Here is a 72,089-nt window from a genome sequence, read left to right as displayed (position 1 = left end):
ATATGGTGCATATCTTAAAGATTACTATTCAAGTATTATAAAATGTAATGAAGACTATGTTGGTGCCACATATTGAAAGTCATATCTATTTTTGGCTTGTAAAGAGAGCAACGAAGCTATGCAAATGCATCTGAGACTATCAATTCTATTAGTTCAAGAAGAAATGGAAGCAATATGTGCAAAAGTGGATGGGAGACGTTACATAGAAAATAATCAAAAGAATATGCTTTAGATCTTATATTGATCTTGTTTGAAATAAAGGAAAGATCTCATCAAACATATGTTCAACAAGAGCAAATGGTAAAGCTTGGGAAGCATAGTTTGAGCAATTAATCAAATAATCAAAGGGAAAATAATCATAATGGAGCCTCAACTAGCAAAGGGAAAAATAGGTGAAATAAGAAATACCCAGATCTAGCTCGATGGCTACCTAAAGTTGTTCCAATGAAAGGGAAGATGAAGTCCTATATCAAGTCATTTCAAGCAGCTATAAAACTCATAAAATATCTTATTGAAAAATTGTTATCTTTAATGGAGCCACGACTAATAGAAGATCACATATTCAAAGATTTGTGTACTAAATCCATCAAAAGAACATATACCCAAATATTTAAAATAAAAATAAAAACTATTTTGCATTGAGGATTTAGTTATTTACAAAAAAAATATAAACTCTAGCCGCAGGGAAATGCATGGAAGAAATAAATATTGTGGTCTTCATCAGCAAGTTTTTGCAGCTGTAGTAGAGATTGTGATATTGCTATCAGGATTTAACTGTGTGATTTTTGAGTCAAACTTATTGACCCATGTTTCATGAGTAGTGATTCAACATGAATCCATCTCTCATGAGAATAAATGGAACACTTAGCACTCATTGGATCTAGGTGATGCTCACAGGGGTGAAGCATCGAGACTTCCCGAGAGGTCACCCATCCTAGTACTAGTCTAGCTTGAGTGCACTTAACTATAGAGTTTCCTCCATGGTTAAACCCCTTTAAAAGAAAGATATCGATTAACATTTTGATTTTCAATGATAAAACATCCGACAAAAATCCCTACAGTAGTAGAAACAAAAAGAATACAAATTGACCATAGTAAAAAAGAACAAGCAAATACAATGTTGAAAGAAAGGAACAACATCAAAACTTTTCCCCTCTTTTCATTCTAAAGATGTTAAAACATAATACAAACATATTATTTGGTAATGATATAAAATTAATTATATAATAAATTACAATGACTATATCAATGTTGAATATTTTGACAAGTAAATGATAAAATGTTGAAAGAAAGGAACAACAACAAAACTTTGCCCCTCTTTTCATTCTAAAGATGTTAAAATGTAATACAGACATATTATTTGGTAATGATGTAAAATTAATTATATAATAAATTAAAATTATTATATTAATGTTGAATACTGAATGTTTTAACAGAGATCACCAGTGAAATAGCATTAAGATGCAATATTCTGGATTTGATTGTGTGCTGAAGCATTTTTGCATCAATGTTTCAATTGTGTGATTCAAAACATTGATAAAAAAAAGTTTTAGCACATAATCAAATCCAGAATACTCCCATCTTCACACTAACTAGTGAAATAGTTTTAACTTTTCAAAACACAAACCACTCCAAAATAATGACATTATTACAGGCTAAATTTATGCACCAACTGAATAATCCTTGCAATAGTAGTAAAGTAGATCTTTATGGCGAATACTTTAGGATGTACATTTATGGACAAGCAAGAAGTTTCACGATTAAAAACATCTGTTCTACAGATGGTTGGAAAATTGCAAGAGACTGCATTATTTAGGACAGTGAACATAGACAGATTCACAAAAGTAAAGAAATTTATATAGTACCCAAATTAAAACCTAGTTCAACCTGCAGTCATGAGAAGATGGAGCCTAAACTACTGTAAAGAGATGTATTACATCCACATATGTAAAGCTGAAAGGAAAATATACAATGATTTTGTGCTTTCACTATGTCCAATTTGGGTTTGAAAATAGAGAATATATTTTGAAAAAAAGACTTTGATACAAGAAAGGAAAAAGAAGATGAGAGCCCACCTTTTCCAGAAGAAGCTCAACCACTCCCAAATTATCCATGTAAAAAATGGTGACAATCCCTTCACTAATCTTCTTGTAGCTGTAATAGGGTGCAGATTCACTTTCAAGACTAGCCCTACCCTTTGCAAAAACCATGCAAAAATTCAGAGAAAATTGAAATGAAACCGAGTGCAGGAAAGACATAAAACGAGAAATGTTTTTTTCCTTTGCGGATTAATAAGCCCTATGTTGGTTGAAATTTTGACCAACATGGGTCTTATATGTCAAAAAAAGAAATTTTTTCCTTTACATTTCGACCACCCTAAATTTATTTAGTTGATGGTCAAAAATTTTGGTAGAAAAATGAGGTTAAATGTAGTAGTGATAAGAACCAAGGGAGAAAATCAAGGGAGAGATTTAAAAAACACAACTGCATGAAGATTAGAAAACAAGGAAGAAACAAAGTCTAGATAAAGAAATGAGTGCATGTTATGACTAGAGATTTTAATAGAAGATGGACGATAGCAAAAACTAATAATCCAAGTGGCGATGATCAGTTTAAATGAACTTCTTGGAGAAATCTTTACAGGGGAAAAAATAGAAACTAAAGACAATTTGATAGACAAAGAAATATTTTGATCCACAAGTAAAAATGGAGGAAGAGTAGAATTAATAGAACTTTTCTCCATCTACTTAATAACAACATTAAAATGAAATTGTAGATTAGTCGGTTGGCCAAAAACTCCAGAAGTGCATATATCATTTGTATATCCTAGGAATGGCAATTGTGACAAACATTTACATGTGATTCAATAATGATGGTCTGATCCCAAAAGCCAAGTTCATATTATAATATGATTTTCTCCATAATAGGGAAATTCATATCCAACATAGCACACTCTAATTGGAAATTACGTGTCATGGTAGAACAAAGAGTCCAGTTTAAATAGATATCTATTTGATAAGTTATAAACTCAATCACCTCATGTTTTCATTATTTCAATGCTAGGTTAGGAAGCTAAATCTAGAAAGGCACAAACCTATCACTAAAACTCAAAGATTGGAAATAAAGAGACCATTCTTGCATAATCATACCAGCACCATTAAAAACCTAGTGCTTGATGTGAAAAATTGAATCCCTTTGTTGGGATGAAACAAATAACACACGAAATCCCTCTTGATTTGTCAACATAAAAAGCTTTAAATACAACCCCATTTCCAAATGCCCTCAATATATGGTTTTTAATGAAAGGTGTCTAAGTGGGTGGAAGAAAACTAATGTTAAAAATGGAGGATCTATCTCCCAACAACCCTTGAGCTCAATCATTCTACATAAATAAAAGATATAGTTTCATTTAATATTTATTACCCTTTTCTAAAAAGGGCAAAAAAAGTAACCATACATCTCTCTCAACCATTCAAGCATGGTTGGCAACATGAAAGTTAGTGTTAAAGAATGTTTTCCCATATCTATTTCTAATGGGATCAGGGGAAGAAAACTTTCAACGACAGTATTTTTTCCTACAAAACATGCTAAATTTATTAGTCTCACCTATTTTCACACCATCCAAAATGAGATTCGAAAAGGGGAAAAAACAACAAACTAATTTAGAAGAGATGCCCTAGTTCTTCAACTCTAATGCATGTGTTGAAATTGAAACTTGCCTATTTTTGCACCATCCAAAATGAGATTTGATAGGGGGAAAAAACAACAGACCAATTTAGAAGAGATTCCCCGATTCTTCAACTCCCCCGCGTGCATTGAAGCTAAATAGAATACAATGAAATGGGTAGCATTTTCCCTTTTTACATATTAAGCTTGTGTTGGTCGAAATTTTGACCAACATGGGCATAGATTAAAAAAAACACATTTTCCCTTTCCATAGTCTGACCAATCTAATAAATGGTAAAAAATTTTGGTCTAAAAATGACCTAAAATGTACTAGTGATTGATCACGATTAAGAAAGCATTCCATATGAAATGAATTTAGATTAATAAAATCATAGATCACAAATGACCATAATATATAACTAATATCAAAAGATTTCTATTTCTATTCTTGTCCATGTAAATAGCATAACGAAATGGTTCTGTCTAAAACTACTTTAGAAACTTAAGTTACTATCACAGAATTACCAGAGTATCAATACCAAAAACATCTAAAGTCTTACAATATATAGCCTCGTAGGGCATATAAAATAGTTATAAAACAAACTCTAGTTGGAGTTGATAATACTAAGCTTAGAACTCTAAAACCACTAACTTAGGAACTATAAGACTAAATGATCGAAGACTTAGTTCTAAGCTAAGTAGTTGGGATATTAACTAGATTTCTAAGCTGCCCTTGCTCAACAGTTGCATTACCATATGCTATTTTACAATCCTTGTAGGAAACTTCAAAATTCACAATCTCTTTCTATTGTGGGACTCCTAGCTATTCTGTTCTTAGCTACCAGAAAATGATAACCTATCGAGCATGCTTCATCTTCTTAATCTACATCATTAGATGATAATCATTGATTACAATCATGGAATCTATTTGAGCAACAAACACTAAACTCATGGTAGATACTTACTTGGCATTCTTAAGAGCTCGTAGCTTGTCCTAGCACATAGTTTCTGTTTCCTTCAAATCCTTGCTGGATTAGTCTTTATTACCCAAAATGTCAACATTGATATATTTCACATCATTGTGTAGGACCTCTTTCAGGAAATTGAGTTCTTTGACTATCTTTGAACATTCCTCTAAGAATTTTTCAATGACCATGTTCCTCCATTCTAATTTAGTTCTGGAGACATATAAGAAATCCACATCAATCCTAGAATTCTGATTTTCAACTAGAAACTTATTTGCTCCATACTCCTGAACTTTTGTGATGTGAGCTACGATGTCCTCCCATCTCTCCTTTTCCTTAGCCCATGCATTTAACTTTGTATTTGGATCAGCCATCATCTATTCTGCCTTTACCTTTGTTTCAGCTAAGCGATCTATGTAGCTAACTTTGCGAGAAACTACTGACTCAAGCCATTCATCAAAAGCTTTAGAGACTAACCTAACCCTTTTTACCCAGTCTATGAATTGCTAATTTTCTAGGGAAGTCACATTGATCATGGAAATACCCTGGGGCTGACATCCAGATTCTTTATTTTGTAGATTAAGGATATACTTTGCTAGCATCCAGATGTAATGTTTTAGTTGCTTTTTCTCTTTCCAATCTTTCCAAATATGATTGGAACCCTGGCATGTCCTACATCTGGAATCTTTATATCCACCACTCCGGAGGTTGGTCTATGAAATATTCTCTCTACAGTGTATTTTTGAGATGTAATGCCCCACTCAAGAACCCAAGAGAAATAAACCTAAAAATGTTACAATGTTTATTGAACAATTTTTAAAAAAAAAGTTTAAACAACATCAAAGTAACAATAATGTGAAAGCAATATATACATACACATTAATAACACATAATCAATTATAGATATAGTTTCAATTTCTCAAGGGTTCCTTCACATTGAGTTACATTAAGAAGTTTATATTAATTAGTTTAAGTGTCAAGTACAATATCTCATGATCATAAAGAAATAACAGATACATAATTGCATAAGAAAATGCATAAGTATAACTAATACAATGAAAGTACATCCAATAAATAACATCCATTGCACATGTTGCAGGGTATGTGAGAATAGATACATTACATCAGAATACATGATAGCATTATTAAATCAACTGAAAAGAAATCTTTGAGATAAGAAATAAGGATGATAAAGGTACATCTTCTACAATGAACATCCAATAGCTAGCAATGTGAGGGGGACCCAAAAGGTAAGAAGACACTACCTCCCGACCACGTGGTTACACAATTAGGCTTCCACTCCCATCGTGCATGGAAGATAATGAATGATCCATATATGGCTAATTAATCATCAAAAATTCCTAGGCAAGGAATTCCTAATAGCCCAAACTACCTCAAAAGTAACACATACTAATCAAGAAGATAAGAGAATCTAAAAAGAAAGAACACTCAATCCAATACCAAAACCACATAACCAAACATCATACATGAACCAAGTATAAATTGAATACCAAGATCATAAGATAAAGTCAATGAAAGATATCCACCTCAAAATAGAAGACACATGTCACAAGTACATCAACCATAAATCACCAATCACCATCAATGAAAGTGAATAACCACATTAAATACATCAACAATAAATACACCACCAAAGGTACAAACAAAATCTATAGAGAGACTCAGGCTACATTCTAGGGAGTGTCATCACATGGTCAAACTACTTAAGTTATGCTAGACTAACCTCTCAATAGACCCCAGACCCTCAAGCATTGAGTTAACATGGATTGGTTACTCTGAACCCCAGACCCTCAACGTGACACATGTGAAACTAGAAAACCCTCTCAAGAAGATGAGGCAAACCAGTTATACTATCATCCCATTCCCATCCTTAGTCTATACAAGCACTTAAGGCATGGGTGGAACAAATATCTTTAACTTATCTTTTTAGTGTGTTTCCCCAAAATATTTATTACTAGATTATCACTTATTACATAACTTAAAATAGGTTACCCTAGTACTGACCACTTTGGGTCTCAGACCCCTACTGCAAGCCACCACCAGAGGTACAAACAAAATCTATAGAGAAGACTCAGGCTACATACTAGGGAGTGTCATCACATGGTCAAACTACTTAAGTTATGCTGGACTGATCTCTCAATAGGCCCCAGAACCTCAAGCATTGAGTTAACATGGATTGGTTACTCTGAACTCCAGACCCTCAACGTGACACATGTGAAACTAGAAAACCCTCTCAAGAAGACGAGGCAAACCAATTATACTGTCATCCCATTCCCATCCTTAGTCTATACAAGCACTTAAGGCATGGGTGGAGCAAATATCTCTAACTTATCTTTTTAGTGTGTTTCCCTAAAATATTAATTACTAGATTATCACTTATTACATAACTTATAATAGATTACCTTGGTACTGACCACTTTGGGTCTCGGACCCCTACTGCAAGCCACTCCCAAAGACATGTACTTAGAAATCCTCTCCTAAGCACATAAAACATAATTTTGTTATATACCACAACACCCACGATGACCAAACTCAATTTCTTAATAGGAAACCATAAAATAATTTGGTTCTCAAAACCCAAGTCAAATGTTCAACAACATAAAACTCATAAAACATAAGTATCAATTTTGAATCATAAAGTACATCACGATCTCTAATCGGACAATCATCATAAAAGAAATATCAAAAGATGCCTTTGGTGCACATCCTAGTTTGGCTAGCTAATCAATCCAAATAAATCCATTATAACATAAATACTACCAAACTTAAAAAAAATCATAATAAAATAAACATCACGAAAACATCATAACAATAAAATACACATACAAAAAAGAACTTAATATCTTAAAAAAATTCTAATAATATTATTATGTTATTAAATAATTTTAAGCCTTAATTATCTTTAATTTAAAAAAATTATCACTAAATGAGCATCTACACTAATTTTATTTAATAATAATAATTCTACTCTAGTCTAAATTTAGTACCCATATTTAATTCTCCATATCAAAATTATAACTAAATTAGTTGCAATCTAAATTCAATTATTTTTTGATTACATTAATTGATTCTAAAAAGAAAATTAATAATTTTTATTTAAAAATAATTTAAATTGAAATATTAAAAGAATATCATATAGAAATTATGTTATATTAGAGAAAGTTATGAACAAATATTTTCAAATACATATAAACCCACAGATTTCAATGTATTGTTAAAAGTCAAAAAGGTAATGCTATAAATCTAATCTTCAAAAAGGGATTGAGTTTTTAAATAATATGAAAGAGCCTTTTGAGACCCACATGGAAGGCATGGGCTTTGTGTCCCCCCCAAAATAAATGCTCCCTATTTAAAATAAAATAAAAGCAACCTCCCTTTAGGTAAAATAAAACTTAATTTTTTTTCTTGATATTCTATTCCCTAACTTCACGTATGTAATGGCAGATGTGCAACATTTTTAAGAAATTATAAAAAGGAACAGAAGATCACTCAGCCCAATGCATGCAAGGAGCGTACGATTATTCATCGATAATAGTGCCATATAATTATTATTTTTATTAACATCTTAAAAATATTTGTTGCAAGAATAGCAAAGGTAATAAAGAATTACAAATCACATTCCTTAATTTATATTAGTATAGACATACATATAAGGAAGGGATAAAAATATTTATTTTTAAAAATATATATATGTAAATATATCTGAAATAAGGATTCACATTTTAAGCTTACTTTTATAAGTAGACATGTAAGTCTTTTCTTCTATACATATATATATATATATATATATATATATATATATATATGGTTAAGTAATGTATTTTTTTATGCATAATAATATTCAAATGATATGTAATTTTCAATTTGGATAAATCTTAAATATTTTTATTCATATTTTCATTTAAATCCTAGCCTCAAAATTCATTTTTTTTCTATCCAAATTTTATTCTATAGAAACAATTAATATTTCTAAATCCAATTCATATAGATCTGAGAAGATAATCCAGAATAACAAATAGGATTCAAGCACCCGGAAACACAAAGCAAACAGATCCTTTGAAATAAAATTTTCAACCTTGGTTTTTCAAACCCTACCTCACACGGATGCTAATAATTTGGCAACTTGCTAAAAACCTCACTTGAATGAAACCCTTCAAGCTACTAGAAATTTCTTCTTCTCCCAAAATCCAAATTTTACTCCCCAAAACTTGTGTGTAATAATGACTCGAAAACCCTCTAATATAGAGCTCTAACTACCTTTTAGGGTTTCTATCTCCACAACTCTTAAAATTATAATTACTTTATTTAGTTATTTCTTGCATGCACAATTAATCTTTTTTTTAATTAAAATATTATTTTATTAACCCTACAATGAACACTTAAATCATTTTTCTTTTATTAAAATATTCTTTTATTATAATATATTTATTCCTCAACTTTATTATTTATAGTAATTTTATAAAATGATATTTATTTATTATTTAATTAATAAAGATAACTTAAGTGCATTATTTAAATGTCACTAATTTTAAATCTTTATTAATTAAATAACAATGCTACACCAAAATCAAAGTTTAATATATATAATATTTAATTTTCAAATCTTTTTAATGTAGTTTTCTAAGATTAGGACTTTTAAATTAAATCATTCAATTTAATTAAAAATCCATTTACTCCCAATAATTTCAAAAACATAAGATCATCCTATTTTAACATTTTTCCACTTTTAAATTAAATAACATCTAAAAGTTCAATATAAACGATTGATCCAAGAATCATAAATAAATAATATATTAGGCAAATCACTAAGTCAAACCTCAAGAAATGCATAAGGAAAATTGACCAAAGTAGGAATCAAACCACATATGCACACAAGCCTCACTGGTTTTAAAAAGGGTAGATAGTCTGTTACGAGTCCTCCTTACAGGACAAGTATTTAGGCTATGTCTGGGATTGGACCTGATCATTATCTTTCCATTCTCACCATTTGAGTATTTGTAAATGGGCATATGCATCCTAGCAATTTAGGGAATTCGATGCCCGATACCTGCATCCTACATAAAAGACAGACATGTACATGTATATAAATATATCTAAACTAAAGAGGCAATGGCAAGGAGTGGTACATCATGTAGATCTCAACTAGCAGGTGACTATGACTCTTTCCCTTAATCACATCAAACACATCAGACAAAAAATAAAATAGACACATGCACTAGACACATGCAAGTATGGGGTAAGTACCATAATAAATCATGAGTCAAACATCAAATGCTCAATTATAACAATGCATCATTATGAATATGAAATAGTCATCATTAAAAATATCATCTCACATAACTATGAAATAAATCTCATTTAAAAAAAAACTACTAATCATTAAAGCATCATTAATGCACTAGTAACCACAGTCATTAAACAACACGTGAAATATAGTCAACCAAGTAATCATCATTGATAAACAACTAATCCAAGTCATGAAATAATATCATAATACTATAAATCCAATATCTCTAAAACTAATCAATGCACACAATTGACCTAAAAGAATTTGGCAATCATAACATAAAAGAAAACTACGGTGGGCATTACATAAGGGGTGATATCTTCAAGAGTTTTGTTTTTAGATAGTTTGAACAAATCAGCCACCCAATCCCCTATTTTCTAATCAACCATAAGTATAGTTTCTATATTTGGCTTTTTGATTTTGGTTATCTTTCATAGATATTTCCCAACCAAGTCCTTGATTGAAATGCTTATGTGAACCAAGCTTTCTTGTTCACAAACACATTGAAGTGGTACCTTTAGATGGAGAGGTTTGCATGGTAGGGGAAGCATAAGTGGTGATCATTGAACCTAAGGCATTAACATCACATGTCGCTTGTTGATCACTTTGATCCATAACTTCCTAAGTTCTTTCTGAGGGCTCTGTCATAGCTTCTATCTCAATTGGATCTAAACATGTATCCTTCATGATAACCTTTTGACCTTTCTCCTTTTTGGTGTGAGTATAAGTCTGCCTTGCTAGACTTGTGTGTTGAACTAAACTTTGAACCCTAGGTGTAACATCAACTTCACGATTCAAAATACCTATAGAGGAAAAGATGACATCCTTATCAGTAACAGTGTCATGAATGGGTGAAAATGAGATAGAGTTGATGAGGACTTCTTACAAGGCTTGCTCTCCAATTTTCATTTTTTATTACCTTTTCTCATTTAACCAATTTTTAGTTCTCACTATGACTAGTTCAGTCTTCGACTATAGGTCATCCTCCTTAGGTGAATCCTAATCTATATCTAGTAGAGGAAAAGCTTCAACTTGTGCTATGTAAAAAGGATCAACAACTTCATCCTCTTTGTTCTCCTTTACTACTTTTATATTCATGTGAAGTTTAAATTCTTTTATCTACTTCAAGGTCAATCTAGACCACCACCTCTTCCTTAATTCATAATCATCATCATAGCCAACCTAGAAATATTCTAAGTGAGGGGCATGTGAGAACTTTGGCCTTAGTTCAATCAGGGGTTGAGTAAAGTGTTTGTCATCAAAGTCAAGGTGAATAGTATGAGTGTCTAGGTTCATCAAATTTAATTCATGTTTTAGATTAAAGGCATCTTGAATAGTTTTTCATTTTCTTAGCCCTAGCTTTGAGTCAGCATTGTCATTTTTCATTTTTCTCAATTTACTCTAAAAATCCACATCAATAAGTTCCCATACTTCCTTCTATTTGAGTGTTGTTTTATTTTGCATCCAAAAGTTGAGTCTTGTGATGCCTCTTCACGAGTCTTTCCTTTGAACCTCTTTGAACTTTGATTCAAAGTAATTCAAACTAGTTCAACCAAGGTTTTGAAACTAACTTTTGATCTTGCAGGTGGGACCCATCAAGGGCGTCAAAAATGTTTGTTTGAACCACCTTGAACCTCTTTGAACCTTAGTTCAAAGAAGTTCAAAGTAGTTCTACTACTAAGGAATTATGCACATGATCATTAATGATTTGTTTGAGAAGGCATCGATTCCCAAGATGTCAGATATGATGTCAAAATAATGATTAAGGCACCCATTCCAGTTCATCATTACTTGATGCAGAAGTTGAGTTTTCATTATGAGTGATATAAGGGCAGATATTTCACTATGGATATAAATTGATTATTAAAGGTTTTGTAATTTTTGCAAGGACATTATCTTAAGGCGATCATTTTATAAGGAAGTCTCATCACAGTTTTAAGAATACGTTCTATGCCACAATGATCTGATCATAAATACCTCATTATGAGGCACTACTTTTGCCAGTATGTTATCTTACCTTTAAAAGTACCAAGTTTACCACTTAATTGTTTTATCCTATATTGAGGTGATTTGAATGTGGAGCAACAGTGAAGGAAGGGATTTTTTTTGGTTTTCTTTTAGTGCGTTACATATGAGAATGTGAAAGATCTCTTGTCTCTTCTTCTATGTTGTTATTTTGAGAAATAAGAGCAATTTTGGGGCATTTCTTTCCTTTTTGATTAGAATGAAGTCCATTCTGCAATTTTTTGGGAATGTTTCTAGTCTTGGATGTAAAAGGCCCATAATTTTTGACACCAACCTAATGGGAGTCAGGGTTGAGAAGTTACAAGAGAATTTTCTTGATCTGATGAGGTTAAAGGATGTTTAGACATTTTGATGAGTGGTTTGCTTAAAGTTGCCACTTTCCCCCCATCCCTTTTAAGCCCATAATTTCTTCAATTGTGTATTGACCATTATGATACAGGAAACATAAGTATTTTGAATAGAAATGGGGAGCTAGTATTATCCATTACCAGGGAAACTATTTCATTAGTCTTGCATTTACCCAAATGCACCTTTGCTACTTTTGGCCCTACCCAATCCCTAGTTTAGTTCCAAGAGAACCTTGCAAAGTATTGCAACCTCATGGCCTGAAAGTGGAGGGAAATAAATTATAAAGGATGTTCAAGGCTACCAAAAATAGTTACCAAAGACCACATGAAACTTCATATCCATGACCTAATGGTGCTACTGCACCGAGCTAAGGGCTTTATTGATGTCTTGCTTTTTGTGGACTTGATGCAAGAGCATCTTGGGTGCAAGGGCAATCTTGCATCACCCATTTTTTTTTAAATTTTTAGTCTTTTCCATTTTAATAAGGACTAGTAAACAGGGTGGTTACTATTTATGGGAACTTAATTTTTTAGTAAGTTTGTCATACAAGCTCAGAATGTTCTCATTTTCTACAAGAAGGTTCATTTTAGAGTTGTAAGCCTACCATAAAAATCTCATTTCTCAAGAATTAGTATCAGGGAAGTTATTGTGGATTTTTGATGGAAAAATTTGTAGAAAAATCTTTAAGCTCATGGCTGGAGGCCTTAGAGTGTCTGGATGAGGTTTGAAAACTTGACAGAAGGGCGCTAGCACATTTCCAAGCCTATAGATCAGGAGTTGGCATTTTTGAAAAGTGGTTATAATAGCCAATCAGAGCAACAATTTATGAGTTATGGCCTTTAGAAATTGGGCTACCAAAATTTCTAAAATAATTTGTCAAAGATGTATTTGGATGACTCTATGTGTATTGTTAGGGTCTATCGACCCTAGGTATTAAGTTTGAGCATCTAGAACCTTCTTGGGCATTATAAATCTACCTATTTGAGAAAGGTCCAAACATTGTATAGGACATCTCTGGGTGATAGTTCACAACCTATCTTGCAAATTATTGTATTGAAGGTGCCCATGTGGGTTAGCATATTGTATTTATGGATTTTGTAATTTTGCATTTGCAGTGTAAATAAGAAGTCCATTTTTTTCCTCGCGTTTTCTATTGTTTCTTTATTCCTATTATGAGTTTATGGTATTAGGGGGAGCATCCCTACATCAAGTGGTATCAGAGCTAGAGTTCTTGAGTGTGTGGATAGATCATTGATTATGAGGCAGTTTGCACCAGGACCATAGTTTTGGCTGACTATGTAGACAGATCGCCGATTGTGAGGCAGTTTGCACTAGGGTTTTAGCAGAAGCACAAAAATGCCTTCATGAAGAGAGCATGGGGGAAGAGCTGTAGGTGTTACACTTGAGGGTTTCTGAGCCCTCCAAAGGAAAATGCAAGCATTAGAAGAACAAATGCAAAGAGGAATAAATCTTCTTGTAAGAGATGGAAGTGAGGATGAGGAAAAAGTAGAAGAAAATGCTAGAGTTGAGGCAGTTCTAAATCCAGAGGAAGAGAGGCTTTTTAGGGCCATCTCCAAGATTGGAAAAAAGACCTAAGTTTAAGGTTCCCACATTTTTAGGAAATATTAATCTAGATGAGCTAATTGATTGGATCAATGAACTAGAGGAGTACTTTGAGTATGAAGATATTGATGATCCTGATAGGGTCAAGTTTGCAAAGGAAAAACTGAAGGGACATGTGAAGATCTGGTGGAAGGAGGTTCAATTAGAGTGAAATAGAAAGGGAAAGGACAAAATCATCGGATGGGATTAGATGAAAGATAAACTAAAGAAACAATTCATTCCCATGGATAATGAGATTGATCTATTGAACAAAATGCAAGGATTGAAGCAATTAGGAAAACCTGTTCAAGAGTGTACTAAAGAGTTCTATTGAGTTCTCATTAGAACCAGCCATGCAGAAGCTAATAAGGAGAAAGTCACCCATTATCTTAATGGGTTAAGGCCTAGCATTTAGGACAAGCTGAGTCTAGTTCAAATGAGTAGCATTAAGGAGGCATACCAATTTTCCCCAAGAGTTGAGGAGAAACTAAGCAAGAATTTTGACAATAAGAACAATGGAAGAGGTTGTGGTGGAAGATCTTATGATGGTTGTAATGATGATCAAAAGAATAAGGATAAAGCTAGAAGTAGCAATCAGAACTAGAGGGGAAACAATTTCAATCATTTCCATGATTAGAACAATAGAGATCAGAGAGGAAGAGGTAGAGGACAAGGATCTGGAAGAGGAGGCTTCTGTGGGAAATGTTTTCACTATGGAGAAGAAGGGAATAGAGAATTTGAATGTACCCAGTGCCAAGGAAGGACAGATCAAAGAATAGAAGGCCAGGCTAGAGTTTCCCATGTTGATAAAGATGCCAAATCCTCACATTCTAAAGATGTTGAAAGAGAAGAAGTCCTACTTAACCAAAGAGTCCTGCTGAGTGGTGAGAATGAACTTGAGAAAAGAAGGAGCTTGTTTCGCACAAGGTGTAGATGTGAAGATAGGTGTTGTGATGTGATCATTGATGGTGGAAGTATTGATAATCTAGTGTCAAAAATGATGGTCACCAATTTGAAGTTGAAGAGGTAGAAACATTGGCATCCATAACATATTCCTTGGGTGCAAGATGACCACAAGGTCATGGTCAATGAATAGTGCTTAGTAAAGTTCAATAGTGGAAGCTACTAGGATGAGGTACTATGTGATATCATACCTATGGACATATGCCATATGTTGTTGGTTAGGCCATGGAAATTTGACAGGCATGCTATACATGATGAGCAAGCAAATACCTACACTCTAACTAAGGATGGATTGAAACATAAGTTGAAGTCATTGAAGGATAAAAAAGAAAAGGTATGCAGTGTTGCTAGAATATGTTTTGTTGATGGAAAATAGTTTCTTAAAGGTATGAAACATGAGCATATGGGTAAAAGCATAGATCTATGTCACCATTTGTGATACAAAAACCTATTTTGGTGAAATCTTATTTCTCTATCAAAACTCAATTTAAAAAAAAAACTAAAAATACCCTTTTATAGATCTCAGATTCAATATCATCATTATATAATTTTTTGAGTGTTTTGATTAGTTATAATATGTTATAATCTCAAAATATTATAATTCGATATTTCAACATTTCAGAAGATGCTCTCTCAAAAAATGAAAAAAAATAGTAAATCATATCAAAAAAATAAAAAAATAATATTTATCACTAGAGGAGAGAATCCTCTTCATGAATATGTAATTTTTTTTCAAGAAGGTATAGATTTGATAGGGAAGTTTTGACGAGAGGAAAAAACTATTGAATTCTAACAAGGTTGAACTTGAGTACTTATAACAAAGAAAATATACATAAAAAATAATTATTTCTTTTTTTGTTCACTAGCTATACATGTCATCTATAAAATATTTTCAAATCAGAACAAAAAAAGATGATTTGCACATACTTGTTTGACGGGAACTACATCCTATATTTTTTACAATTAAAAAAGGGACTTCAAAATTAAAAAAAAAGAATAAATTCTTAGTCAAAAAAATTATAAAAATTATAGGCATAAAATTCGTACAATTCTACACATTTCATCAGTTTACATCATCTTCATATTTTAAACACAAATACCATTTTTTTTGTCATTAATGTTGAACTGTCACATTTTGATATCATATTTCTTTATAAAAGGTGACACAGGTTTGTGCTTTTACCCATATGTGTTTTGCTATAATTCCTAAAGATAGTAAAGAAGAAGTAGAGGAGGTACCGACAGAAGTTGCAAATATGTTGGGAGAGTTTTCTGATATTGTATGAGATAATGTACCTAATGGATTGCCCCAGTGAGGAAGATCAGTCACCAGATGGATTTGGTTCCAAGAGCCAATTTTCCAAACAAGACAGTGCACAAAATGACACCAGTGGAAAGTGAAGAGTTGAATAGGAAAGTTCATGATTTGTTATAGAAGGGGTTGATTCAAGAGAGTCCGAGTCCATGTGTTGTACCAACAGTGTTAGCACCAAAGAAGAATGGAGAATGGAGGATGTGCATAAATTCTTGTGCTATCAACAAGATCACCATGAAGTATAGATTTCCTTTGCCGAGGATGGATGATATTATGGACTGTTTGAGCAGAGCTCAGTATTTCACAAAGATAGATCTGAAGAGTGGGTACCATCATATTCGTTCAAAGAAGGTGATGAGTAGAAGATTGTTTTCAAGACAAGGAAAGGACTGTACTGAAGGAGTTTCTAGTTAAATTTGTCATTGTTTACCTAGATGATATATTGATCTTTAGTAAGATATTGGAGGAATATTTTATTCATATTCGCAAGGTGTTTGAAAGTTGAGGGAAGAAAATATGTTGATAAACTTGAAGAAGTGCAATTTTGTAAAGAAGGAATTGGTGTACCTGGGATCTGTAGTCTCAAGAGAAGGTCTGAAAATGGAACTGGAGAAAGTGAAGGCTATACTCGAATGGCCTACTACAAGGAGTGTGATAGAGGTAAGATCTTTTCATGGACTGGTTACATTTTAGAGAAAGTCCATTAGAAGTTTAAGTAGTTTTGTGGACCCTTGATTAAAACAATGAGAGGAGATAAGAAAGAGTTTAAGTGGACTATAGGAGCATATACTAGTTTCAATATGTTGAAATAGAAAGTTACTGAGCATCCTGTTTTAGCACTTCTTGATTTTAACAAGGTGTTTCAAGTAGACTATGATGCTAGTGGTAATGCAATAGGAGCTATTTTGAGCCAAGAAGGTAGACTTTTTGCTTATTTTAGTGAGAAGTTGAATGATGCAAAAAGAAAATATTCTATTTATGATCAAGAATTTTATGCTATGGTTCAAGCATTGAAGAAGTGGAGACACAATCTTCTTCCTAAGGAGTTTTTTTTGTATATTGATCATCAAGCTTTGTAATATTTGAATAGTCAAGGAAAATTGAACCAAAGGCATTTAAAGTGGGTTGAGTTTTTGTAGAGTTATACATTTTTTTTGAAACATAAGAGTGGAAAGTCTAACAAAGTCATAGATGCTCTTGGTAGAAGACAACTTTTGCTGACAAAAATGCAGATAGAGGTGGTTGGGTTCAAGGAACTCAATACATTGTATCCAGATGATCGTAATTTTGGTGAAGCATGGAAGGCATGTACATAACTTGTTACACTTGACAGGGAAAACTGGTTGGATTTCATGATCCAAGATAATATGTTGTTCAAAGGAAGCCAATTGTGCATTCCCATAAGTTCAATGAGAGAGAATCTCATCAAGGATAAGCATAGTGGAGGATTGGCTAGACATTTTGGTAGAGATAAAACTATAGCCTTGGTTGTTAAAAATTATTACTGGTTATAGTTACAGAAAGATGTGATGGAGTTTGTACAAAGTTGTTGAGTATGTCAGATGGCGCAAGTAGTTAAGAAGAATACAGGGTTGTATCAACCATTACCTATACTAGAGAAGCCATGGGAGGATGTCAGCATGGATTTTGTTCTTGGATTATTGAGGACACAATGTGGTCATGATTCTATTTTTGTGGTGGTTGACAAGTTTTAAAAGATGGCACATTTTATTCCTTGCAAGAAGATTAGTGATGTTGTTCATATAACATAGTTGTTTTTCAAAGAAGTGGTGAGACTGCATGGTTTTCCAAAGAGTATAGCTTCAAATCAAGATACCAAATTTGTTGGGTATTTTTAGCATACATTGTGGAAGAAGTTGAAGATAGATTTGAAGTTCAGTTCATCACATTATCCACAGATTGATGGGCAGGCAGAAGCTATGAATCGCAGTTTGGGAAACTTACTAAGATGCTTGGTTGGAGATAGACCAAAAAAATGGGATATGATTTTGCCACAAAAAAAATTTGTATATAATAATTAAATTAATAGGAATATTGGTAAATCACCATTCTAGATTGTAGATGGGAATAGTCTCAGAAATGTTTTGAATTGAGGAAGTTGGATAAGGGAGAGATAAGTAGTGCTAAAGCAGAAGATTTTGTTGAACATTTGAAGAACATCCATGAGGTGGTGAGGAAGCACATCATAAAGATATATACACAGTATAAGGCTAAGGTAGCTATGAAAAGGAGATATAAGGAATTTTAGGTTGGAGATGAAGTCATAGTTCATTTGATAAAGGAGCATTTTCTAATAGGTACATATAATAAGCTGAAGATGAAGAAGTTTGGAACATGCAAGATAGTGAAGAGGCATGATTGTAGAAATGCGTATGAAGTGGAGTTGCCTGCTCAATTAAATATTTCACCAGTATTTAATATTTAAAATTTGATGGAGTATTATGAAGGAGGTGATGGAGATGAAGTTGTAGAAGTACAATGGAGCATTCCAATAGCTAGTTCAGCTACAGAGGAGATTGAGGAGATACTAGATAGTCATGTTGGAAAAAGTACTAGAAACAGAACTTATGAGGAATATCTAGTCAAATGGAAAGGGAGACTAGTTGAGGATTCATTGTGGCTAGAAAAGGAGGTAAACCATCTTGGTTTTCCTCTGAACACTTGAGATGTGATGGGGTCACTTCTCAAATTACCTTGGGCATCTAATGTAGGAGCATCCTGGGTGCAAGGGAAATCTTGCATTGCCCAAAAAATATTTATTTTTAGTGTTTTCTATTTTAATAAGGACTAGTAAATAGGGTGGTTACTATTTATGGGAACTTACTAATTTTAATAAGTTTGTCATACGAGCTCAGAATGTTCTCATTTTCTATAGGAAGGTTCATTTTAGAATTGTAAGCCTACCATAAAAATCTCATTGCTCAAGCATTAGTATTAGAGAATTTATTGCAGATTTTTGGTGGAAAAATTTTGCAGAAAAATCTTCAGGCTCACCTTTGGAGGCCTTGGAGTGCCTAGATGAAGTCTGAAAACTTGATGGAAGGGTACTAGCGTAGTTTTGAGCTTGTAGCTCAAGAGTTGGCATTTCCAAAAAGTGGTTATAATAGCCAATTAGAGTAATGGTTCATGAGTTATGGCCTTCAGAAGTTGGGCTACCAAAATTTCTAAAATAATTTGTGAAAGATGTATTTGGCCAACTTTGTGTATTGTTCGGGTCTGTCAGCTCTAGGTATTAAGTTTGAGCATCTAGAACCTTCCTAGGTGGCATAAAACTTCCTATTTAAGAAAGGCCTGAACATTTTCTAGGACAACTCTAGGTTATAGTTTGCAATCTGTCTTGCAAATTATTGTACTGAAGGTGCCCATGTGGGTTAGCATATTGTATTTATGAATTCTGTAATTTCACATTTGCAATGCAAATAAGAAGTCCATATTTTTTTTCTTGCATTCTCTATTGTTTCTTTGTTCCTGTTATGAGTTTATGGTATTAGGGGGAGCACCCCTACATCATGACTGGATTTACTGCTACATAGATATTATCCTAACTAGGAAGAAATTTCTAGATTGGGTAGAGTTTATAGCTAGCCTGCTAAGGAATCAAATTAAACACTCCAAGATCTCAAGAGAAGAATTCTATATGTCCTCTTACTTGACTTATTGCATTGCATGTGTTAGTAATATTACCTCCATTCCTCATGAGCCTTGGAGCGAGGATATAACTGTCTATCAATATTGCCCCTTGTTATAGAAGGACAAAGTGTTAGAAGAATTTAGAAAAGTACATGATGTTTTGATAGGGAATGTGCATTTAAGTCTTAGAAAAACCCCATTGTTGAGGATATCCTTAGAAACCCAAAAGTTAATCCAAACCTATGAGAGCTTTTACATCCAATTTCCAAGTTTCACATACCTACGATTGGGGGGATTTGAAGAAGATCCTATGAAATTACCTCGATATTCTCTTGATTGCTTTGTTATAGTAGAAATATGCAGACAATTATTTTCTATAATTAAAGATAAAATTCCTCACGAAAAGTGGGAATCTATTTTCCCTATCTGACTCAACTCTCTATCCAATACTACTATGATTAATGCTTCTATAATCAGAAGTAACTTGCTTGGTTTTAACCTCAAATTTTATCAAGGGAGGAGGGATTTTGGTAGCAGAAGTTTTGCAACATTAGTGCTCGTTAATTTGAAGGGTTAGTCTCAAATAGTTCCTCACTTGGAATATTTGTGGGGAAATTGTGGCAACGAGTGAGAAGTGATTAAGAGAGATCATTCAAGGTTGATGCTTCCTCAAATTATCTCGTTAAAGCTAAATTTCAAGTTGGAAAAAATGACTGAAGATGATTTAGAAATTATTGAACTAGGATAGGAGGAAGTATATGAGAAAAATCAACTTGGAGTGGATTGGAGCGGAGCCAAAGAGGATGATATAAACCTTAGAACTAGATCCATTTTAGCTTGCACAAATAACTAGTTGAGGAGGAAGATTATGTGATTAGTTAGTGGGAAATAGATTGTAAAACTCCCAAAGGTAGTTTCTTTCTCTAAATCATTAACCTTTGACATCCCATTTTTATCTCATGCTATTGGTGACATTTGAGGCGGCATCCCCTAAGCAACTCACAGCTCCCAGAACTAGGTCTAAAACCAAGTCTGTGACACTTGTTCAAGAAAAGGTTCAATGAGAGACTACCATGGCTTAGGAATAGAAAAAAGGGGAGGAAATCACTCTATCAGACAATCAAGATGGTGATGTGGAATTAATAGAAGCTCCAAATGTAGTGTAGCTTGGTTTCATGACTCCCCGCAAAAGAAATCAAGGAGTAGTAGTCACTTCCACTATTCTACCCTGGCTATCTAACTTAGTGAATAAGAAACATAGTCTCCAACCTATGTCCATACCTATTAAAGACATAGTCATGAAGTATGTGGCTTGTGTCTCTAAAAAAAAGAAGGTGAAGAGTGACACATAGTTAATCAAAGATCCTATAACTGGTAAAATTATAGTGGAAGTGGCTACCTACAAGTAGAAGGAAGACCTTGGAGAAATTGATGTTGAATATTTCAAGGTCACTACCATGGATTTGGAGGCTATATATAGGGACAACATAAATCATTTCTTCAAGTATTCCATAGACAAATTCTTCTTATTAGAGGCTTAAATACATTATTAGTTATATGGCATGGTTTGGGTGTTGTTGTGGCTTCTTGGTTAGGGTTTTATGGAAGATATCTTACTTGGCACAAGTTACATCTAGAGGTGTGTGTAGAAGGACATGATGCATGTTATGATTTGCATGGTTTCTCTTTGGTGTTGATTATCTTTTTGGATGTTAAATTTCACTTACATTAGATTTGAGATTGGTTGGAGTTTTTTGATCACTAGTTTGTATTCATGTATGTTATGTGGAAGATAACATGGTTAATTATTTATCTCTTTCCTTTGTTAGACATGGAGAATTTGAGAGAGCATTAGATGCTTGTTATGAGAGTTGTTCTTACAAGATATTTTTTTATTTATTGTGCATGTCCTTGATACTACATTGATTCACTTCTATGAGATGTTGTGAGTAGATTGGTTACACATTTGGCATTATCTTTTGTAGTGGGAGATTCTTGGTGTATATGTGGCAAGTATTGATATTGAGGCTTGTGATTCCAAGTTACATATGGATATGTTGATGAAGTGAGATTCACTTGGTGTACCTTTGGAGGTATGGATAGTTGGATGGGTTAACACTTACTGTGGGTGCTATTTTAGTTATGGATACAAGTGATTACCTTTGGATCAAGTGTTTTTACTTGACATTTTCAATTAGTACAAGATTTTATGATTCTTATGTGACAAGTTGGTGAATTTCTTTTTGGATAGCTTTTATGATTGTTTGATGACATTGGCATAATAGGATGTGGGATCATTCATGTTTGAGAAGCTGGATAATTTAATTTAATTTTTTTTGGTACCAAGATGGAGAACATGGTGTACTTTGATCCATAGTGGTGGATATGATAGGAGGGATTGTTCTCTTTTTCATTTATGTGGCTATAGATTGACCCTATGCAATGCATATAACTAGTGAGATATTTTTGAGATTATGTGTTTTTCACTTATTGCATAATATTTTTTATATTGTATAATTTTATATTATTATGTAATATTGCACATAGGAGCACCTAGATGGACATGTAAAATGATCAAGAGATTCCCATGGGATGTTCTTGATGAGTTTTATTGTAACATTGTGATACTATTTGATCTTATTATTTAATATTGGGAAAATGTTAATTAAATGCCCAATATTAAATGTGGATAAATGGGGGTTTGGTAGCACATGGTTCATGTAATACCACTTAGTTGTTTTGTGGGAGTTTTTTACTATATAAGCAACCAAAAGGGTAGTTGTAGAGACAAAAGGGAAAAAAGAAAAAAGGAAAGTTGAGCAAGATAAGGCGAGACATGTTAGTCAAAAGAGCATTTTTGAAGGTTGGAAGCATGCCATGAGATGCACGGATTCATGCTTTTTCACATGAATTGCCTGGTTGTGGTTATGGATTTGAAGGCTTCCATGGTTGTATTGCAATATTTTTTTGTTGAAAGACACATAGCGATGGATGCTTTTTGAGGTTGGGTTTTTCTCTCATTGAGGGTTTCCCAAGGTATATCTTGTGTCACATTTTTGTGGGTATGTTGTCTATTATCTTGCATGTGGATTTTATGTGCTTATTTATTTTAGATCTATTATGGGTTATGTGGAAATGGTAATATTTTTTGGTTGCAAATTTCCTTACAACTAATAGAAAAGTTACTTGTAAAAGGATAAGACTTTTTTAGGAGCCAATTATATATAATCAATACATGTAGTCCCTATTAGGAGAATTTGAGTACCTGATAGAAGATTCATACCCTCTTTGGAGCTACTTCAGCTCTATTAGGAGCTGATAGGAAGTCAACTAAACCTACTACCCAAATTGCTTTAGAAGTATCAAGTTACAAAATAATTCTTAGGATAACATATCCAAGGGTGAATTGGCTGATACAACAACACTTTTCCAGTATGGTTCCTTTGAGGTTCTCAACACATAATCTATTGGAATGGGGTTGTCATTGCACCAAAAGACTAATCTATAAATGCCCAATTTAACCACTCAACTTATGGTACATAGAGGTAGTTAAGCCCTTGTCACAAATCCCAAGGGGAGTGATAAATACATTTTTGGGCTACTATTCACCAATGGTCAGCTACTATTTGCCAATGGCTAATATTTGCCAATTGGTTATTCTTTATATTTTCCAATTTATGGCCAACATGTTGTAACTAATTTTAACCCTAAAGTGCGAAAAATAATTGTATAAAAGGGCTTAGGGTGAGGGATTGTTTCATAAGGTTTGATGCGAAAATTGGTTCTTGCAGTGGTATTAAGTTGTAAGGGATTATGGATTGTAGTTAGGTTGTAATCACTGGATCATAATGATATTGGACTTGTTATTTGTGGATGTAGCCCAGGGATTGGGTGAACCACATTAAATCTTGGTGTCTTGTGTTCTCTTCTGTGCAATCTATTATTTTCTATTATTGTTTATATTTGTGTATAATTTTTATTTCTATCTATGGTTTTTAATCCTAACACTTCCCTTTTCTTTTTCTCTTCTACCTCTCTTACTCTTCTCTCTTCTTTTTCTTTTCTTTCTTCTCTTTCTTTTCTTCCTCCTCTATTCTCTTCTTACTTTCTTCCTCTATTTTCCTCTTTTCTTCCTCTAATAGCCTCTTCTCCTCTTCAATTTGTTTAAGTTATTCTTGAATAATCTCAACATGAGATTCAAGCTGTTCAAAACTCTCAAAAGGGTTATTATCATCAATGTTAGTAGTAATATTGGTCGGATCAATCTGCATTGTGTCACCACTTATTGACATTTTTGAGGTTCTAGGTGTTAGTGAAGGTGCTACAAATTTTTCACTTCTAATTTTATCCTTCTCACCCAACATAAATAAAAATGGTCTCACATTGTTTCTTAAGTAAAGTGCTAGAATTCTCAACAAATTCCTAACTTCTTTATCACCAGTATTGCATATTGTCCTTATCATAGACTTCTAAAGTTCTTTGTCTTCTTCTCAAGCTAGTGCCTTCTTTCCAATGAGTCTGTCATAGACTCTAATTTATCGTACCTTCAATATCCTTAAGTTTTAAATTATTAGCAATTATATATCTCACAATAGAGATATCAGTCTAATCTTTCTCAAAATCATTATACAAATCATAAAATTTGTTCATCTGAACAAAGTTCCCTTCATTAGCAATGACTAAATTTATCTTTTCAATCTTTTGCTTCTAGGGTTGCCTTACTTTACTTACTATCTATTTAGAAATGATAACTCTCTCTACCTATTTTGTTTCTTCCTGTTGTTGTTCTTCTTCAATGGATCCACAGTTGTCAACAATGTTTTTTCTCTTTTACTTGGTCCAGTAGCTTGTTGCTTGACTCTTTTTGTCTTTATAGTCACAACTTCCACTAATCTCTCTAATTTCCTCTTTGGCTCACTTGGCTATACATCTGACACTGCAACATATGGAATGCTCTGTTCTAAAGATGTCTCTGTAATAGACACTGATAAAGGTTACACATACATTATACCTTGTATCATTATCTGTCTAACTGCCTATGACTCACTTTCTATCATACCGACATCTTTTAGAGATCTCTTCTCTATTGTCTCTATCTTCTTGTGAGATGCTTTCTCTAAAGATGCTTGATGAGTTGAATGGGTAATCTCATCATAAGTCCCAAATCTATACTCAGCTTGGTCCTTCTCAGAGTTCAACAATAAATTAATGTATCCAATTTCTATATCATCACTTAATTCATAACCTAAGGGATCAGGAAATATTTCCTGAGGTTCTATTGCTTGAATATAAGTAAAATCTGTATCAACCATAACACAAATGTCATCTTTAAATCTTTCTACAATTACAGGTTCAATTCTAAATTTTTGTCCCATCTCATTTTGAAATGTTTTCATTATCAAATTTCCACTATCGAAAATTTTATCTGTTGGATGTCTTCTACATACATCAGTAACCTTCTCAATGGTACATTTGTCACTACTCATAATATCTATAATTAATAAGTATGGAAATATCTTAAATACATGAAAGAATATATAATTGATCAATGATTGAAATCTAAACACACCATTCTCAGTCCTTTTGATTTTCTCCAATTTTTTAAGAAGTTGCCTTCTTAGAATTTCCCTAAGTTTAACCTATTCATTCTCAACACAAATCTTATAGGTTGCATAGATGAATCCTGTTGACAATTCATCAATCTTAGAACTTTCACATATAGAGTAGTCAATGATTCTTCTTAGAAATGTTACATCATCTTACTTAATGGTGCTGATCACCATGGCCTTTCCATTATAAACTACCTTTAGGTACACTACCTTGTTTGCTAAGACCAATTACCTTATGAATAAGGTTGGTTGAAATGTCGACTACATTGTCTTCCATCCATCATTTTCCATTATGAATTATACTTAGTATAATCTGTGTCCACTCATCGATGTCTGATTCTTGGTAGAAGTGATATTTGAACAGGTCTAGTTCTTTCAAATGTTCAAATCTAGGCTTCATAGTCATATCATGGTTAAAGACTAATTCCATAGCTTTGTTCATATACTCGTTCCTTATAGATTCAAACTTGTTGTTAAGATAACTTCCTACATCTTCCAAATACACTACATTGTTCAGAGTAATGAATAATGCTAAATTAGGGTTTCCTTCTATAGGTTTCACAAAAACAACCTTCAATTTTAGTCTCTCCTCATTCTCAACATTATGAACTATAGACATATTCATGATTCTATCAAATATAAACTTTATCAAAGAAATTCTATGAATAAATGATAAAATACATCTTTCTGAAAATCGGGTTTACTTAGAAATCACCTTGTCAAGTTTCTTATGAGCTCTTAGAAATCACATCTGCTTAGAAATGTTTCTCACCTATAGGTACACTACCTTGTTTGCTAAGACCAATTACCTTATGAATAAGGTTGGTTGAAATGTCGACTACATTGTCTTCCATCCATCATTTTCCATTATGAATTATACTTAGTATAATCTGTGTCCACTCATCGATGTCTGATTCTTGGTAGAAGTGATATTTGAATAGGTCTAGTTCTTTCAAATGTTCAAATCTAGGCTTCATAGTCATATCATGGTTAAAGACTAATTCCATAGCTTTGTTCATATACTCGTTCCTTATAGATTCAAACTTGTTGTTAAGATAACTTCCTACATCTTCCAAATACACTACATTGTTCAGAGTAATGAATAATGCTAAATTAGGGTTTCCTTCTATAGGTTTCACAAAAACAACCTTCAATTTTAGTCTCTCCTCATTCTCAACATTATGAACTATAGACATATTCATGATTCTATCAAATATAAACTTTATCGAAGAAATTCTATGAATAAATGATAAAATACATCTTTCTGAAAATCGGGTTTACTTAGAAATCACCTTGTCAAGTTTCTTATGAGCTCTCTATGCTTCTGATGTAATTGCAATGAAATGGTAATCAATTCTATACTCCATTTTATTCATCCAATTTGAATTTTCATTAATTATGTACTTTTCAAATATGAAAAAGCTATCAATTACATTCTAAAATCAAATATCTATTTTATAATCTTTGTTCGATCTTCAAATGCTACCCAAGATTTACCATAGCTTCCTCCCATCATGAAAATGCTCTAAGAATCTTTTCTCCATGAAATTATCTATAAAAACATATTTTTCATCTTCTACTATAGAATTAACTTTCTCTGTAATAATAGTAACTCTTAATTCCTTTGTAACAAGTTTTGATAAGCTCCAAATTTTAAGAAAACTTAGATATCATCTAAACTTATCTTGATACACCTTTTACCAAATTCACTACCCATAATTCAATCTCTAAGTGAAGTTTCAAATATTGGTGTTGTAAACAAGCTTAATTCAACTTAGTTTAATCAAACTCGATTACTGATTTTGATCTTCTTGTCTCACCATCTTCTAACTTATCTTCTGAGATGTCTAATCCTTTTATGAATGCCTTATTGAGTTCTTCTCAAATTTTGCTGACTATATTTCTTTGTTCCTAATTATCTTTCTTAGTTCCAGAGTTTCTTTCATGGTTCCTTCTATCATTTCTGACGATTCTTCCATTGTTCCTTCTATCTCTAAAGTTTTTGTCCATTCTAAAATACTTTTCTATATTTTTGAAGTTGTTGTATAACTAACATACTGGAGTTCTACTTCTAGGATTCTATTCATCAATTGGTGCATGACAATTCTGAGCCATGTGTCCAACTTATAACACATGATCGATCTTCTTTCTTCATAAGGTCTTCCTTCTCTCGATGTCCTCTCATTAGATTTTCTTCTATCTATAGGGTTAGTATTTCTAGACATTCTACTATTCCTTCTATCATTATCATATTTAGGTTTCCTACAATCAATTTCATTATGACCCATACCATGAAAATTATGAAAATAAAAATCCTTAATATGATTAAATTACTTATTTGTACAATCTCTTTTCATATGATCTATTTCATTACATGAAAAACACTTACCTCTAAATTCATACTCGGTTTCTTTAGGAGATTACACTTGCTTTGGTTCATCCAAAATCTCAACTTCCTTGTATTTTCTAACTTCATTAGGTTTATCAGAAGATTTACTAGATTCAATCTTATCATTAGATTTATCTTTTTCTTTCAGATCTGATCTCTTTTCAAGTTTCTTTGCAGACATGTTAAATAGATAACCAAGACCAGTCTTATCATAGGTAGGTCTTTGTATTGAAATAGAATCATCAAGCTTTTCTTTGCTAGAATAAAGCTTCTCAAGTTGTTTCTTGCATTGAATTAATTCAGCTTTCACAATAGTGTTGTACTTATGAAGTTCTTCATGATCTTATTTTAATGTTTCAAATTCAGATGTCTTCTTCAATACACTTGCTCTAAGATCTATATTCTTAGTTTTCAAGTTAGATTCAACTTTGTTAGGATCATTCTTCAAAGTCAAATTTAGATTGGTAATCTTCAATTCATGCTTCAATATATTATACTTTGTCTTCAACTTTGAATAATCATCATCACTGGATTCAGATTCAATGGATTCAGGCTTGGATTTGAGATGTTCAATCTTTCCCTTCAGTTTTCCAATATATACTTTGGAGTCTTCATATCTATCCTTTAGCTTATCTCTTTCTTCAGTAAGGAGATCAATTTGTTCAAGTGCCTCTTCAAGGTTCTTCATCAATTGTTTGATAGCCATAGGGATCTTACTCAAGCTATTAAGCCTCTTCTAAGTAACTGGACTTTGATACCAATTGTTAGAAATAGGAATTACTGAGGGGGTGGGGGGGTGGGGTGAATTAGTAATTTACAAAATTTCATCATCGATTGAATATTACTTATTACTTTGAACCATACATAAGAAAGTAGACAAGTAATGTTGAACAATAATAGCAACTATGGGCAAAAATAACTCATAATAGCATATTTTTTTAACTAGGGAAACCCTAGCCAAGGGAAAACCCTGGTGGGGATGATACCCACTAGATAATATAATGATATATATGTTCCTGGTTAGAGGATGGACCTTGTTAGGAGCTAATGAGAAAATTCAGTATAGAGAGAGTTCCTGTTAGAAGAATTTGAATCCCTATTAGGATATTCCAACCTTGTTAGGAGTTGTAGTATAGTAGATGCAAGATGAACCCACTACCCAAACATGCACTTCCAATTTCAAGAAGAGCTCAATGTCCAAACAAGTAATTAGCCTTCAAGAATATAACTATTGTAACTTCTTTCTTGACTAATCTTTGACCTCAGTTAGATCTCAGATCAAAAAATCAACTTTGCATATATCACTTCATAGAAAGTTCACATATCACAATACAATTGCTCAATACATCACATCACAATATTACATTGGAAATTGCAAGATTTCCTTTGCATAAATACCATGACTTTTCACAAATTTCTGCTATGTTGGATACGACCATAATATACTTTTCCAACTTAGAGTAAACATCTAGAATGTCGGTCCTAATTCGTCAAGTAAACAAAATAATTCCTTTCCTTTAATTCCACTATCCTCTTTCATTGGTAAAACATGGTTATCTCTTTTTTGTACTAATGTTTCAGGTTATACATGTCATCATAAACATGTATATAATCTCTATCTAACTTTTCTAGTCATAATATGATGTTAGCAACAAGTTACATACAAAACAATACACTATTGTAAACCAAATTCATATTTAGATAATTTTCTGAGTACTAAAAGCTAAGAATATTTATTTATGAGGTTTTCGACAAGCATGTGCATCATGTGTTGCCATAAATGACAATAATTAAATATCTTCATTAGCCAATTATCAACAACAAATACAATGAAAAGTGATTTAGAAGAAGAATTTGAATCTCGTATTAATTCTCTATATTTGTGTTCTTTCCATGAATCATACATTCTACCAAAACTAAACTCACTTTTTCATCTTTGTACTTTGAAAATCAATTTTTAAAATTTTTTATTATTCATTTTCTTTTCCATATTTCAAAACTATTTTAAAGGTTATTTATCCTTTTTAAAAAAATTAAACAAAGTAATTTATTAATTAATGTGTTTAATATTTTATACTTATCATTAAATTTTGTATATCTATTTTATTTTATATTTTTATCACATAATTAAACATATATTTGTTGATCTGAGATTGTTTTGAAGTGAAGAAACTATAATGGAACAATCATTGTTTAGTTACTAATGTCAAACCTATTACTTTTTGGTAAGACAACTACTTAGTTGATTTGAGTACTATCATTTATTGGATTGATCAAGAGGATTTGATCAAATGAGATAACAAGAGCACCTAGAGGAAAGGTTGAGTTAAGGTATGAAAGAGGAGTACAAAGACCAATTAAGATAGTGATAAAATAGTGTATTGATTATCTACTTAAGGATGTAAATGTTGGATACATTGATTAAGTCTAGAAGAACAAGTAAGAAGAATTGTGTCTGCTAAGCTTGACCGAGTGCATAGTAGGTGCCGAGCAAAGTTAGTGCAAGTTGAGAAGAAAATCACTTGGAGCTGAGCAAAGTGAAAATTCAGTGTATGTCAAGTGAACATAGTGTAAGCCAAGTAAAGTTTAGTTGAGGCTAAGTAAAAATTAGTAAACTTTAGTGTTTTTCGAGTGATCTAGTGTTGGGCGAGTGAAAGAACAGTATGGAAGATGAGTGACAATATATTGATGTTGAGTGCCAATATTCATGTTAAATCATAGATTTGACTAACTTGAGATGACCATTATATTTTCTTGAATTGTGTGAAGTGTGTGGAAGATAACTATGATGAGCTGGTGGCATAGAATTCAAGGTAAACCATTTTGAGGAGAATTCAAAGAAGATTGAGGGAGAAGTTTCTAGAGGAACCAAATGGAAAAGTGGGTAGATTCATTGTATCCTACCTAATCCTATATAACCCTACAATGGAAAATTTTGGTTGAGTGGAAAAACATCTTAAATTTCTCTTTATAGAGAGAGTTGTTCAGAAGAAAAGGTTGTCATGTGCAATAACCTAAGGAAGAAAATGAGTCTAGGGTATTGCTTCATTTAGTGGCTAAATAGAAGAGACTTCTATTGGCAAGGAAATAAGGAAGGCTTAAGAGTATGCATTCTTGAATGGTGAACAAGCTATCAGAGTTGAAGTGTGTGAAAGCCAAGAAGAATAGAGGACTAAAACAAAGATCTGTAATATGCAAGTGAGTTGTAATTTGTTATCAAATCAAGCCTTACTTTTGCTTTGTAATCATTATATTAGTCTAGCATAAATCCTTTGGATTAAGGTTGAACTAATAGTCATTTGTAAATCCTTTAACCAGGTGACATTCTAAATGAATGGTCTAAAGTCCTCTAATAAGGCTCACTCCTAATAGGGTGATTGACACCCTCTAATGAGATCACATTTAACAGTGTGTATTGTAACCTTTAATAGGGTTGGCCTTTCATACGACATCACTTTAGAAGAGTGAGAACTAGTAGCATGTTACTGGTAGTTTTCCCCAAATTGGATTTCAATGTAAAATCCATATGTCAAATGTGTTATTGAATCTATTATGTTTCATGTTTACATTTTTGCAAAGATGTTTTGACCTAGGACAATAACCTACAAAGTTTAACTCTTGTATGATCAAATGGATGCATGCATAATAAGGTTGTATGTATATGGGTTCATTAAGCTGTGAAAAGTTTTGTTTATAAATCTAGACCTTGAATAACTAATTCACCCCCCCTCTCAGTTATTGTAAAGAATTCCAAGAATTGGTATCACAACCATAGTGCTTAAGAGGACTAGTTTGAAGGTACTAGAAGCAAAATATCAAGATATCAAAAATAGAGGTATCCAAGCTTAACAAGGAGAACTTCCCTGGATGGAAAAGTCTAATGAAGCTACACCTAGGAGGTTTTGGAGACCATACACAATCTACCATCTTTACTAAGAATGCCAATCTTGCTAGAGCCCTAATTGAGTAAAAAGAAGAAAGAAGACAATCAAACAATGTTGGAGGTTGTCTTTTCCCTAAGTTATACTAAGTCCAATGATATCAATGGTTGTGATAGTGAAAAGAAGACATGGGATGACGTGGGATGCTCTTCACACCATTTATGGATGAGATGCAAATGTTTTGGGAGCCAAATCTGAAAGTCGTAGAAGTAAGTTTGATGATATGAGAATGCAAGAAGGTGAGAATGTTGCTCAATATTTCTCTAGAATAAAAGATGTTGTTAATGCTATAAGATGAGCTATTGGTGAGATAGATGATGATAGTTTACTAAGTAAAGTATTGAGAATAGTGTTGCCCATCTATGCTATTAGAGTTTTTGCCATACAAGAATTGAGATGTATACTAGGTTCTAATCTGACTCTAGAAGGTTTGGTAGGTAGGCTTACTACCTTGAGCCCTCTAATTTTGATAACTTCAAATATGACAATGTTAAATCTTCTTTTGAAGCTAAGATGTCATTAAAGGAACCTAAAGAGAAGAAGAAAAGGGTCAAATATGTTTCTAGTGATAGTGACACAAATGAGGAGGATGTAAAACAACTTGAAGCATTTCTAGCAATGAGATTTCATAGAGGCAAAGGAAATTTCAAAGGTATGTACTTATCACGTGTTTTAATTGAAACGAGGTTGGTCATATTGTTGCTAGATGTCTAGAGAAGAAGAAATATAGAAGTGGAGACAAATACAAAAGTAAAAGAGATGAGGACAACAAAGATTACAAAGACAACTTAGGTAAGAAGTCTTGCTACATTGCAAAAGAGGAAACCAAAGATGGATATGATGATCATGATGATGAAGTGGTGTATGTTGCAATGAAGGATGAATTAGATGAGGATGAGGCAACTGCCCTGGTGTCTTATGTGAACAAAATTGACAAATGGATCATTGATAGTGAGTGTTCACATCACATGACTGGAGATAGATGTAAGTTCATCACCCTAAATTATTATGATGGAAATAGTGTAAGGTTTGGTAATGATGCACCCTATTTGATAAAAGGAAAAGGATCTATCAAACTCACACAAAATATTTTGTGTGACAATGCTTATTATGTTGAAGGACTTAACTATAAATTTTTGAGTGTGTCACAACTGAATAGTTCAAGTTGCAAGGTTGGATTTGAGAACAAGATAGCTGAGATCCATGATATTGATGGGAAACTAATTGGGAAAGGTGATCAAATTATAGGTAATCTATTTTATCTTAATATGAATGATGATACTTTTTATGTCATCGAATTTGATGATGTGTGGTTATAACACAAGAGGTTATGTCATGTTAACTTTGATAACTTGGTTAGTATTAGTAACATGAAAAGAGTGAGAGGCTTGCCTAAATTGAAGAAACTTGACAATATAATTTGAAAACAATGTCAGTTATGAAAAATGAAAAAGTATACTTTTAAAAGTAAGACTCACACCTCTAAAGGAATTATGGAGATTATTCATACTGACTTGTGTGGACCAATCAATGTGCAAAGCTACAAGGGTGATAAGTACATTATCCTGTTTGTTGATGATTATTCTAGGATGATGACAATTATGTTTCTGAAACAGAAACCCGATGCTTTACAAATGTTTAAGTGGTACTTAGAAAGAGTTGAGAAGGAGATAGGAAAAAGCCTAAAAATTTTGAGACTTGATAGAGGAGAATAATTTACATCAAATGAGTTTGAGATGTTTTGTAATGATAGAGGAATCAAAAGCCAAACATTTGCACCTAGGCACCTATACAAAATGGAATTGCTAAAAGGAGGAACAAATAATGGAATTGCTAAAAGGAGGAACAAATCTATAATGGACTATGCTAGGACACTCATGATGGAGAAGAATGTTGCTTTGAAATATGAGAGAGAGGTTGTAAGTACAATTTTCTATACCTTGAACCATGTACAAGTCAAGAAAGGTACTCATTCAACACGTTTTGAACTATGGTATGGATACTCACCCAATGTAAAATATTTTAAGGTATTTGGAAGCAAGTGAGCTACATTATTAAATATTTTAGGAATGGAAAATTAGATGCTAAAAGTGAAGATGGTATATTCCTTGGCTATTACACAAGAAGGAAAGCTTATAAGGGTTTAAATACTAATGCTAACAAAGTTGTGGAAAGTGCAAATGTGAAGTTTGATAAATATATAGAGGTACATGAGGCTAAAACTATGAAGGAACCAGATGAATACAAATATTTTTTATGAATGTATGATTACTAATGAAGATTCTATAAATCAAGTTGCAAATAAACAACAAGTTTTAGTGACTTTCGAGTCATATACAATGAATGCCAAGTTGCATTTAGGAACTAAGCTACAATTAGGTGTCGAGTTGCAAATTGAAGCTGAGGCATGTTTTGATTTTGATATTAGTGTACATGAAAGAGATGTTGAATTACTTGATAGAGAAGTGCATAGTGATTAAGAAGTTGATAGACCTAATGAGGAAAGTAGAGCATAATTCAAATTGTTAAGGTATGTCAAAAGACATCACCCTATTGAACAAATTATTAGAGACAAAGATGCTAAACCAATGACAAGGAACAAGCTAAGAGGTAATACATGTTTTCTAAGCATGCATGAACCTAAGATAGTGAAAGATGCCTTAGACAATGTGGATTGAAGTAAAGCCATGAAAGAATAGATTGAGCAGATTGAGAAGAACAAGACATGGACTCTAGTTCCTAGACTAGAAGATAAAAATGTGATTAGAACCAAGTGGGTTTTTAGAAAAAAGTTATATAAAAATTGTGAAGTCATAAGGAATAAGGAAAGATTAGTTTTCAAGGGGTATGCACAAGAAGAAGGGATAGACTATGGAGAAACATCCACCCCTGTTGCAAGATTAGAAGGAGTAAGAACTCTACTTGCTTACTCTACATGTACAAAGGTTTCAAAATTTATCAAATAGATGTGAAGTCAGTATTTCTGAATGGTATATTAGAAGAAGAGGTTTATATAGAATATCCAAAAGGATTTTTTGATGCTAACAATAAGAACATGGTATGTAGACTACAAAAAGCTTTATATGGTTTAAAGCAAACCCCAAGAGCATGGTATGAAAGAATTCATATAGTTTATCTTGTGTAGATTGGATTTGAGAGGATTGATGATAACATTAATTTGTACTTGAAGACAAAAAAGGTAAAGATATTTTACTAGCATAAATTTTTGTTAATGATATCATATTTGGAGGTCAAGATGGATTATGTAAAGAATTTTTAGATCAAATGAAGAAAGAATTTGAGATGTCTATGTTTGGAGAGATCAAGTTCTTTGTTGGTTTGTAAGCATATTAGATGAAATATGGTATATACATCACTCAGTTTAAGTACATGAAGGAAATATTGAAATTTTAGATTAGAAGATTCAAAACTAGTCAGCACACCTATTGTGATAGCACACAAGATGTCAAAGAATGATGCTTCAACTGATGTGAATCAAACATTATACATGTCTATGGGGTAAGTGCACCAAGATGGTGAAAATAGTGGAAACGCCTCCACCCTGCCAAAAAAAAGGAGAGTAAAATTTTCAATAACTCGATCGAGTTTTTAAAAACTCAATTAGGTTATTTAAAAGTGAAATGTTGGCTAGGCTTGGTATCCAAGCTTGGCCATTATACTTTACATAAATTGATTAAGTTTTTTAAAGCATATATTTTGACTACTGTTTGTGTTGAGAGAATTTTTATACCCTCAAATGATAGTAATAGTGTGGATTGCACAATGAGAACACGAAAACTTGATTAGGTTTACCATAGAAACCAATTTTTGATTGCATCTCCATCCATGGCACCCCACAAACAAGGTAAGTCTTCATTCTATTCTTCATTTATGTATTTATTACCAAATTTTGTAATTTATAAGTTTTGTAATTATTTTTAATTTTTTTTAATATAGATGTATGAAGGAATCCATGAAAATGAAGGAGAGAAGAAAGACCACCTCCTACATAATCAAGCCCTCCACCTATCATGACATAAACACAAAACACTCCACCTATTGTGATACAACCACAAAACCCTCTACCCATAGTGACACAACCACAAAACCCTCTACTCAATGTTTCCATTCAACAACCACCACCTCTTATAAACCCTCTGCACATACAATCATTTAACTACTACACAAGAGGACCTCATAAACTACCTCTCACAAAATAGTGCTAATATTACCCAAATGGTCAATAGGTTATAGTCATCTACACTTGATCACCACTCAACCCTAGCGAATACACTTGAACAAATGACCCAAAATAAAAATGAGGTGTCTAGGGAGGTTATGAAATGGAGTACATGTAGGGATAGGTGTCATGCATTTTTATGTTGATGGGTTATCGTATTTGCAAGTGAAAGATAAAGACATAAAGAAAGGTACTATATGTTATCTTTTCATTGATCCTATATCTAGCAACTCCCTATTACACACAATCAAAACTTTTCCTATTCATTGGTGCACTCATGCTAGGATGAGATCATATTTTTGGGATAGGTAGTATATGGTATTTGACCTACCACCATGTAATAATTATGAGGCGCCGCTATATTTTTTGAGAAAACTAAATTGTGAGTTTATCCTTGGCAAGAAGCCAAATTACTTTGACATTTGTTAGTTCCAGGGTAGAGGGATAAGCTTTGTGTAGGATAGACTTGGGGCTCATAGGGTGGTACCACAACATGAGAGGAGATGTACAACATGAAAAACCATGCCTCATGTTGTTCTCCTATCAATTATAAAGGAGCATATTGATTTACAAACTCTTTATGTAGTTGCATTTTTAGTAGATGTTATCATTTAACATGGCTCATAGTTAGGTGATTTTCCTTCACCTTTGGCACCATGACCATCAATAGCTAAACCTTTAGGGTCATCACAACATGTGATAGCTCCATCATCATCACCTATGGCACTAGGGTCATCAAGACATGTGACAACTCTATCATCACCACCTATGGCACCTTAGTCATCACAACCTACGATAGCTCCACCAACATCACCAGCACCACTAGTGTTATCTTTGCCTATGTCACCTACACCACTAGTGCCATCTCCTCTTTTGTCACATGAAACACCAATGTCATCCTCACTTATGCCACCTACATTTTCATCACATGCATCATTATAGTCTTTCGGGCTCAATCAACATTTTTGTTCTAGTTGTCAGGACATGTGTGATGGGATAGATATAGAGGTGCTTAGGATAGAGTGTCATCTCATCCATGTGTACATTGTGGGGATACTAGTTATTTATATGGAGGTGGGGATTTTACACTCATATATGATTTGATGGCAATGTTCTTCGGTGGATAGAGGACACAGGGTTGTTTATTTGTTTAAGTTTTGACATGATATTGTTTAATCACCTAAATATCACAAAAGTTTTTAAAAAAAATATTTTTATAGATCACTCTATATTTATATGTGAACAATATGCAATTTAGGGTGCAGCAAGTAGTATGAGAACACCATAGAGTACCCATTCTACTAGAGGTGCGAGGGTAGGAGCAAGAACACCCGAGGTAAAGTTTTTAAAATATTCTTAAAAGTACAATAATACAATGTCTTAAAAATATCGTTTCTTAATTGGTATGACACTAACAACCCTCTTATAGATCCTCTTCCATCTCCTACCATCATTGACACCCTCTCATTCATCAAATCCATCCAATTCCCATCCACATCTCTTGCTCCTAGCATTACCCAAACCCCATCTAATAAACCTCACGAGTTTTGACATGATATTATTTAATCACCTAGAAATATCATAAAAGAAATATTTTTTAAAAAATTTATAGAGCACTTTAGATTGATATGTTCAAACAATATGCAATGGAAGGTGTAGCAAGTGGTAGGAGAACACCACATAGTACTAGTTCTACTAGAGGTGCGAGATTAGGAGCAAGAACACCTAAGGTAAAGTTTTTAAAATATTCTTAATAATATAGTAATACATTGGATTTTAAATACTGTTTCTTAATTGGTATTCTTCAAAGTACAATAATACCTTTCCATCTCCTACCATCATTTGAACCCTCCCAAATTTATCAAATCCATCCAATTCCCATCCACATATCTTGCTCCTAGCATACCCAAACTCATCTAATGAACCTCATATGAATTCATTCTCCATACACCCATCTGCATTGAAGAACCTCCTTATCACATAGGGTGTCTTATAGGAGTGTGGAGATCATGAATCTCCACTTTTATTTCTTGATCGTTGGAAATACAATAGGAAAAGTAAACTCTCAAGGGTGGGGGCGGGGGGGTTAATTAGTGCTTCAAAATTTTTAACCATAAAATCATTCACCTCACATCCATCTCATAATTCAATAAGTAAACTAAAATATCAAATTAACCATATACATCCATAGCATGAAAGTAAAAAATTCAACACATGTATGAGACAAGATGTTTGGTTACCTAGAAACCCTCCAAGGAGAAGATAAAATTGGGGTGGGGATGACACCCACAAATATCCACTACTGCATTAATAAAGTGTATCCAATGAAGATTACAATGTTTTGATCATGAAACATGATCTACCCTGTAAAAGGTTTTTCCTATTAAAGGCTTAGAAAGACTGTTAGGTCTTAACCTGTTAAAGGATTTCAGCACCTTGCATTAGAAGTGTGCTTGATTAGAGGAATTCAACTTACAATGAAGTAAGCACCTTGTTAAAGGATTTACACCAGCCTATTAAGACTAATTGGTTAAGAGATTTGACCAATTCACCTATTAAAATGTCTCAATAATGATCCTTTGGTTAGCACTCTATTGCTTGATGAAAGATCACCTCTTTTCTGATGCGTACTTGATTATTTTTGATCAGATGTATCTCTGTTGTCTTCTAATTTGTTTCCTCTACTCTCCTCTAATTAATTCTGCTATGTATCACAAATCCTTAGTCACCATGAATGCTCTATTTGTGCATGCAAACTTCTCTCTTTTCCCCTTCCACACTCAAAAAGTTTGGGGCTTGTCCTACTTAAGAAGACCTAGGTGACCTAGGGTTAGGTATGAATCAATGATTGTGATTCACCCATATTGCCACTTAAATCTTCTCTTTTTCTGATTGGATGCATGTAATGCATAAGTATTCACAATAAAGATTCATTCCTATTGTCTAAGATCACAAAAAATCCTTAGTCATCCCAAAAATGGTTTGCATAGACATTTGTGCCATTACAAACAACTATGTCAAAACTATATAACTCAGCATCTAAAGTCCCTGATGCTGGTCATCAACTACAAATTCAATACTGTAACTTGACCTCTAAATGATTTAACATCTATTGACCATTTGACATCTGAATAACTCAGCATGTACTATCTGCTTAGCACTTGAGTGACTCAACACTTACTAGTTACTCGACAATTGAATCAATCATCACATACTATTGCTTGACACTTGAGTGACTTGACATGCACTATCTGGCATGTTATGCTCAACATGCATTACTTATTTGACATGAACTAAGTACATAACTTATAAACTTCTTAAGTGTATAGACACTCATTTTCCAAAACCAATCTGAGGTCAACACTTGACAAGGTGCCAAAAGTTAATTCACATCTCTCTTTTCCTTTTCAGTCTCTTTGTTTTCAATTTCTAGGCCTTGTACTATCCTTCCAATATAGTCCTTCAAGTCCTTTTGTTTCTTTCCCTCCTATGATCTTCTTGTTGTTATTGTACCTTCTTTTCATTTACAACATTATCTCATATTTATAAAAATAGTCTTTACTATTTTATAAGACTTGTTAGGGGTTGAAATTTCTCAAATTCATGATGCCACACTTTTTGCCATTAACTTTGGACTTGAGAGCTATGTGATATCATATCTTGCACACCTATCAATTTTACAATTTGAGTTAAACTCATGATGTGTCTTATCGATTCCTCTTATGTCATATTTTATTCTTCTTTAGGGTACTCCACATAGCTTGAGGGCTAGAGGAAAGGGAAAGAAGTTAACAAGAACACCAAAACAAAAAGGGTATTAAATACAAGTCAAGTTTATATTTTGAAATTTATTATGAATGAATGTATATACATATACTCAATATTGATAAATACGTGTTGTCTTGTTTGTTGAACATATGTAGAAATAATTTAGTTTTGTAGAGTTGATGAATGCTCCTGAGATTGCCAATGTTGAGGCAATGGAAGAGGTAAAACTTCATATTTTCCTTCTCATAAACTTTAAGTTATAGTATGCATTTGTTCTATATACATATTGAATAGTTGCATTTACAAATGAGTATATATATATATATATATATATATATATAGTTTTATAATAATTATCAAAAATTTGTCTTATTAACATGTGTTATTTATCTTTTACCTTTTACAACAGTCTTTGAGACTTCGTGCAAATTCTTTCCCCTTTCATTTTGTTAGGAGTCTCGAGTGTCAAAGATGGGGTCAAACACAACAGAGGCCAGAGGTATATATGTAGAGTATTACTTGAAGCCCTTTTGTGATCTCAATTTGGATTGCTTGTGTGTGTGATAGAAATATCTAACACCTACTATACAATTCTAACATTTTAATTCTTACCATATAGGTTGTGCCTCATACCAACATTGATTCATCAGTGCTTGTACCTCATGCTAACATGAGAGATCTAGCTCAAGTTGCAATACATTTTTTGTTTTTTTACTCTATTTGTAATCCCTAATGTCACTCTATAATGCTAACATTTTATCACTTATCATATAGGTTGTGCTTCATATCAACATTGATTCATCAATGCATGTACCTCTTGCTAGCATGGGAGATCTAGCTCATGTTGCAGTACATTTTTTTTTTAAAACTCTTTTTGTAATCCTTAATGCCACTCTATAATGCTAATGTTTTATTGCTTATCATACAGATTGTGCCTCCCATGAGCATTGATTCATTGGTAGTTGTGTCTCCCATCACCACTCTACCTCATTATTTTGTGAGGAGTCCCACCCATTGACGAAGGAGCCCATTGCCACTATCATTCAGTCCAATTGTAGGACAAAGGGATGAGGTAATGAACAACTCAACTATCCACAATTTAGAACCCAATTTCTAGTTATTTTCATATTACTTATAGATAAGATATTTGATAGTGTATTTTAATTTTTCTCCTATAGACACTTCACGAGCCAAAAACTCCATCAAAGAGGCTCAATTTTGATGATTCTGCATAGTCATAGATATTGATAGTGATATACATATGTAGTTGTGGCCATCACATGACATTGATATATATTTGACTTTTGTATTGTATATATTCGAGATTTGTATTGTGCACATTTGATATTTATATTGTATGCATTTGACATTTTTCAAGTATTCAACTTTTGTATTCTATATATTTGATATTTGTATTGTACACATTCAAATTTTTTTGGGTATTCAACTTTTGTCTTGTACCGATGAGACATAACATCTTTTTGTGACTATATGATTGATATGACATAATATATTATTCATTTTGATGTACATTAAACTTGGATTTCCATCCACCTTATTCAATGTGTGCATACAAACTTGTATTTCAGCTTACTTTCTTGCAATTAATCAAACACATGAATGTTCAATATATTATATAGAAGATGCAACATTTTTATCAAATTCATTATAACATGTAATCATATATCACTTATTTTGATGTAATAAGACATAAAAAGTAAAGATATGTCATGATTTTTGTTTTTGTGTCAAAGATTGTAGCCCAATAGTGCATAGAGACCCTTAGGGACACTTCCATTTAGTGTGGTCGATAGCATCAAAGGGACATTGTGGCTGAAATGAGGTTGGTCCTAGGCTAAACATGACCAAACAAAGCTAACAAAGTAGACGATTTGATCCTAGGACCAACAGTTTGTTTCAAAATATACACAACCTTGCTCATTTTAACTGAGCAACATTGCAACTTTTGGCAATAGGCGAGATATAGATGAAAAATCTAAACAAAGTAAAATCTCTAAAAAATGAGATAGGTTGTTGTAAGTCTAGATAACACAATCCTGTAGCACCTGACAGTTTGTCAATACCTTGCATGAGCTCAGAGAAATGCCTAATCAAAGATCATAGCCTGATGGTGCTTAGAGACCATTAGGGATGCTTCCATTCAGTGTGGTCAATACCATTAGAGGGACATTGTGGCTGAAATGAGGTTGGTCTAGGCTAAACTCGACCAACCAAAGATAACAGAGTAGACAATTCGATCCTAGTACCAACGGTTTGAAATATACACAACCTTGCTCATTTTAACTGAGCACTATTGCAACTTTTGGTAATAGGCAACATACAAATGCCAAATCCAAAAAAAGTTGAATCTCTAAAAAATGAGATATGTTGTTATAGGCCTAGATAATGTAATCTTGTAGCACCTAACATTTCATTAATACCTTGCACGAGCTTAGAGAAATGCCTAATCAAAGATTGCCGTCTGATGGTGCTTAGAGACCCTTAGGGACACTTGCATTTAGTATGGTCAATACTGTCAGAGGGACATTGTGGCTGAAATGAGATTGGTCCTAGCCTAAACACAAAAAACTTGAGCTAATAGAGTAGTCGTAGGTTTCTAGGAAAAACCAAAATTACTGATTAGGTCCTAAGGTGGTAAAAAGTTACTCAATAAGCCAAAAGTTGTTGAATAGGTTAAAAGTTGTTAGGGATGGGAAATTGAGGTATTAGGTAACTTAATAGGTCCTAGGAATCTTAACTAAATCCATATAAGTTGAAGATGATTAAATGTTTTTTAAGGATATCATCAAACTCACAAAAAAGCATATATGGCATACAAATATGCACATGTTACATGTTTTCTCTTTTTTATATACAAAATTTGGCATCTAAATATGCACATGTGACATCTCTTATTGAATTTTTTTACACAATATGGCATACAAATATGCACATGTTACATGTTTTCTCTTTTTTATATACAAAATTTGGCATCTAAATATGCACATGTGACATCTCTTATCAAATTTTTATACAAAATATGGCATACAAAGATGCACATGTTACACATCTTCTCTTTTTAATATACAAAATTTGGCATCTACATATGCACATTACTGTAAAGTTGCAACATTTCGCATAACATATATACAAAATTTTCAAAATTATTCTACCATATGTAGACTGATTTAGCTATATAGCACATAATCAATCAAGGGAACCTTTTGAATCAACTCTAACCCTTATTGTATCAAGTATTGCCTCATGATCAAACTCACATACTTTCCACAACTTCTTGTTAAGAGGCCTACCATGATACGATATCAATTGAATATTTCTTGCAATAATAAGGTTAGAGTAATAAAGAATATGTCCATGTGTCTCACAATTCTCAAATAACCATGTGTTAGATTTCTTGATAGGGTACTCACATTTAATTGTAAATACAATTTAAAGTCATGATTTCAATACATTATACATGAAAAAAAGAGATCTTCATGGCAGGGGACAAAAATATACTACCTTCTAAGCCATGTGCCTATCACAATGATAGATTCTATTGGGCACTCAATATCCTCACCATCAATGATTGTAGCTATCGGTTTCTTTTTGGGCTCAATACATTGACATAGAAAGTAATTTATTCCTTCATCATTATTGTGATATGCAATAATTGCATATACAAGACCTGCATTAGATAGAAGGATAAGTTAATGGAAAAATTGAAAGTAATCTATTTTAACCAAGTATTAAATTGATAACTTAGAACCTGGTTCAACTAGGTCAGATACATGCTCAAAATCTATTGATGCTTCAACCTAGTTGAGTTGCAGGGATTGTTTTAGTGGCGATTAGTCGCCAAATGGCCAATATGTCCTGATCGGGCTATAGAAATTGGCAAAAAAAAAACACCATATACTAGTTGATTGGTTCACCCAGATTTTATAAAATACTCATATAGTGGTTGGAACGTTCGCCACTATTATTACATAATTTCAGTTTGGTAGTTGAGTTCTTTGCCCATATTTCTCTTTAATGTTTACTCTTATTCGCCATAGATCTAATTGAGTGTCTCTTTCGACGATCATCGTTCGCCAAATTCCCATTTTCCTATGTGAAATTTTTATTTGTCCTAGGGCCCAATTCGCCATGCATCACACACAATGGGGTCCCAAATTCCTGCCATATTCGCCCACTCGATTACTTGAAATTACATGGGCTTTGCCAAATATTGGTCGGCCCATTCGCCAAAATGAAAACGGTTTATTTGTAGTTGTCTATTTAAGACACGAGTTTCATTATTGAAACATATCGAAAGGAGCCTTCTTCATAGTATTGCGATCAATAGAGAATCAAAATGACTACGACTACGAGTCCATAGTATTTTATTGCAGCCTTAATTTGATGGAGATGTCACAGTCAAATTTAAATAGGAAGAGGAGTAGGACTAATGAAGGTGGAGATGTCCAAGAGAGGCCAACGAAATGCAAAAATATATCATCATACTTTGGCGGGGGTAGACGCAACAGTGTTGGTCAAAGTAAGGAAGGTACATCATCAGAGGAGCTTGCACAATCTCAACCTACACAGGAGTCCATTCAACAAATTGGGGAGCCTAATAAATCTGGTGATAGAGTTGCAGAACCTGATATCTCTAATGAAGATGACCTTGAAGAAGAATATCCAGTAAATAACTAGTACTAGGAAAAATCAATCGAATTTGGTGATGATGATGGTGCAATTAACAGTAATAGTGACACTAAAGGGAGAGGAAAATCGAAAGAAAAACTAATTGTTAGTGAGAGATGGCCAGGAGATTTAAATTTGATTGGGCAGCAAAGTATTCATTCATTGAGCTCGTGGACAATCCAATTGTAGGTGAGCCACCAGTAGAATGCAGATGTGCAATTTGTAGCTGGAAGTATAAAAAGGAAAAGCGGTTGCAACTTAAAGTAGACACCATAGAGAAACATGTTGGTAAGATTTACGAAACCTCAACTGTAGATGGTAAGGAAATAAAAGTGGTAAGATATAAAACAAAGGAGAAATGTCAACATAAAAAGAATGCTGAAGAATATTACATGTTTTAGAAATTTCAGACGAAGCCTGGTGAAGTTCAAGGTTCTATTAATGCTATTTTTGCAAAAGCAAGTGAAGTAGAAGAACGTGGAAAAGCTGTTCAATTAAGTAATGTTTTCTATATTTTGAGCAAAGGGTGTCCAATGACAGACTATCCAGAAATGAGTGGTTTTTTACACTTTCTAAAAGTTCCTAACTATCCTGTCAGTCATTGGTCGATAAACAGTGGATGGGAATGGGCAAGTTGTATTGCGCAGGTTGAAATGGAGGATGTACAAAGAAAAATAAAAGAGTCAAGCTTTATTGCATTGTCCTTAAATGAAGTTACAACAATAGATAATACGTCATGGGTATGCATGCATGTTTATACTATACAGAATAATGTCTGCCAACCACATCTACTATCTGTTGCTAAATTGAGAGACAATGCGACAGCAAAAACTTTATTTCAGTTAGTAAAGAGCAATTTAATTGAATATGGAGCTATGGATGAATTGACAATAGCGAAGAAGTTGGTTTGTGTTGGAGCGGATGGAGCTTCGGTAATGCAAGGTCAAAGGAATGGTCTTTGCACAAAGATGCAGGCTTCTTGTTCACCATATGTTGTTGCCATTCACTGTATGGCCCATAGGATGAATCTTGCTTTTAGAGTTGTGAAGAAGTTTCCTTCAGTAAAGAAGGTTGAAGATTTAGTAAGAGAGTTGTATGCATATTTTTGTCAAAGTCCCAAGCGTTTTAGGGAATTTCAACACTTTGTTGATGGAATTACCGATGGAAACAAGCTTCTAAAAGATGTTGATACCAGATGGACTCTTTGGATGGACCAGCACATTGAGTATTTTTTGAATATCAATCTTTGATTGGACTGATGTGCGAAAATCAAGACAATGCAAAAAATCAGAGATGTGGCGACCTACTTCAGAGGTTAAGCAATATACAGACACTGTTGACTTTCGCATCTCTTCTTCCCATGCTAGAAGAAATGAGGTTAATTATGAAAAAAGCCCAGCAAAGAGCCATGTATATTGCAGAATATGCTCAGTTGCGTAAAATGTCATGCCGAGCCCTCGATAGTCTCTATCGTACTGACCTAAATTTATCTGATGATAGATTTAATTACTGGCAGAAACTAACAGATTTGGATGATCCTGATAATTATTTAAAGATCGTTGAAAATGGAGATTTATGGGTTTGTGTAAGGGGATTTCAGATACCAATGTACTACAGTGCCCCAAAGAAGCCAGCTACAAGAGTTACAAGGGAAGAGTTTACCAAGATCGTCGAGTCTATAGCATCTACTGCAAGGGACATAGCCTATAGAGTTTCCTCTAAAATAATATCATGATTCCCATATGATCAACTGCTTGAGGCCATGGCAATTGTGTTTCCTTAATATTGGTCCTTCAACAATAAGGAAGATTATCGTAGAAGGCTGTTGATTTTGATAAAGGAATTTTGCAAATCTATAGAATTCAATGGAGTGACTATCAACGAAATATTAGATGAGGGTCTTCTTAGACAACAATCAGGCACCTTTGCAAGGACCATGAAGCATCAATATTAATAAATGCATAACCCACATGAAGAGGGCTCAGCAACAAAGCTTTGGACAGAACTAAAACAGAGCACATTGTTGCGTGAAGAAATTTCAGAGTACTTCAAGCTTGTTGATCTATGTCAAACCATGATATTGGGTTCAGTGGAGGATGAGAGAATTTTCAGTGCTTTGGGCTTCCTAAAATCAAAGCTAAGAAACAAACTAGACAAGAATTTGGAATCATGCTTGAGGGTATACACATCTAGGTATAATGTCAATACTTTTCCTTTTCAAAAAGCAATGGAAATCTGGAAGAAAAGATGCAAAAGAAGAAGGGTGGGACTAGGCAACACCATTAACCAATCTCCTATAACAACTCCAAGTGGGACAAGTACAGTTGGCAGTGGCACTGACCATGGGATTGGGAGTCTGAGTCATAGAAATAGAGGTCAGAGTGAACTTGAAGTTGAAGAAGACACAAACAAAAATGAAGAGAACAATGAAGCAACTGGACTACCAGAATTGGATGATGATGATGACATAGAGATGAATTGGAAAATTTAGGAAATTTTTGCTAAATTAGCAGTGGCAACCAATAGGTATTTTTTGAACTTATTAACTACTATATGATATCCTATCATTCAATGTTCATTTTAGAAAAGCAAGAAATTAGAATGTATTATACATGTTTCATCATTAAAATTTGAGAACAAAGAGTATTATTACTGTAGAGTGTAGTTTATATCATGTCATTAATGATCATTCATATTCGAATTTGAAATTCTTGAATGAAATTTTGTTTTCTATTTTATTCATTTATTCAACATACATTGAATTGGAAAACATGAAAACTAGATAGAATCATAGATTTAATTCCACAATTAATAATCATTAATGGTTTTCATTTGCAATATTCAACTAATATGGTACAATTCTAGTAAGCCAATGACCCTGAATTCCCTTTTATAGATAAAAGGGAGCAACAACAGCTTTAGGTCGATTTGCCTAATGTGAAGTCTCAAAATCTAAATCAGTAAGACATCTACAAGTCTAAAACATCTCTACAACTTTAGTTGTACATTTCTGCATTTGATAGGTCGATTTAGTAAATTAGCAATTTTAGCATAGGCAATAGCATCTGCAAGACTGCAACATTGATCCTGTTCAAAAAAAAAAGTTCAAACTTGTTACTTTAAACTCAATTCTAGAGTCTAGACTGTAGTATGTAGGATAATATGAAAGATATTCATATATAGTAAAGATATAGAGATGATTGAAACTGAAAGTACTTTCACATACAGACTATAAGTTTTTGTAGTATGCTCCATTCTTCTTCGGTTGGAAGGGAAAATTTTTTGATGTTATGGTAAATGACTTACATTCTCGTCAGCATTCCATACTTGGAAGAGTGAGTTTCAAGCAATGTTCGTTCCACTAGTGCATGCAAATTTGTGAATGTTTTGATGCACTTTGCAATGCGTTCATGAGTTTTGTCCTAAGGAAGGTTGCCTAAATCAGAAGTTATTTGGTCCTCCAACTTTTGTTTGTAAACTTCTCTTCCAATGAAACCCGTTGTTGAGAAATCAGGTCCAGGACTCAGTAAACCAAGAGATATCAATTTTGCTATTTTATTGTTCATCTTGGCGAGCTTTGGCCCAAATAAAGAAAGAACTTCTTCTGCTTTTGTTAGTTTTTGACATTTATGAAATACAGAGGTCGCCTTTATTATTGAACCAATGTGGTCCTGAATTCCCTTGCTTGCCAAATGCCTGTTAGCAGTGTTGTTGATTTCTTCCATAACCCGCTTTGCAGTTTTCTGTCTCTGACCAAAACTTTTATTCTCCTCAAGTTGCTCTTTTAGCTTCCCAAAAACATCTATAAGAGCTTCATAGAGTTTGAACCAATCACACAACCTATTAGCAGAAGTCTTTATGTGCCCCCAGAAGTAATTTTTTATTTTCTTTACTCTATTATTTACATGGTCATTCAAGCCATTTTCATATTTTTTAATAGTATCATTTGCCTTCTTTAGGTCTTCTTTCATTTCTGAGTACTGGTGTTCACTATGTTTTCTTATTTGCTCTGCTTTATTTTCCCACCCTTTTGCTTTCTCTTCCCACTCTTTTGTTTTTAGCCTCTCATTTTCCAATTTTTTTATTTAACTTATTGTTTACATTTGCAGCATTCTCCAAGTTTCTGTATAACTTTGTTGAAGATTCTTTTTCATCCTGAAGTTTTTTCCCATTTTTTCCAAATTTTCCCTCAGAGTTTTCAGTTTTGCGTCCATTTGTTCTTGCCGTTCAATTGCTTCTTTAGAGCCAGAGGATGAATTTTTTATCATTTTCTCTAATTCTTTGCATCTGTTTACTACTGCTTTCTCACTTGCCTTTACATTTGCCAGGTCTGCCTTTAACTTATCTATTGTGCCCTAAAGCTTTCCTTTCTCTCTCTCTCTGACTTCATCACTAAACTGTAGACCACTTGGTTGGTCATTTTGGACACATTTATCTTGTCCACATTTTTAATTTTGGATAAATCCATTTGGAGGGTACTAACTTGAAATTCAAATGGATCTAACTGACTCTCTGGTGGATTGTTATCTCTAGCTGGGGGCATAACAACCATGAATTCCATCATATCTTTATCTAGGTCATATGTGGGAAATAGCTTGTTGGTTGCAGGTTCTGCATCATGAGCTGCTGCAATTGCTTCCATCTTCATTGTCTTACTATTTTGTCTATTCTTGTTTTTTGATTTTTCATAGTTAGTTACAAATTCATTGTAACGAAAATCAGGATTTTGTGAGACAATTGAATGTTTGAATGGTGAAATAGCAGTAGCACTTGCTCTGATGTATGAGATTCTACCAATACCATGAGGATAACCAACACCTAGACCCATTAGTGGGGTTTGTGGACTGTTTTGATGGTTTTGTCCTAAAGGATGGGCAATTGTTGGACTCACAGTCACCATTGGTGTTGTTGTACTAGTAGTACTACTAATACTTGTCATAACCTTATGCTTCTTTACACTTTCTTGATCTCTGGGACCAATTTTTTTTGCATCTATATACAATGTCCTTTTTGGACCACTAGTTGTAGTTGTACTCATGATATCTACAACTGTGGGAGTGACAGTTGATTTGGATTGAATCTGAGTGCTTGGAAGTGGAACTGTAAATGAAGCAGGAACACATTTAATTAACTGAGATGAATTCAATGTGGATGGAATTGACTGTGTTGATGATTGATCTCCATGCCCAAGGCCTAGTTTTTGACCATGTTTTGGTGCTACAGCTGGTGGTTGAGGTGGTAACTAAACCCCTTCTCCACTGGGACCCAAACCACCAAAACCTTGGTAGCCCATTTTTTCTACAATTTCTGCCCCTTTGCTATATAGAAGTTTGGTGGATGCATCAACTCCTCTCTGAATTTGTGTACTGGATGAGGGATTCAAAGAATCTTGGTCATCGTAATCATCATCAGTATCACTGTGATGTGCTTTAGTTGGATGATCCTTATTCCACAATTCGTCAAATATTCTATCCTCTTCAGCCTCATCACGATCTAAAGAGGTCTTTGGCTCACTGAGATTCTTCCTCATTTCCCAAAATTGATAAATTTTTCTTTGACTCCATCCATCATCTATAAAATCATTCATTAGCTCTTTTGGAATAGGTTTTGTAGATGGTTTATCAGCTTTCTTGTAAAAATTGGATGATGTCATGCCCTGCACTTTTCCTTTCTGTTTGTGCAATGCCATTATTTGTGATGACAATTCCTGTATTGACATATTATTTTCAGCAGCATATTTCTCCATCTGTTTTTTGACCTCCTCCTAGGAGTCCATGTTTTTAAAATTTTCAATCAAAGGCATACTTTCATGTTGATATTTGCTTGCAGAAGTCCCAATGCCCTTAAGCCTTGCTCCAATTATGTTCAGTGGATCATACTGCCAGTGACTGTCAACATCAAATCAAAAAATTGAAAAAAAGGCTTTTGCCACTTTGAATCCTCTTCTCTCAAATGTGAACCCTCCAACGGAGAGTGGCAAGGAGAGAAATATCATTTTCTTTTGCTAACCATGAAAGAGTACATCTGTGCTCTCCATTTGTCGTACGTATTCCAATGCAAATACCCTCTCTGTTACATGTATTGGAAGTTTTTAGGGTTCGACCCATGAACCGTAAAACCTTAACACAGTGTACTCTTCCATTAAGTACCAGTCAGCCAATTGTAGTTCACTTCCGAGGTTGAATACAATTTCTACAAGTAACAAGCAATCTAGCCATTGGAGTGCCTGTAATTTTATGGTACATTGGTGCCAAAAAGAAGTCTACAAAATTGTTGTAGTTCCTTCTGTTATCAATCATCCTTATATGAGTTGTCCACTCATATATTGGATTTTGGCCTCCAGTCTGACTGCAAAGCTTGTTTGCCTCAAATAATGCACGATGCTTTGCTAGGAGAAGATAACACAAGTAGGTTGTGAATCTAAATGTCTTCTCTGAACCTCTTTGAATCATTAGTAATTGATCTTGCATGCAACGAACAATGTCCTCAATAAAATGATATCTTACTGGTTCTTTTTAAAAATGAATATGATAAAGCATTTCAAGAATGTTGGCATCCACTTGTTTGTTACTATCCAATCCCAAACAAAATGCTAGTAAGGAAATACTGTCTTGTGCCCATGGCACAAAAAATTCAAAATCATAAGGAGGCATGTGATTTGGACTCAGCCTACAACCGCTTGTTATTCCTCTGATATAAGAATCTCTCTGTTCTGCATCTAATTTTTCATAATCATCTGCCAGCTTTCCCAGGTCAATATGTACATTTGAATGTTCTTGTTGAAACCCTAGGTTAAACAGACTAGCAAATTCACTCTCATTTATGGACAAAATTTCCTCTTGAGTAATTTTATTCACAATTGCTTTTCTATTTTCATCATAATTTTTGGCGCAGAGCATAACAATTTCTGGGCAAGGGAATACTTGAGGTAATGCCTTGTGTGCCGACCCAACTAGCCACGGTGCAATTTTATTTGCAGTTGCATTTACACTAGGGTTAAATGAACACAATTTTGAAGCCTTATTTGGATCGTTCCACTTGTTTTCAAGTGCAAATCTTATCTCCATTATACCCTTATTTCCATGAATAATAGGATCATGTATATCATGGAATAAATCACTAAAACCTAGTGTTTTAAGCATATTGTGGAATTCTGTTATTTTGCCCATGTTATTCTTGGTATTTGTTTTGCCCATCGTGGTAAATATTTAAACATAGCTACAAGCCTACAGGGGTGATTCAAAATTAAAACCTTACAGACTAAACTTTTTTATATAATATAAATAGTAATGTTGTAAAATTTAAAATGCAGGACGTAATTTTTCAGGATTTTAGTAGTTACACTTACTCGTTCATGTTCATGTTGCCCTTAGTTTCAATTTTTACAGAGAGCTGAGAGTCTAGAGACTGTATTTTGTTTCTTTCCTTGGACCACAATCCTCAACCCAAAAATTAAGAATCCGTAACTTTGTTGCGCTGTAACTTTGTAAATTGTAATTTGTAACCCCTTTCTAATTTCTAAATCTGCAGACAACATATAACTGCAAAATTAAAGAAACTTAATGCGCCAAAATTGTACAATTTGTACTCTATAGTCTATAGTTGATACACTTGTCACACAGTACACTTTCAGTATAAATGTGAGTGGAATCATGGACCACTAGTGTTACCTAACCAGTCATAATGTATTAATGTCGTTCATAACGTCACTGTTAACTGCAAGTGGAATGTGATTATGTCAATGTGTTAACTGAGCAGTGACATGTGTCATGTTTTCGGGACGCATTTGAAATGATAGGGTTTCTTTTTCCTTTTCATCCTGAAACTCAACTTCGATCATTGATCTATTAACATCCAATACACCGGTGAATGGTGTGGTGGCCCCTTGGGTCGTGGGTCCCACTCCCATTAACTATGGTAGTCAGGTATCAGGATGACTCACATTACGAGTTAGACGTGTCAGTGTCACGTCATCACCAAATTGAAACTACATTGTTATTTGTTGGTCGACCGAGGAGTTTAGTGACATGTGTCATGTTTTCGGGACGCGTTTGAAATGACAGGGTTTCTTTTTCCTTTCATCCTGAAACTCAACTTCGGTCATTGATCTATAAACATCCAACAGCACTAGTGAATGGTGTGGTGGCCCCGTGGGTCATGGGTCCCACTCCCATTAACTAAGGTAGTCAGGTATCAGGATGACTCACATCATGAGTCAGATGTGTCAGTGTCACGTCATCACCAAATTGAAACTACATTGTTATTTGTTGGTCGACTGAGGAGTTTAGTGACACGTGTCATGTTTCCGGGACGCGTTTGAAATGACAGGGTTTCTTTTTCCTTTCATCCCGAAACTCAACTTGGTCATTGATCTATAAACATCCAACGACACCGGTGAATGGTGTGGTGGCCCCGTGGGTCGTGGGTCCCACTCCCATTAAATTACGAGTATAGTTAGTATATTATTGTACTTGCCGGTAGGCTAGTACTATTGCATTCAGTTTGCACAATAAGTGAATTAGTTTAGAATCAACCAACCAATGAAAATGAACTATTTTTCTTCTTATCAAATATTTTTAAAGTTTTTATATAAATTTATTATTCTCATATATTATCTATACTATTTATCTGAATGATAATTGGTTTTTTTTATTTAGTGTTATAAGACCTCTTTTTTTGGAGGCTACCTCCATGTTCATTTATTTTCGGCTAGATTCTCGCATACTTTTTGACATAAATTCTCTTTTACATAGATTTCAATATCACAATTTGTAAATTGAATAAGAAATAATTATATTATTAAAAAAATTAATAATTCAAGAAAAAAGAGTTTATTGGGTTAATCCTAAGCTAGGTGATTCTGATAACATTTTGATATGCAATAATCTATAAATTATACAATTTTAAATCTAAAGAAGGATTGGTTAGAACCTTCTTCACTAACTTGGTTATTAAAAATTAAAATTAAATAATTTAGTAAACTATTTTAAATGTATATTTGTATAATTATATATATTCTAATAAAATATTTAAATTATTTTGTACCTAATTAGAATTTATTTTAATTGAAGTTAAAATTAGTAAATTTTTGTATTTATTTTAACCAATATTTGATATGAAAATTAATAAACCTTTTGCAAACATTGGTATATCAATGAAATTTTTAGATTATAGAACTAATATGGAACTAGGTGATTCCATTAGTTTACTAATAATATTTTATATTCACATAGGCTTTTATAAACAATTCAATAGAAAATTAAAAAATGCAAAATATTGCAATGTTGCATAAGTAAGCATAAGAAGTTAAAACAATGAAATACAATTTTATATGGAATTGAAACTCTAGAAATTTTATTGATATTTCTTGAAATTTACAAATTTACAAAATCGGGGGAAAACCCTAGACTCTAGATCTACTATACTATTTGTTGTAGAAACCACCAGAATTGACCATGGTTGCGAATTCTTGTAGCCAGCTGTTGCCATCTTCCACTTCATCCAAGAAAAACCATTTTTGAAGAAAATTCAACCCAATTCTTGCGCATTTCCTATGGTGCTGCAACTGCCTAGCAGTCAAGCCGAGTAAAAATGGTTGCAGGACCACATTCTGGCTAGGTTCCAGAAGCTTGTGGACTTCACCCGCCCAAGGGATCCCCACTCCTGAAACTACATGAGTGACAATTTCAATGTCATCACCCAAATATACTACTTTAAAAATCTTCCTCAGGAGCAGCAGAATTTTGGCCCTTGCTTCTCCGAGGTCAAGCAGGGAGGCTAGAAATTGTGACGTAATGTCACTGTTGACATGATACCGATTCTCATTCTTCAAAAACTCATGCCCCAGAACCATTTTGACAGCAGCAATAACAAACTTCACACTAGAGCATGGAACAACCTCATTGCAAATTGACAAGAGGTTTTCCTCAAGAATGCGACCTAGAAAGGCCTTCTGCTCCTCTTCCAAAATGCATCTCAGGCGAATAGGGTTGTCCATCTTTACTGCAAAGTTCAAACTAACACCAAACAATTAACAAACAATTAACAAACTAGACCTATTGACTACCAAAAATGAGATGAGCAATGATGAAAGAATTAGCTCAAACGCCTATAAATAAGCTTGGCGGGCAGGGTGCCAGGGATTATTTGTTTGTTTTTGTCCGACTGCCAACTCAATTACATTAAATTAGAAAATATTCTCAAATCTTGAACATAATTACAAGTACGTGCCGAAAAGGCCAATTGTAATTAAACACTAATACCGTCCATTGTCCTGTAATGCATGTGAAGCCACTTAACCGATGGAAAAGGCCAATTGTAATTAAGACTAATAGTAATAGTACTACTGCTAGTGGATTGTGGCATGTCCTGTAATGCATACGAAGCCGCTTCGCTGATGAAAAAGGCCAATTGTAAATTGTAATTAATAGGGACAAGACATCAATATACTATCTCTTGCAACTTAAGCGATACACACAGGACAGAAACGTGTCACCATTCCAGACACTTGAACAAGGTCAAGGCTTCACATACTAGTGAGAGAATGTCGCTATCACTGACATGGCATTTAATTCCTTTCGGGTGCACTGTACTTCACATACAATTTACCTTGATACGTGTCAACATTCCGGTGACTACCTCGACAATTCTTCTTCCTTCAAGAAATGTTAGCCAAAATTAAACCTCAGCCATTGATCTTGGATCATCAGACGGTCTGAGTTCTCAAATAATACATTTAACATAATTACAGTGGTAGTGGCCAATAATTTATGTAAGTTGGTATGTTAGGTTAGGCTACTTATTTCCCATCTTTTGAAAATAGCCATACCAACTATAACTTTCTGAAAACCATTCGCCATAACAAATAAATTAATTCAATTATTTGGAAAATAATTTTGCCACCTTTTTATAAAAAAGCTATCGGTTATTAAAATAATCGCCAACCAATATCCATATTTCAAAACATAATTCGCCATCAACAAAAATTATATTCGCCATTATTTTATAAAAATTGTCTAAACTATTAAAAAAATCCCCACCAAATATCCATCCATTGACGCATAATTCGCCAACACTATTAATTTTTTTCACCCAAATGACATGTGATTCGCCACAATTTTATAAATTTTGGGAGGGGGGGGGGGGGGGTTCCTTAAAGTTATCCCTGTTGAGTTGTAGTGCTGTGGGAAGTTGATATGAATCAATTAGATGCAGAGTTCTACAAGACTATTGGTCAACCCACTCTTTTGGTTCACATTCATCCCATAAATGATGCATACACAAAGAGCAAAAGCATGTAAGCTTTCTAGTATGAATAACTAGTGATGCTGCATTTGAACTTTGAAATGAATGCATCTCACTTGATCATGTAAGTGTACAACAATCTTACAAATTTTCAATGTTAGGTTCATGTATGAACCAAAAATATCTAGAAACCATAGACTTACTTGTATTACCTAGTCCCATCATAGAATTGCACCATTTGACAATTGTTTCAACATTTTCTAATATTGTGACACCTTCATACTTTAATTCCTCTCTATTAAGGGCTCTTTTCACACATGCTCCAACACCATCATGCTCTCCTTTTCCTTGTCCTACCTCAATGAAATTCCAAAAATGTTGCACTCCACTTGTCACATGAATCCTACTCAACCAATAGAACATCCTTGCATTCTTGAATTGTGTGGTGCAATTGTCTGGCCATATAATGTGTTGATTGTATCTTTCATCTCTTTCTCTCAAATTGTCATAGAAAATTCTAAAACATCTTTGCACAAACTCTGATGAATGAGTTCGATCATTGCTGATATAGAAGTGATACTCTCTTAATATTTTTCTATCATCCTTTATGCTATCATGTGCATGAATAAATGCTGTGTACAAAAATTGACACTTGTATAGAGTTGTAATACATTAGTTGCACTTAATTTTGAGGTTTTAGTGTATAGTTTTCAATGAATTCAACAATTGACACAATTGTACCCAAGGGAAAAGTGTCCTTACACAACTTGAATTGTTCACCTAACCATCTAGCTCTATGTGTACGACCTATGTAGTCATAAGCTATTTTCTCTTGAAATAATTTCATAAAATCAGCTACACATAACATCACTTTTCACCAATTCACACCTCTTTAATTCTTTTCCATCTTTAACACCATATAAAAACTAATTTGTACTTTCCAAGAGAAACTAGTATCTCACCAATTTCATGTGTGCTATCTCGATGTAGGCATCTATACAAATTTTGCAAACCACCACATTGAGGGAAAAAACCTTTCAAACACATGGTCTTATAATAAATGCACCCATCATCTTGTTTACATAGTAGACTTGCAATAAACTCTCTTAGTGACTTAGGAGGTAATTGTAGACCATATTCCTATAATATTTCATTAGTATGCAAAGTACAACATATATAATGATAAACATCATAATGCATAGAAAAATCAACATGAACCCTACAACAACATGTAGTGCGTATATGATTTATCTTAACATAGAATGGTTTTGTCATCTCAAAAAACCTTCGGCTGATTTTAATTTGAGAAAAACTTTGAAGAAACATTTCATAAAATTGTGTTTGAGTTGTATCCAAAAAATGTTTTGCATGTGGCTCATGGTTTGTTTTTCTAGTTTGTCTTTTGACAAAATCTTTTTGGTTTGGTGAAGCCCTTGTGTTGTGACACCAAAAGTTTTCTACTAGCAACTGCAAGCTTTTGTGCTTGCAATGATGAGCCGATAGGTGTTTACTTTAAGTAAAATAAAATTTAATTTTGTAATAAATCAAATAAATAATTTTTTTAAAATTTAATTTATTATATACTAATAATTTATCATCTCAACAATATTACCATAAAAATATATTATGAAAAACTAATAAGAAAATAATATGAAAAAATAACAAGTATAAAGTGGAGCAAAAAGTATAAACTAAAATAATTATAAAAATTAAAACCAAACTAAGGGAAGTCTCGGTGCTTCACCTCTATGAGCATCACCTAGATCTATTGACTACTAAGTGTTCTATTTGTTATTATGAGAGATGGATTCTTGTACATCACTACTCATTAAACATGAATCAATGAGTTTGACTCAAAAACTACATAGTTAAACCCTGATAACAATATCACAATTTAATTTGTGGAAAAATTCTCTTACTTATTAATTTAAAGTCTATAAGCTTAAATATATGAATAAAATCATTTTAAAATTTAAAAATTAAACTAATTTAAAATCTAACAGCTTAAATATATCAAAAAAATAATAATTTAAAAAAATCTCCATAAAAAATCTATTATGAAAAATCAATATGAGAAATATAAAAAATAACAACTCCCACAAATATCATATTGACTAAACTAAAAATCAATGTACAAATGAAAAACTGTACTAATTTAAAAAAATATTAAAATAATTTAAAAACTAAAACTTCAATCATACAAATATCCTAATTGCTAATCTATTTGCTAAACTCAAAATCAATATTTAAAGTGAAAAATTAAACTAATTTAAAAACTAAAACTTTAAAAAATAATTATAAAAACTAAAAACTTAACTAATTTAAACTCTATTGGCCTAAATATATGAATGAAATATTTATTTTAGAAAATCTTCAAAAATTAATATGAGAAATATTAAAACTATAGTAAAAAAATGGGAACTCTTTCCACAAATATCCTATTGGCTAAACTAAAAATTAATATTTAAAGTAAAAAAAAACTAATTAAAAAAAAAAAAAAACTTTAATCAATTTTAAAATTGAATTTAAATAAAAAGAAAGAAAAACATGAGTTAAAAGTGGGGATAACAACTTATTTCTAAAGTGCAAAGAAGAATCTCTCAAAAGAGAGTTTATTTCAGTATCTAAATGATTTTTCAATGGTCATTGTGTTGAATTCTTAGAATGGTCACCTAATTTTCATATAGAAAAGGTAGAATGCTTGATCCCAACCTGGTTCATCATGCCCTTCCTACCCCTAGAGTTATGTTAGGTTGATATCATTAGCTCCATAGGATCTGCTATAGGTGAATTCAGAGGGATCGATGCCTCTTTCTATTGCTGCAACAGTATTAAAGTTCTTATTGACACTAGTTTTAATCATCCAAAGGTATTTCAAAAGAAATTAATCACTAACAAGACATCATATGATATTAATTTTCAAACATATAAAGGGAAAATTGTTCATATCTTAAAATTTGATGATCATCATAAAATTATGCCCAAGATACTTCCTCTCAATTCTGATTTCAGAAATAAATTCCCGTGGTTGAGGAATATGATTAACAAAAGGATCAAGGAAGACTCTTTCAACATTGTTGATACAACGAATAGAAGATCAGAAGTTTGTCAAAATAATGAAGGAAGGTTGAAATCAGTAATAGTAGTGGATTCCAAAGGTAAATCCACAACAGATGGGAAAGGTAAGATTGACAAAAAACATAAAAGCAAGATCGGAAAGGAAGCCAATAAAATCAGCAAAAATAGAAACAGAGGTGGAGAGGGCACCACTGTACAACAACAATAGTCAGATAAAGATAAAGTTGTAGGAGGAAAACCAAAGCTTTCCGGTTCAATAGTTAAGCATGCCACCAAGGGTACAGAACAGAGGAACATGTCCAAAGAGGCATAGTCTAAAACTGAGATTAAGAATAAAGAAAAAGACAATGCGGTGTTGGAGATCCATACACTATCTGATTCAGAAGATCCCCCTCCTTTGAGTCAGCAAGTTGAGACAGAAAGTGATGACAAGGAAGCTACAATAGATGAGTTCCCAAATACATCGCATAAAGGAGATATGGTTCAAAACGTGGAAGAATTGATCATGGAAGCAATAAAGATTGTCCATGAACAAAGGCTCAAAAATAATGTAGATCCAAGATTCGAAGACATCCACTTGGAAATAATATCTACTCCACAATGAGCAGGATCTTCAGAAGGTCATCAAGCAAGAAATCTTGAGGAATTGAAGAACCATAAGTTGTTTAACTCAAACAAGGGATATTTTGAAAAATCACAACAAGAGGACAGCAACATCTCACATCCATTGCAGATTCCAGAGAATGATAGTTTGATGAAGCCTCTAGGAATGTTGAGAAAATTTTGGTAGACTCTTGAAGCCTCTAATATCTCTCCTTTCACCCCGAACAGTAGGCTCCAATAGACACATAAAGGAAAGATACAAATAGATGATCTACCAATTATAGAGTTTCAAGAATTTTTGAACAAGGAATGTACCTCAGATCGTTTCATTGCCAATACTGATTTGACAGAGATTGATATTAAAAAGATTGAACTACTTACTGAAGAATTGATCCAAGTTTTTTATCCAGAAAACATAGATCAATCATCAACCTCACAGAAGGAGGAACTCATTCAGAAAATCATTCAATTGGGAGGTGAAGACTACACATGTGAAGACCTAAGAAGTGACATAATCAAAATTCAATTGGAAGATGCGGCATCAACTTTTCCAAAACAATTGGATCTACCCAATCAAATTATTTTAGAAAGTAGCTCAGATACTCAGGAATAGTTGATAGCAAGCAAGTTAGATATAGTTTAGATAGCAGAAGACAATTTGGATCAGCTTGGTATTCACATGTCTCAAGAAGGGTCCAAAGTCCCATGTTGCGGGAAAACAAAAGGCAAAAGAGGAAGGAAGTCTCTAAAGGAACTCAGAGAATTAGAGGGTTGCAACAAGGACCAGCAGAAGTTAGATCATCTCTTTTATAATGGGAAAGGGAAGTGCCTTCTTGTGCAGGTATGAAACTCACCCCCTAGCAAAAAGAGGTTATTAAAACATAACCTCAAAACTTTTAATTCTAATGTTATTCTTGTTCAGGAATCTAAACTAAATTCATTAGAAATAGAAAAATTTAATAGGACACTTGGAGTCTAGTGCTCTACTTTTCAGGAATCTCTTGGTGCCTCAGGGGGTCTAGGTATCCTTTGGGACCCTAGGAAGGTAAATATTAAAATTCTTAACTGCTCTAGAAACTGGATTAGTGGTAAGGTCCAAAGTCTAAAGTCAGATCTAAACTTTACTATTATTAATGTGTATGGTCCTACCAACAATTCTGATAAACAGTTAGTATGGAATGAAATTGGTTTCTTTTTAGATAGTCAAGTCAATGAGCTCGTTATATTAAGAGGTGAATTTAATACGATTCTAAACATTAATGAGAAGACAGAAGGATCTCTAGTGTTATCTCAAGCAACTAGAGATTTTAAAGAATGGTGCGCTATGCACAATTTAATTGATATACCCTCTAATAATGGAAACTTTACATAGAACAATAGGAGAAAGGATCAGGCTTTCATCATAGAAAAATTAGATAGATTTCTGATTAAAGATGAACTAGACACCCAAAACTTAAATTTTCAGTATTCAATTCTACCTATTGCAGGCTCTGATCATTTTTTAGTCAGCTTTGAGTTCAGTGAGCCCAAAAAACTAGCTCGTAACCCTTTCAAATGTGAGAAGATGTGGTTTCTTGATTCCAATTTTCTCAATAATGTTAAATACTGGTGGGCTTTAGACAGTTGTGAAGGGTCCAAAATGTTTGTATTCATTAACAAATAAAAAATGCTTAAGGAAAGAATCCAAAGGTGGAATAGAAAACAATTCCACAACATATTCATAGAAAAGTTGGACATCAAAAATCAACTTACAAATCTTAATTTGGAAACTATTTGCAAAGGAATGGATAACCATAGCTATCTGTTGGAAAAGGAATTATTAGCCAACCACGAATTGATACTTTCCAAAGAAGAACTCTTCTGGAGACAAAAATCCACAGAAAAATGGTTGGCAGAAGGTGATCGTAACACCCAATTCTTTCATAATTCCACTCTCTATAATAGAGCTAAGAGTAAAATCACGTGCATAAAGAATCATCAAGGTACTTTTATGGAAAATCGAGGAGAAATAGCAAATATTTTTGTAGATTTTTTCCAAAATATCTTGAATAATGAGAAAGGCTCCAACCTTGCTACACAATCTCGTCTTCTGAGAGTAATTCTAAAAGTTGTTACCCAAGAAGATAATAAATTGCTGAATAGACCCATCTCTCTAGAAGAAGTAAGGAAAGTGGTCTTTGACATGAATTTGGACAAATCGCCAGGACTAGACAGATTCCAAGCCTTCTTTTTTCAAAATTGTTGGGATATAATAGGAGTAGACCTCTGGAAAGCAATTGAAGCTTCTAGAAATCGGGGTTCTCTCCTATCTAAAATTAACTAGTCCTTTATCACTTAGATTCCAAAAAAAGCTGATCTTGAATCGCCAGGAGACTATAGGCTGATAGCAATATGCAACATGGTTTATAAATTTTTTTCCAAAGTTTTAGCTAATTGATTGAAAGGGATCCTCCCTAAGATTATCTCTGAGGAAAAAACTGGCTTCATGCCGGGCAGATCTATTCTAGACGGTATTATCACCATTCAAGAGACTATCCACTCTGTCGGTTATAATAAAGAAGCTTGCATGCTTATGAAACTAGACATCCAAAAAGCATATGATATGGTCGATTGGAGGTTCCTCTGCAAAATGTTAGAAGCCTTCGGCTTTTCTCACCAATGGATTAATTTAATCTTCAAATTTATTTCAACACCCAAGATTTCCATACTAGTCAATGGTACCCCTGAGGGTTTTTTTGACATTACAAGAGGCCTCTGATAGGGGGATCCCCTTTCCCCCTCTTTCTTTATTATCATGGCTGAAGCATTTGGGAGAGCTGTGACAGATGCCTATTACAATAAGAGGATCTCGAGAATTACTATTACTAAAGATTTACCCAATATAACTCACCAACAATTTGCTGATGACACAATCCTTCTGGGAAGAGCTCGACCATAGAAGCCCATGCCTTTAAAAGAATTTTAAACGAATATATGGAAGCCTCTGGTCAGAAGGTTAATGATCTCAAGTCAAAGATTTTCTTCTTGAATACCAAACTTGAAACTAAACAACATATATGTAGGATTATGGGATTTAAGAAAGGAACATTCCCGTGCAAATACCTAGGTATAGCTCTTGAGAAAGGTTCAAATTCAGGGAAGGTTTGGGATAACATGATGGAGAAAATGGACTCAAAGTTATGCTCCTGGAAGGACAAATGGCTCACAAAAGCTGGTAAATGCACTAAGATTCATGCTGTCCTTTCGGCTATTCCAACCTATCCCCTTTCGTGCCTTCCTCTCTTGTAGTGGAATCTTAGAAAATTTGAAACCAAGATGAGAAACTTTCTCTGGAATGATTGAGATAATGACAACAAACTGGCCCTTTTTAAATGGGATAACATTTGTAAACCGAAGTCATTAGGAGGACTTGGTATTAAAAACCTACAATGGCAGAATGAAGCCTTAGGGGCAAAGCTAATTTGGAGACTTTACCACGAAAGTAATCATAAATGGGCAAAGATCTTATATCACAAATATCTAAAGGCAGATGACCCTCTCTCGATCTTCAGAATCATATCTCCACCTAGAGGTTCAGAATGCTGGAATTTTATGCTCAAGTGTTGCCCACTGATCAATAAATACCTTACATGGAATGTCGGGTTAGGTGATGAGGCCCTTTTTTGGGATGATTCTTGGGAAGGCAAGCCTCCCCTCTCCTCCCTCAAGATCTCTCTAACTCTCAAGGAAAAATTAACTAAGTTATGGGGTAATAAAGTCAAGGACTATAGGACCCTGGTTAACTCGGATGGTTCTCTTGTTTGGAAATGGGAATCTCCACAATAACTTGGCTTAGATGTTGAGTCTGTCCACTATTTCAAGAAAATTCTGATAGATAGGGATCTTAAACATTCAATCAAGTAGGACTCCTTAATTTGGGCAGCTTCTAACGACAGGAAATATAATGTTAAAAATGGATACTTGGCTATTTTGGATGCTCACAGGCCAGAAGCAGTGGATATTCTAGTCAAGCTTTGTTGGGACCCCTCCTGCCTTCTGAAAGCTGGATTATTTCTCTAGCTTACAATTCAAAATAGGATTACTACGATGGATAGATTGTATATTCTTGGTATTCAGGGACCCTCTAGATGTGTTCTTTGTCTTCAAAACTCTGAAAATTCGAATCACCTTTTGTATCAATGCCCCTTTTCCCTCTCTTGTTGGGAGTCGCTCAGACAAAAGCTGGGATGGTCCACACCCTCCCCTAAATCTCTATCCAAATTGCTCAAGGGATGGCCTTCATTCAATGCTAAAGGTGTTTATAATAAGCTCTAGAATATTTCTCCTTCTATTCTAATTTGGGAAATCTGGAAAGAAAGAAATCGGCGTATCTTTCGTAATCTGGAGCTCAAACCTGAAGCTCTAATCTTCAAAATAGAAGCTAGTATTATAGAAACTATGAACTCTCATTTGAGGAGGTCAAGATTTGAAGAAGGCTCATTCTCTAATTGGGATGGTCTCATGAAGAAGCTATGGCCTAACTTGATCAATCCTCCTTTGCTTTACTCCAAAAGCAATTTTGTAGCAAGAAAAAATTGTAAATGGGAGCCTCCTCCCTCAGGTTGGGTAAAATTGAACTTCAATAGGGCGGCAAGGGGCAACCTAGGTATAGCCAGCATTGGATGCATCATTCACAATGTAGAAGGGCTTTGGATTGCCAAAGCTAAATCTATTCTCCCTACTTCCAACAACTTAGCAGAACTTGAGGCCCTCTGCCAAGGGATCAAGTTATGCTTGAAGCTCAAAATTTTGAATGTCATTATCGAAGGCAATTCCCAAATTATTCTAAATGCTATTAGAAGTAGATCCACGCCTAATTGGGCTCTAAATTCACAACTAGAAGTAGCCCTTTCTCTGTTAGAGAAGCTAGAAGATTATAGGATCAAGCATACCTACAGAGAAGGTAATTATCTTGCAGATCATTTAGCCAATTTGGGAGCAGATGGGGTGGACACCATATGCATTAATAAAGGTGTCTCCCTTACTCATTGATCCTACTAGACCAAGAATATACAATCTATTTATGATCAATCTCGGAGGTCTATTTAGATCAAGTATCTTTTATGGTTAAAATATCATATGCTTCATTCTAGCTTTGCGTTGTGATGGATCTTAGACTGGATAATTGTTTGAATCTTAACCATTCAACATTATTGTGCTTTTCTTTCTTAAGTTTGTTTTTTGGTTATAGGATTCAAGCCTTGCTAATGTAGGATTGAGCATGTAGGCCTTGATATTTCTTCAAGTATAGTTGCTTCCCTCTGAGATGTAACTAAATCATTTACCAATGGTTACTAGCTTTGATAAGGACTTGTTGTAGTCACTGTCTTATAGTTTGATCTCGGAATCATCCCTCTAAATCTTGTTTAGAATCTCCTTTAACCTTTAAGTATCTCCTTCTAGTCTTTTTGACGTATCAGACTCTTAATAAGGGTTTATGGAAAGAGCCCCTCAGATTTCTATGGATTATGTTCTTATGTTACTCCTACTTCGATATGTTATTGCCTCTTTCAATATCCTCTATACTTGTATATATTTCTTCTCACTTTTTATTGTATGCTTCTGTTGTATAAATTATTGTATCTTTCAATCTATGTATTTTCATATGGCAACGCGGGTATTTTGGAGGATCTTCTATCAAGCAGTATTGACCATAAATATTGGTTATGTACTGAGCTCAATAAATTTGATACGGGTATGTCTTAACATAGTAGTCTTATTTCTTTTAATGAATATATGATCCATGCTGGCATTGGTTAATAAGGTCTATACTAACTATGTGTTATCGCCTGCACTTATTATAATTGAGTTCTTCAATTCAAATAGCAAGTCATGTCATTGGTCTTCCTATTCCTATCTTGAAGGTTCTTGACTTGAAAGAGACTTTGCAGATGTATGGAGAATTTATATGTGTTAGAATTAATAATCTTTCCTTGGTTGTATTTATTTATTTATTGGGATAAACCAAGGTATCCCTTATGTATTATTTATTTGTCCTTTAGTCCACATGTAAAGAACATGTCATTCTTGTCATATTGTCCACTTTTGAGGACAACTCTTTTTTGTATTTCCTTTAATAAAGAAAATATATATTCCTCCTTAAGAGGAACTTGACACTTTGCACACACCTTTTATGAATGTGGCATTCATAGAAATGAGAGTTACACATGCAAAGACATGAAACTCCTTTCTCATTTCTTTAAAAGAGGTGCTTCTCTCTCTCTCTCTCTCTCTCTCTCTCTCATTTTCATCTAGTCTCCATTATTCACATCAAGTTTTTGATGCTATTGTAAATGAGCTATTTTGTTGCATTTCTTCTCTCTCTCTTTCTCATTCTTAGGCTTTTGTCTCATTCATAATACTCACAAGGGGTTTTCTTTGCTTTCCCCTTATCAAATCCTTGTCTCTTGTGCTGCTTATCTTTGGTATTGCTCCATTGATGTTGTATCATTTGTATGGTAAAACTCTTCTTGCTCTCTTGGATTAAATCTATTATTTCATGCAATTTTATTTTATTATATTTTATCATTTCAATCACTTTTTCTAACATGGTATCAGAGCTTTCTAATCCTTGTTTTGAGCTTTTGTGAAGGTTACCATATTGGAGAACTTTGTTGAGAGGAGAAGTGAAGAAAAAAAAATTCATTCTTTTTTTTTTTTGCAGGTTTTTTATTCAATCTTCAAATTTTTTTTCTAACCCTCTTTGGAAGGTTTACCGCCAAAGAGTTCTTCATTTTTTATTTTTTCTAACCTCCTTTGGAAGGCTTGCCACCAAAGGATTCTTTATTTTGTAATTTTTTTATTATATCTAACCCTATTTCTTTTGCAAGCTTTTTAAGTTTTTGAAATTCAAGTTTTTTTTTTTTCTGTTTTTGTTTTAGAAAGGAAAGTACAGCAATTTGTATTTTTCTTATATCTCATAATCTATAATCTAGGTTTGGTTAAAATTTTAACAGCATTTAGAAAACATAAAAATGAAAAAACCCTTTAAATTTCATTTGTATCAGAATAGTATTGCAAAAGTTATTGTACTATATGTGCAGTATTATTTGTTTTTCAAGTTTTTAAGACAACAGTTCATATTTTTATAATATCTCTCAATCTGTGATCTAAGTTTGGCTGAAATTTGAACAACATTTAGAAAACATAAAAATGAAAAAACCCTTTATATTTTATTAAAAATAGAGTTAAATTAAAAAAATTATCGCTCTCTGTGTGTAACACATTTTTTCAGTTTTTCAAATTTTTATTTTTCTTGTTTCTTCAATCCGACCAGTGGTTTTGGAGGGAACATTTTAGTTTTTAATTTTGACTCTCTAAATCTCTTAATAATTATTTAACATTCTTGTGGCTAATAAGTCTCACTTTTTTATTTCAAATCTATTATTTAAATTTCAAACGTAATTTTTAAATCATGTCGACTTTAATTCTAGAAATCAAGTTAAATAACTCAAACTATCATACTTGGAAAACTCATCTTTCATTTATATTTCATTTTAAGCATATTTTAGATGTTTCTACTGACCCTTCTATAGTTCTTGGTTCCTCAGCTACACAAGATGAACAAAATGCATGGAATACTAAAAATGAAGAAGCCCTTGGCCTCATTGGTATATCTCTTAACCCAAATTTATATGTTCTAATTTCTCATTGCACTAATGCCCATGAAGCTTGGGATATTTTAAAGCAAACGTATGACAAGCCATTTGAATCATGCAAGATTCAATTGCAAGATAATTTGGAAGACTTAAGGTATATTGATTTCAAATCTATGGATGAATTTTTACTTAAATTTGATTATATTAAAAATCAACTAATTGGATTAGGTGTTACTCTCACTGATATTAGATTAATTACCATTATTTTAAAGAAATGCCTTCCTAGACAATTTCAACAATTTATTACTAATGTTCATTCTCAACTTGCTATTCCTACTTTGTCTACTCAATTAACTTATAGTATTTTTCAAAATTTGTTACGTCAAGAGGAAGCTAAGTTGTTACAATTTGGTACTCTTAGATCTAATGAACATGCTTTTGTGTCTAAAAGTCAAAATCAGAATTTCAAATTTTCTAATAATGATTCTCCCAATACTTATAATAATAATAATCACAATAATCATCCAAACACTCATCGTAATAATACTCATCAATCTAATAAAAAAATCCACTGTACTTATTGTGGGAAAGATGGTCATGTAACTAATAATTGTTTTAAAAAATAAAAAGATAAGCAACCTATCAATAACAATAATCAAAACTCTCATCCATCTCATCATGCTTTTACTGTTAGTTACAATGTTCCTAAAAATTTAGAATGAATTATTGATATTGGTGCATCTCAACATGTTACTTTTCATAAAGAAGTGTTTGATTATTTAAAACTCGATCCTTCTAATATTCCAATTCAATTAGCTGATAATCATAGTTGCAAAGTTGAAAGATTTGGTAATGTTAGTATTCCAAATGGAAAATTACATGATGTCCTTTATGTTCCTGAGTTGAAATACAATCTTCTTTCTGTTATAAAATTATGTCAAAATTACAAAGTTGAGTTTCATAGGGACATGTGCTCTGTTATTGATCCTAACACTAATAAAGTTGTTGCTAATGCTAAGTTAGGCCATGATAACTTATTTAAATTTTTTGGGTTCACCTCTTCTAGACACTCTTTGTACAAAGATATTACTTTTAATATGGAGCATGAAAGGCTTGCTCATTTGAAAAATAAGCATATCTCATCTAATACAGTTGAAAATTTACATCCTATTGCTTCATCTAAGATGGCATGTACAAAGTGCATGAGTGAAAATATGCAAAATACCAAAGGTTATCAAGCTTATAATCCTATTACTAACAAAGTGCACATAGCACGAAATGTTTATCTTGCAGGAAATGGTGTGCATGATTCTTCTAATGCTCAAAATGAACAAGTTCATAGAAGCAGAATTGTGTTAGTGGAGGACCAACTTCCTTCTCTAAACCCTACTTCTCATATATCTACCTTTATTCTTCCTATTCTTTCTTACAACGGTAATGGTAATGATGCATTTATAGATCATGGTAATAATGCTAATATTGATAATGATAATAATGCTAATGTTGAAACAAATGATGCATTCATACATCATGGCTCTTCCTCTAGTGATAAATTTGTTAAGAGAAAAAATAAATGATTTCAAAAAGTACTTAGTAAAAGAGATCAATTTTTAGAATGGATAGACTTCAACCTAGGAGGATTAATTACTGCAATTATTGTTTGATGTTAATAATTCTCTTTCATCATCTTTGACATTTCTCTTTAGTATGTTGCCTAGAAATTATGTTCTATATATGATCTTAATTCTATTTACATGATTTCATACCATGATAGTTTAGGTATATTTATTCATGTGTATATATGGGAGCCCACATATATATCCTGATAAATATACAAATTATTGTGTCTCTTGTGACTTATCAAATATGAGTGCATTCTTTATTTCACATAAGTAAATTTATTTTATTTATTTTTCTTATTCCTTGAGATTATGAGTTATTATACATTGTTGCCTTTAACATTTATTTTGTTCTACTGATTGACACATAAGTGCAGTTTATGCTTTTCTAGCATCATTCTATTGTCATATTGGCACTTTATGGTTAATACCATTTATTATTAGAGTTTCCTTCCAATTTTAATTAATTTGACCCATTTTGAAGGCATTTTACTCTTATTTGAAGGCAGTCAATTCTTAATACTCATACTCCTCCCCTTTGATATCTTTGAAAACATGCCATATAATGTTATGTATACTTCTTTTCTTAAATCATGAGTCATGCAGGTTATGGATTGATCACCCATTAACTTGCAATACAATGACTTATTAGTGGACTGTCTATATCCATGTGATTGAAGCATTGTTGATGTTGGATTCATTAGCTAGCCTTTTCTATGGTCTTTTTTTGAAAGTTTTGATAACATATTTGTTCTTTGCAAAATATGATTTATCTTGATTTATTTGCGGTACCAAGTTACACTTATATTTACTCTATGAGAATTTAATTTACATAAAAAGTTTCTAACTTAAATATAAGATGAAATTATCCTTGTCGATAGTTGCCTTGTTTCTTGCTTCAATGTTTCAGGTAAATCCATCAAGACACATACAAGGCATCATTATTCTTTGTACAGATCCTATGCCACATGAATCCACTTGAAGATGTATCACACTTGAAGGAGTATCCACTTCTCTTGGCTCACCAATGATGTACCCATGCTAATACGAGACCTCTTGCATGAATGAAGATATTTCAAAAAATCAAGTTGTAATATTGTAAATTGGTTTTGACAACATCTCCCCAAGTAAAGATTAAAGGGGGATGTTAGAATTAATAATCTTTCCTTGGTTGTATTTATTTATTTATTGGGATAAACCAAGGTATCCCTTATGTATTATTTATTTGTCCTTTAGTCCACATGTAAAGGACATGCCATTCTTGTCCTATTGTCCACTTGTGAGGATAACTATTTTTTGTATTTCCTTTAATAAGGAAAATAGATATTCCTCCTTAAGAGGAACTTGACACTTTGCACACACCTTTTATGAATGTGGCATTCATAGAAATGGAAGTTACACATGCAAAGACATGCAACTCCTTTCTCATCTCTTTAAAAGAGGTACTTCTCTCTCTCTCTCTCTCTCTCTCTCTCATTTTCATCTAGTCTCCATTATTCACATCAAGTTTTTGATGCTATTGTAAATGAGCTATTTTGTTGCATTTCTTCTCTCTCTCTTTCTCATTCTTAAACTTTTGCCTCATTCATAATACTCACAAGGAGTTTTCTTTGCTTTCTCCTTATCAAATCCTTGTCTCTTGTGTTGCTTATCTTTGGTATTGCTCCATTGATGTTGTATCATTTGTATGATAAAACTCTTCTTGCTCTCTTGGATTAAATCTATTATTTCATGCAATTTTATTTTATTATATTTTATCATTTTAATCACTTTTTCTAACAATATGCTTGCTGATTCAAATTTCTTTCTTCCTTTTTCTAGACTGGTCTTTATCTCTATATTATTTGTTGTCGATTTAGTATTACTTTAATGATTATCGTATATATCTGTATGCTGATTTGGATACCTCTCATCTCTCCTTATCATTGATGGGTGTGTTTATTTCTAGAATAGATGTGTCTCTTAGAGCAGGTGATGATGTTGGAATCATTGGTTTTATTTGTTGACTGTAGTTATGTCTAGTCTTATTACCAATTATATTTTCATTGCTAATCTAAGATTGCTCAGAACGAAAATAGAATGCTTGAGAGATCCTTTTAGTTTCAACTCTGTCTGTAGGTGCTGGGGTGTTCACTGTTGAGTATGGTCCAATTTGTTACTACTTGTTTGCTCCTTCTAACTCGGCATTGTAGTGTCTTGTTGTGATTAGTGATTGCAATCTTCTCTTAGATTATTCGATGGTTTTTGGCTCTATTATTCCTCTATCCTCAGTGATGTTTTTCATTTGATGTTTTTACATTATGCATTTTGTTATTTTCTGTGTTTAATTTTGGATTTAGGTTCTCTCTGCTTTTGTATTGTTATCAGAATTATCATTTAGATCCAATGCACCCATGCATTATACGCCAGGTTTTCTATGTTCCTGAGCATTATCTATTTTGACGGATGATCTACAGATTTAACTCTTTCTACTACTCTGTTTTAGCATAGATTTCAGTATGATGGTCTGTCGGTGTAGTATCTCTTTCTGACATTTGCAAACCACATTTGGGTAGCTGATAGGCATACAGAGGTTTTTTTGAACTCTGATAACGTTCAAAAGATCTGGTTTTGTGGAGAGGCTTTTATCCCAGGATTCAAGAGGAGAACATGATTGATATTTACTAACTAATTAGATCCTGCTCATTATTTACAGTAAATCTAATTAGGATATGTAGAGTTTTCACTTTATTGCTCTGTAGGCTTTTAATTAGGAAGTTTGTTCATCCATAATCTTGGTTTGTAGTTAGTATTTTTTACTAGTCCTTGGCTATTTCCCTTTGATACATGGTTTGTACTTTCAGTCCTTTGATAAGTATGATAAAGGGTTCCATACTTTTCTCCTCATCCGTGATCTTCATTTTTCATCTTGGAGTAGGGGACATTGTAGTAGGTAGTCTCACACTCAATCGATGATGGTCTATGTTTTTAAGTTTGTAAGCATTCATAGTAAGTGCATTTTAGCACAATAGTTTTCTTCAGACTTGAAAGATTGACATATCCTATGTTGTCTTCTTTAAACTCTAAATGCAGAAGGATTTTGATTTGTTGAAGTCCTATAAGGTAGGGAATTGATTCTTGCGCTTCAGTCTTTACAAGGACTAGTGGTCTCCTGACTAAGATACTTTGGAGGCTTTCGATTACTCTTAGAGTTGTGTTACTCTAAGTTTCCATTTTGTTTCAATATCAAGATAGCAGGATTATCTTACTAGGAGATTATTTTTTAATTTAGCCCCCTCATCAGATTAGGTAATGTAATTACACTTTAGTATCGATTTTCCTCATCTTATTTTGTGAATTGGATCAACCAACTCTACTAATGATTCATGATGTTTTTCTCTAGATGTTTTCAGACAGGTATTTCGATAAAATAAGGTTTGACCTCTTTAC

Source organism: Cupressus sempervirens, chromosome 3 (genome assembly GCF_028749045.1).
Source record: "Cupressus sempervirens isolate cs-2001-9-10 chromosome 3, ASM2874904v1, whole genome shotgun sequence".
NCBI classification, from domain to species: domain Eukaryota; kingdom Viridiplantae; phylum Streptophyta; class Pinopsida; order Cupressales; family Cupressaceae; genus Cupressus; species Cupressus sempervirens.
The sequence above is the reverse complement of the archived record's forward strand: the minus strand, read 5'-3'. Positions refer to the sequence as shown.